General features: G+C 35.3%; 1 pseudogene across 3 annotated transcripts; it reads left to right on the forward strand.

Moving 5' to 3' along the window:
* The first annotated feature begins 19285 nt into the window (after positions 1–19285).
* LOC149531847 (scarecrow-like protein 1 pseudogene) lies at positions 19286–46042 on the forward strand (annotated as a pseudogene). Of its 3 annotated transcripts, none has more exons than XR_016359031.1 (4): positions 19286–19517; positions 19627–19695; positions 43245–43286; positions 43374–46042. The product of XR_016359031.1 is annotated as a scarecrow-like protein 1 pseudogene, transcript variant X3 (transcript). The 3 variants fall into 3 exon arrangements; XR_016359030.1 differs by lacking the exon at positions 43245–43286 and having other exon boundaries at positions 19286–19375; positions 19474–19517; XR_016359029.1 differs by lacking the exon at positions 43245–43286.
* Positions 46043–72089: the final 26047 nt, after the last annotated feature.

The following is a 72089-nucleotide window of genomic DNA, read 5'->3' on the forward strand; positions in this document are numbered from 1 at the left end:
AGGGTACCTGCCCAAATTTACCTTCAACAAGATGAAAATGGTTTTGTGTAGACAATTATGGTCAACAAATGCTAATATCAAGAAATGAATGCCCCAATAGCTCTATTTTGCAATACTTAAACTTCGTGATCGATATTCTCTCACATTGAAAACTGGGAACGTCTCTACATTGAAAATTGTTAATGCCTCTACATTTTCTTGACAATCTGCAACCAATCCTCTATTATTACATCTTCTCTTGCATAAGAATATACATAGAACCTCTCAGAAAACTTACCATCTACAATGCCTCTGATTCGACCAAGGAAAACCTGCCTGTACTCACATTATACAATCAATTGCTAAAGTCTGATCAACTCTCTATAATAAACATTGATTAATAGTCTAACAAAAGAAAACTTAAATGATTCTATTGATTCTCAGAGGATTGTTTAATCGGCATTTTATGTTTTAGCCCTCTACAATAATTACATGCTATGATAGAAACTAATAAATGATATCATGCATTTAAAATTAAAATATTAACTAATAAATGATATCATGCATTTAAAATTAAAATATTATTAAAAGGGATAAGAATAAAACCGTTCCATACCAACATCTACCCAACATAACACAAAGAAAGTATTTGCAAAATAATAATTAATAACCAAAGTTGGAAGAAAATTCGAAATGAATTAAATAAAGTAATAATTATTATTATTATTAGTATTATTTTATTAAAAAAAAGGTATTTTCATCATGTCGGAGAGACGTTGCCCTTCCTCCACTACCGCCCGGGGTTGATAAAACATCATTGTTCTGTTTTCCTTTTACTCGAATTCTAGAAACAAAATTCTACGTTGGAATGATATCGATCTGGATGGATTGACTTCCAAGTTTGTTAGGAATTTGTACTACCAGAAAATGGAAGGACCCCCATAGTCTTTGACCTATTTTATTAATATATATATTTTATTGTTCACCCTTTTTTGTTTCTTCTTCGCTAACGTGATCGATTACGTTTTATTCCGGATAACCCGACGTCTGCCACAGCCTCCATGACGTTATCAATTCTAGTTTTGACGTCAGCAACTAATTTCTTTACCTAATCAAATATCTTTCGCTTAAGTAAACAAATTTGTTACTTGTAATTAGGGCTTACTGCCACGTGGAGGACGCGGTTTCTCACCGACACTTTTATGACTGCCAACGGTTTCAACGCGGTTTGACTTCACCGACTCTAACCGCGTAAGCAATGTTATGTGTGCTGGTGAGTTTCAACATTTTGTGCTTTACTAAAATTTAAATAAAATTAATAAATGTCCATTTTATTAGCCCAACTTTTGTCTTAAAATAATTTCACTTTTCTTGTTGGTCCACATCTCGAATGCACCTAATGTTTCAAAGCATTCACAATTTCCTCCATGTACATGTGGGTATGTACATGTGATTATTTATCTTTTCTATGCTTATCTTGGGTGGGGAATAGGGGGTTGGGTCAACGATATGCTTCAAATTGTAATGTTTTAGGCTAGTTTGAAATGCTTGTGAAATGTGAGGTGGAAAGGAGTTGGACATAAAATTTGATGATCTTTATTTATTTATATATTGAATTTTTTTTTTTAATTATTTGATACATGAGTACAAGCTTAATGTATTTAGCTAATAGTCAAATATAAATGTGTTCAAAGGTACAACACCATTGTTTTTGTTATAACATAAGAAGGGAACAAATGAATATACTTTTGTTTGAGGGAGAAAATAAAGTAATGGTGCGAGGACAATTAGTGTTAATTCTTAAGAAAGTTGTAAAATGTAACATTGAATAGCTTGAAACAAAGTTTTGGGGGTGTCAAGAAGACAAACAAATCAATCATTTTTCATGACAAAGAATTTACAGTGGTCTCAATGTGAGCCCTAAAGAATTGATTAAAGGTCAAAATATCTCACAAATCTTTAAAGCGACAAATGCTCTTCTTGAAGTTGTAAACTAGCTAATGAAAATCATAGAGAAGAGGATTCTATTGATTTAAATCCTTATGTTCCACCAAATGAAGAGGACATAAAGCTTATTCCAGGACAAAGAGGGGACCATTTCTAATTAAGCAACTTGATAACTTGTCAACAACCATCCAAATAATGCTTAGAGAAGCAAAGAGAGATTTGAAAGTAAGAAAATATAATAAGTTTGTTATGATAATTAACAATAGGTCATTTTCTTTTAAATGGTATAAAATTAACCCTACATGTAATGAGAGTCTTCTATCATTCATCAAATTTGATGACCTAGGTATCTATTTAGAAATCAAACATGTTTTTCAAGTTGTACCTCAAGTCAATCATAATGAGCCCTTTCTAGTTTTTTTTATTAATGTACAATTGTTCCTAGAAGATGTTATCAAATCTAATAACATCCCATTATAACCGAAAATATATTACACATTTAAAAAAAAGATTTATTATATTATTGTTCCAATTTTCATTATGTATAAAAAATTACAAACAATCAAAACTATAAGCACCAATAACTTTTTATGAATATGTTAAAACTTAATATATATTGAACTTTCAAAGATCTTCATAACGAATATTAGAAGGAATCTAGCAAGGAATACTAGAATGAAAAGCAGACATATGTGAAATGAAAATATTTTGTTAACCATTTAAAATCTGTGATGTTGCTATTAGAATTTAATTGTGTAGTTTTTTAGTCAAACTCATTGACCCATGTTTCATGAGTAGTGATTCAAAATGATCCAATGAGCGCTAAGTGTTCCATTTATTCTCATGAGAGATGGATTCATGTTGAATCGCTACTCATGAAACACGAGTCAATGAGTTTGACTCAAAAACTACACAATTAAATCATAATTGCAATATCACAATTTGACTTGCTGTGGAAATAATCTCCTACTTATCAATTGATGAGCTTAAAGGGCTTTCTAATGAATGGTTCATAAGGAACAACACTTGGTGAAGGTTTTGCAAATGGGGTTGCAAGCAGAGTGGGTTTAACCATGGAGGGAACTTTGTAGTTAAGTGTGCTCAAGTTGGAGTAGTATTAGGATGGGTGACCTCCTGGGAAGTCCCGATGCTTCACCTCTCTGATCTTCACCTAGATCCAATGAGTGTTAAGTGTTCCATTTATTCTCATGAGAGATGAATTCATGTTGAATCACTACTCATGAAACATGGGTCAATGAGTTTGACTCAAAAACTACATAGTTAAATCTTGATAGCAATATCACAGTTTGACTTGCTATGGAAATGATCTCCTACTTATCATTTAAAATTTGCCTATAAATAATGATTATTTTGCACTGATGTATTAGCTTCTTTATAATTCTATTAAAAAATAATTTATGCATTTTTAATAAAGAGAATGGGTTGTAGTGCCTACCCCTAGTTTGCTTTTCAGTTATTACTGCCAAACTCTTTTAGGCCAACCTATGTTATGTTTGATGGTTAGTGGTATTTAACTCTCAGATTATTGGATATTGTTTCATACTTAGTTGACTATATGATGAGATTATTTTGGTACTAGTTATTTCATGTATGCATGATTATACTTTGATGATGATTGTTTATAGTGATTCCAGTTATTTAATGATGTTAGTTAAATGGATTATTTATACGCGTTTTCTATGGATACTTACCCCATACTTGCATATGTATGGTGTACGTGTATGTTTTCTTTATGTTTGACGTTTTTGAGGTGGTTGAGGAAGGGAGTCAGTTACTTGCTAGTCGGGATCTACACAATGCACCAACTTCATGTCGTTGCCTATTTAATTTAGAATATATGTGTTTGTGCATGTGTGTATTTTATGCAGATTGTAGGCACCAAGTATCGACTTACCTAAATTGCCAAGATGAACGTACCCTATTGCAATATCTCAATGGTAAGAGAGGGGAAATAACTCTTGAGTCTGAATCCTATCCTTAAACCATTTGTCCTAAAAAGTAGGGCAAGTATTTGAGATGTTTACCCTTCTAAATTCATCATATGACATAAATTCATGATTATAACCCTTGAGCTTGATCTAGTATGTTGTATTATATGATGGGTTTTCATAGTTTGTCTTGTGGGTCTATGGTGATCTTTCTATTAGTTAAATCGAAATAAAAGAATATTTAATGATTTAATTTAATGGAAAATTATTAAGATAATTTCAATATTTAATTAATTGAGAAATTAATTAAATACAAGAATTGAATTTAAAAATAAAATATAGTTCTAATTTTAGAGCATAATAATATTTATTTAATTTAATAATAATTTATATTTAGGAGATCATTTTTAAATAAATGCAAATATTATTATTTCTTAAGTTAATATATATTTTTATCAAAAACACTTTGAAAATTAATTAAAGAGAGAAAGAGAATTTAATTTAATAAAGATATTTTAAATTACAAAAAGTGTGCATGAATATTTTAAAAGTAATAAAATATTAAAAATAATTTGATCAACGAGTTCCCTCGTGTGATTGCACAATCAAAGCCCCAAATTTAGGGGAGAACTCTTTATCCGAGATATAGAGTTCATTTCACAGGGACTGAGACTTTGGAGAAGGGATTTTTGGAAAGAAGGGTTTAAGAAGAAAGAGGGTTTCTTGTGTTCTTCATGCGATTGCATATTAGCATAAGATTCAGGTAGAATCTTGTGGTTTATTCACATAGTGATTTTTGTTCTTCGAATTTCCTGTCTTCACGTGTTTGCTAACCTATTTTTAGAGTTTTATTTAACATGAATCTTTCATTGTGAATTTTATTGTTATTCATATTGAATTTATCTATATATGAGAATCGAGAAATTAGAACCCTCATTTTATGAATTTTATTCAATTGGGTATTTTAATCTGTTGGAATTACAATAGGAAAGGTAAACTTCTAAGAGGGGGGGGGGGGGTGTTGTTGAATCAATAGTTTAAACTTGGACCCATAAAACTTTCACCACACATCCATCTCATGCATTCAATGAGTAAACTGTAATAAGATATAAAGCACATACATCTAAATCATAGAAACATGTAAACATTCACACACATGACACCAAACATGATTACCCAGAAACCCTCCAAGTGAGAAGGTAAAACTGGGGTAGGGATGACACCCACAAAACTTCACTACTGTAGCAATAAAGTGTATCCAATGAAGGTTACAATGTTTTTACCATGAAACATGATCTGCCCTGCGAAAGGTCTACCTTGTTAAAGGCTTACAAATACTGTTAGGTCTCACCTTGTTAGAGGATTCCAACACCCTATTAAAAGTGTGCCTTGTTAGAGGACTTCAACTTACAACTAAGTAAGCAACCTATTAAAGGATTTCATACAGTTTGTTAAGACTACTTTGTTAAGAGATTTGATTGAAATCCCTTATTAAAATGTCTCAGCATAGATCCTGCAATTGGCACTTGACTGCTTGATAATAGATCGCCTCTATACAATGTCTTCTTGATCCTTATTGATCAGATGTATCATTTTCTCTATCCTCTGTTATGCTCTAACTGATTCTACAATTCACTTTCCCTTCATAACTTCTAAGTCACCTTGAATGCTCTATCTGCGCATGCAAACTATGCTTTTCACACCTTCAATTCCTTACACACTTAATTCATTCATTCATAAAGAGTTTAGGGCTTCGTCCTCCTTAAGAAGACTTTGGTGGCTTAGGGCTAGGTATGAATCTATGGCTGAGATTCATCCATTTTGTCACTTAATCCTTCCCTTTTTTTGATTGGTTGCATGTAATTGCATAGGGAATCCAAATAGAGATTCGTCCTTATCTCCAAAATATTGTAATTTACCTTTAAGTCAGCTCAAAAAATGGTTTACATAGTTGTTTGTGCCATTACAAAAAAACATGTCAAAATTGTGTCACTCGGCATCTAAAGTCTCTGATGCTTGGCATGAACTGATCTTTATACTATGACTCGACACCTGCATTGCTTGGCATTCACTATTTACTTGGCTCCTGAATCACTCGGCAATGAGTGACTCGAAACTCATTGTAGCTCGGCATGGTCTAATATTTACATGTTGTGCTCAACATGTATTACTAGATCGGCATGAACTAAGTAAATTACTTAAGTGTGTTGACACTCACTTGTCAAAACCAATCTGAGATCAACATAATGGAAAAGAGTTTTTGAATAGAAATTGCATTATAAAATGCAAAAATCAATTGGTTAAAAATAAAAAAATAAAAAATTTGGTTGGGGGCAAGGCCACCAAACCCCTCACCCCCACCACTGTCCATGCTGTTGTAGAGAGATTGTTGTAGCAGTCTTGCTGTGATAGCAATACATACTACTTACGCAGGACCTACTGCAGTCGTAACAGGACCTGCAATGGCATGACACAGTCACATCATTTAGCAGGGCAACAAGCCTTTAAAAGTGTTGCTTTTTATTTAAAAAATTATAATATTTAAATTTTATATTATTAAATTTTTTAATTTATTTAAAGTTTGATTATTAATAATAATTTTTAATGAATAGTTTTTTAAATTATTAAAAATATTATTGGTTGTTAAGTATGTTATATGTTATTAACAATTTTAAGTTAATTAATTTAATTATTAATTAATAAATTTGTTAATAGGATGTTAGAAGGTAATCATTTTATGAGATTTACTTTATCTTTAATAGTGTTAAATTATTAAGTTAGTTAATAATTTAGTTAATTATTTATTAACTAGTATTTTAAATTAATGATCCTTATAGAGATGTCGTTTTTGTGTGTTAATGGTAAAGATGTGTTCATATTTAAATGGAAAATGAGTTAAGTTGTAAGGGGAATATAGTAAACTTTATTTGACCAAAAACATACAATGAAATGAAAACTTAAACCTAAATCAAACAAAACTATGAAACTACACTATTAAATGTATGTTGTCTTATGTTTTGGGTTTAGGGATGACTTAGAGTGTTGACCAGTTCTAGGTTATTTACCAGAGGCCAGAAATTATTATTTTGGTGATTACTTATGATTTTATGATTTGGTTTATATGTACTTTCTTGGATCAATCCTGTTAGACTGATCATATTAGTGATGCTTGTATTTTGACCAAGTGATTTTCGGTACTTGTTAGTTGCTTGTTTAGAGAACTGATGTATGGCATTTGGTCTTTTGAGATCTTTTTGCTTTACTAAGCTTAGGGTAGGTTATCTGTATGTAATGTTGGGAAGTGGCTTGCAATGGAGGTTGGAGCCCAAAGAGGCTACTTGGGTAACCCATTGTAGGTTATTTTAATAAGTGAAAACATTACACTAAATGAGAGTAAAATTAACTAATAAGAGTCTTTTTCTTTCCTCGCCCATGCCTCGAGTGCTAGTACAAACTAGGACGGGAGTATAGAGGATGCTTGGTTGCGACCTTGCTTCGTTACTATGTCTTGTTAGTATGAAAGGATACTAGTCATGCATAGAGTCAACTAGGGGGCCGGAGTCCAGTTAGGCTGCCAAGGTAACCTTAGAGTTGACTCATGCAATGACACTTGCCTGCTTGCATAATATATTCCCTATGTGTCTTTGTTTGCCTTTGGGTTTAGATGTCGTTCATATCTTGGAACCTTTGAGTTAGATTGCTTTTAGGTTTTCCTTGACTTAGATGTTGGATTTGACTTTTGAGTTTGATATCTTGTTTGGGACTTGGGACTATCTCCTCAGCATGGTGGGAGTGGACCTTTTTGGGTTACCACAAGGTTGGGTAGTAGTGCTATTTACGTTTAGCATTGAGATCCGTTAGTTTGATACCGTGGCTAGAGTTTCTTATTCTGCATTTCCTTTCATTCTATCTTTGTGTACTATGATGGATGGTTATACTTATTGTATTGTATTTTAATTTTATGGATCTTAAAGGGATGATGTAATCTATTTTATGATGTATATTCTTTCAAACTTTCATACGCTGTGACATGTACAATGGATGATTGTGCATTCCGATTATTGCCAAGTGGCATTCAAAACAATTGTATATTATTTAAATGGATTTGAACTTGTAGTTAATCTTTAATGTGGATGTGTTATATATTGGATTTAGTATTATTTAAATTTAAATGTGATTCAACATCCTGAGATCCTTAAGGAATGAAATCTGTTTATGTGTTGCTTATGTATGTTATTACTTCCATTGTTTTATAATTGTTTTTATAAGTTATCTATCTTTATAAAAAAAAATGTTTGGCAAACTTAGTGAAACTTTAGGTCAGTTCTTTTGGATCCCTTGGTAGGGTGTTACATGGGCCAAATCCAAAAATGAATACGTTGCTATGTGTGTTTGTATACACACACATATATAATAAATTTATATAAGTGAATTAGAAGCCATAATATTCAAAACTCAAATTTGTCTTTGGAGGTATTGACAATAAATAAAAGTAGCATAATTAAGATTTGGAAATTCAAAGGAGGAGGACAGACAAGATGCACATTTTAACACCAAGTTATTGTACAAAATAGAGATTCCTAAAATGAGATCCAATTATTTAGCATGAAGCATAAGGTACTTGAAAGGATCAAATATGAATAAAAAATAAGGGAGCCAGAGGACACTCTTTCTTGATAGAGTATTGTAATTAAACATGAGAATAACTTGAACATTGATAAATGCGAATGCATTAGCATAGAAAACAATTTTGTTCACTTGAGAAAATATTAAAAGGTCAAACATGAAATGTCCCTTTACTAATTTTTTATGATATCTCCAGCCTCAAATCAGAACTTTAAAATCAAACAGCCAATATTACAAAGATCTGTCAATTCTCCAATAAAACCCAAATCGGGTATGTCCAAATTAGTGCCAAAAAAACTTCACAACTTCACAAATTGTTAATAAATCTGAAAATGGACATTTTTACAGAAATTTCAGCAGCATAACAGCCTACAAAATGACATTTCCAGATTTGTACAGCCCTTACACAATAGATCACAAATGTAGAGCAAAAACTATGCTCAATCGGGCTCCCGAAATTAACACCAAAATGCCCGAAAACACCAAAAAACACTCATAAATTATCTCAGAAGTTTAATCACGACCCAATACATATATTCAGCTCTATTTTAACATCATAAAGTCTGAAATACAACAGCAAACCAAACTGATATGAAAACACTCAACTGAAAACCCAAATTCAAACCAAAAACAATCCCCGAAAACACCCAAATCGGCACTATTCAGCACAAGGGCAAACTCTGTATGAGCATGCACATGGAATGGCTTCAAACTCCCGTCCTTAGCCTTCCTGGAAACCTGCAAACTCCCGTTCTTGGGTCTCCTTCTCCACAGGTTTGGCAGCCTCTGAAGAACAACAAGAAAATTAGCAAGAATCAAGATGTAGAATGAGCCCAAAATGCCTCCAAACCCCTTTTAAAGAGGGCATAACCCTAACTCACGTCCAAGAGGGGTTAATAAAATATAATTTAATAATAATTTTTATTTATTAGTCCATTGGTTTCCAAAGATTAACCCCTTTTTCCGAAATTTCACCTTTTTGGAGCCTGCCTGCCTTAACAAAGTTTATTTTTTTTTAAATTATTTGAATAGGGGACATGACAAGTCCTCCCCTCCCAAATATTGCTTGTCCTCAAGCAATGAAGGTTGGAATTCTCAAGAATATGTTCTCCTTCCCAAGTTGCATCCTCTAGTGGTAATCCTTTCCATTTGACCAAATGCTCTATGATGCTCCTATTTCTCAACCTTTTCTCTCTTGTATCCAAAATTTTTTCTGGTATCAAAACTAATTTCCTTTCATCATCAAGAGGTGGTAATTCTGTAGATACTATGGTTTGCTGGCCTATAACCTTCTTTAAGCAAGATACATGAAAAATATTATGTATTTTGCTGTTTGGTGGGAGCTCCAATTCATAAGCTACCTCTCCTACTTTCTTGATGATTTTATAAGGCCCATAGAACCTTGGCTTGAGTTTCTCTGCCCCACTTCTCTTCAAGGTGCTTTGCTTATATGGCTGCAACCTAACAAATACCAAATCTCCCACCTCAAAAGATCTTTCAATCCTTTTCCTGTCAGCATATATCTTTTGTTGGTTTTGTGCATGTTGTAGATTATCCTTGAGGGACCTTATTATGTCTTGGCTTTGCTTGATGAAATCACTTGCTGCGGGTACTCTGCTATCGGAAAGTATTAGATCAACAAAGGAAAGGGCATCGTAACCATAAAGAGCACGAAAAGGAGGCATACCAATAGACATGTGATGAGATGTATTGTAACAATACTCCCCTAGGTGTAACCATTTCACCCAAGCATGTTGTTGATTTGAAACATAGTTCCTCAAATATCCTTCTATCCATTTATTAACTATCTCTGTTTGTCCATCTGTTTGAGGGTGATAGCTAGTACTGGGAGTGAGTTCAGTTCCTGCCAAATGAAAGAGCTCCTTCCAAAAAGAGCTAAGGAATCTACTGTCCCGGTCACTAACAATGTTTCTAGGCAAACCATGTAATCTAAAAATTTCCTTGAAGAACAATTCAGCCACTTGTGATGCCTTGAAATCAGATGTGATAGGAAAGAAATGTGCATACTTAGTTAGTCTATCTACCACCACATATATGCAATCCTTACCTTGAACCTTGGGCAACCCAGTGATGAAATCCATGGAAATACTTTCCCATTTTTGTTCAGGAATAGGAAGTGGCTGCAACAACCCTGCAGGAAAATTTTGCTCACTCTTGCTTTGTTGGCATACCATACATTCCTTAATGTGTTTAAGGACATCCTCCTTCATACCCTTCCATGAAAACCGCTCTCGAATTTGCCTGTATGTCTTGAAGTATCCCTGGTGACCAGCCAAAGGCGTGTCATGAAAAGCCCTCAATATCCTCTCCTTAGTTTTTGACCCTGGTACTAAGAAGATCCTGTTCTTGTAATAAATCAATTCATCAACAACCTTGTACCTGTTATCATCCACTAACTTATCCAAAATCTTGGTGGCAAATGAATCTTTAGCATACTCTAAAATTATGGAGACTTTCCAATCAGCAGAGATAGATGATAAGGAACACAAAGTGGGCTTTCTTGAGAGAGCATCAACAACCACATTATTCTTTCCTTTCATGTATTCAATATCAAAATCATAAGCTTGCAATTTGCTTACCCATTTTTGTTGACGATCATTCAAATCCCTTTGGTTCAAGAAGAACCTGAGGCTATTATGGTCTGTCTTTACAATGAATCTCCCACATACCAAATATTGTCTAAACTTATGAAGTGCATGCATGATTGCCAACATTTCCTTATCATAGATGGAGTACCCTTTCTCTGATTGATTTAATTTTCAACTCTCAAATGCTATTGGATGTCCCCTTTGAGTTAGGACAGCCCCTATACCTTCTCCTGAAGCATCACATTCAACAACAAAAGGTAAAGAGAAATCTGGAATTGCAAGCACAGGGCATGAACTCATTACCTCCTTAAGCTTATCAAATGTTTTTTGTGCCTCTTCTGTCCAAACAAAAGCTCCTTTCTTTGTCAAATCAGTCAAGGGGGCAGCAAGCTGAGAAAATCCCTTGGCAAATCTCCTATAGTAGCTACACAACCCGAAGAAACCTCTCAACTGTGTAAGATTAGTGGGTGGAGGCCAATCCAAAATTGCTTGGATTTTTTGTTGATCAACCTGTACTCCTTTAGAGCTTATAATATGTTCCAAATATAGGATCTCTGTCAAACCAAACTCACATTTAGATAGCTTAGCATAGAAGGATTGCTGCTCCAAGATTCCCAAAACAGTGTCTATGTGCTTTAGATGCTCTTCCCATGTTTTACTGTATATCAAGATATCATCAAAAAATACCAAAACAAATTTTCGAAGATGCTGACTGAATACCTTATTCATACAAGATTGGAATGTTGCTGGTGCATTAGTGAGTCCAAATGGCATAACAAGAAATTCAAAGTGCCCATAGTGACATCTGAAAGCAGTCTTTTCCACATCTTCACTCCTCATTCGGATTTGATGGTAGCTTGATCTTAAGTCAATTTTTGAGAAGTATACAGCACCATGTAACTCATCAATGAGTTCATCTATGCGTGGTATGGGATACCTATTTTTTATGGTCTTCTTGTTTAGAGCCCTGTAGTCTATACACATTCTCATTGTACCATCCTTTTTCTTGACAAGTACCACAGATGATGCAAATGGACTAGAGCTAGGCCTTATGAATCCCATGTCCAGGAGTTCTTTAATAGTTTTTTCAATTTCTTCCTTATAACCTCTTGGATGGCGGTATGGGGTTGTTATAACTGGTTTGGCACCCTGTTCTAACTCTATAACATGCTCAAAACCTCTATCTGGTGGTAATCCTGGAGGCAAGTCATTGAAAACTATACTATGCTTATCAAGAATATTTTGAATTTCAAAATGGAAATTACCTTGATTCTTGGGAGAGCTTGTTGGTTGGATTATGACTCCTGCTGCCCATGTTACTTGTCCTCTTCGAAAAGTCCTCTCCATCCTCTTTGTAGAGATCGCCTTAGGTGCTCCATTTGATAACCCTCTCAATATGACTTCTTTTCCATTGGAATGAAATTTAAACTCCATAGTTTGATGGTTCATGTAATAGCCTCCGATAGAGTGCAACCATTGAACACCCAATACAAGATCTGTCTCCCCAATACCAACCACATAGAAGTCATCACATAACTCATAATCTCCTAAGGTCATCTTGAGTTGTTTCACCACCCGTGTGCAAGGCATAGTGAATCCATCAGCTATAGTAACATTGAATCCCTCAAAATCTTCTGCTTTAAGCCCTCTTTTCATGACAAATCCCTCATCAATAAAATTGTGAGTTGCCCCACTATCAAGAAGAACAGTCAACCTTTGCCCTGCTAGTACCCCTCGAATTCGGAAGGGATGGTATCTTGGGACTCCTGATAATGCTGCTAAAGTGCCATCCTTGCCGATTTTTTTTACTTTCTCTTCTTCTACCTCCTCCTTAGTATCATGAAATTCCTCATGCTCATCTGAATCAGATTCTGAAGCAACTTCAATATAGTGCACTTGACCTTTCCCCAAACATCTGTGTCCTGGAACCCATGGTTCTCTACAAGTAAAACAAAGTTTTTTCCTTCGTAATTCACTCCTAGTCTCTTCATCTACCTTCTTTTTTGCCACATTTGTCACATCTTTTGGTGGTAGTGTTGGGAAAGTCTTTTTCTGAAAATTTCCCTTATGTTGCCAAAGATTTGGGGGTTTTTGATTAGTGATTGATTTCATAGGCACGCACGTTTCAAGTTGCAAGCTTCTTTTGATAGCTTCCTGTAAGGTTGAGGGTGAGAAAGCCTTAACCAAACCCTTAACAGAATCTTCTAAACCATCAAGGAAAAGATAAACGATCCTCTTTTCACTCATATCAGGTACCATAACAGCCACTTTTTGAAATTCTTCTACATACTCATTAACTGATTTGGTTTGCTTCAACTTTGACAATTCTTTAAAGTACTCTTCATCATCCTTGAGGTCAAATCTATCTATCACCCTTTGACTGAAATCTTCAAATGTAGTTACCTGATCGTGACCTTGAGTAGTCATTCCATGATACCACCAATCATAGGCTGCATCTTCCAAGTGTAGACTTGCAAATTGAATAGCATCACTCTCTTTCATGGGGTTAAGTGTGAAGAAAGTTTGTAATTTTTGTAGCCATGCTCTAGCTGAAATTTTATTTGTTCCATCAAAAGTAGGCGCTGTAAACTTGCTTATTTTATTTTTGAGCTCTCTTCCACTTGTGTCATGCTCCCTCCTATTCTCTTTCTTGGGCATCAAAGCGTTCATCATATCCACATATTCTTTAAAAGGAACTGAACTATGAAAGTCATCATCTAAGCCATTGTAAGTAGCTCTTAATGTAATCAAATTACCTGTAACCTCTTCCACTGGATTAATGGCTGGATTTGGTACTGGTGGCTCATCTGCAGGCAAGAAAATAGATTTGGATGATTTAGATGGTGTGGATCTCTCGTTTCTCGGCTCCTCTGAAGTGCTCCCTTTCTCATTAATAGATGCAATTCCTTGTAATTTTTCTGTCAATATTCGCAAAGCCTCTCTAGTTTCCGCCAAACCATCCACTGTTTGCTTCTGAGTATTTTGGATGTCTTGGAAGAATTTCTTTGCCATCTCATCTGGATCAGCCATACTTTTTTCTTCCTTGGATTTTGTACTTTTGCTTTCAACTGGGGGTTTGATCAAAATTTCTTTATTCTTTTCTCGCTGCAAATATCTTTTTTCTCTTTCACTTAGTTGCATGCAATCATAAAATATGACATGCAAGATCTGGGTAGTTATCAAAACTTGACATGCAAGATCTGGGTAGTTGTTAAAACTGACATGCAACTTCTACAAACCCTCAGGCTGGCAAGATCACGGCTCTGATACCACTGAAATGTCCCTTTACTAATTTTTTATGATATCTCCAGCCTCAAATCAGAACTTTAAAATCAAACAGCCAATATTACAAAGATCTGTCAATTCTCCAATAAAACCCAAATCGGGTATGTCCAAATTAGTGCCAAAAAAACTTCACAACTTCACAAATTGTTAATAAATCTGAAAATGGACATTTTTACAGAAATTTCAGCAGCATAACAGCCTACAAAATGACATTTCCAGATTTGTACAGCCCTTACACAACAGATCACAAATGTAGAGCAAAAACTATGCTCAATCGGGCTCCCGAAATTAACACCAAAATGCCCGAAAACACCAAAAAACACTCATAAATTATCTCAGAAGTTTAATCACGACCCAATACATATATTCAGCTCTATTTTAACATCATAAAGTCTGAAATACAACAGCAAACCAAACTGATATGAAAACACTCAACTGAAAACCCAAATTCAAACCAAAAACAATCCCCGAAAACACCCAAATCGGCACTATTCAGCACAAGGGCAAACTCTGTATGAGCATGCACATGGAATGGCTTCAAACTCCCGTCCTTAGCCTTCCTGGAAACCTGCAAACTCCCGTTCTTGGGTCTCCTTCTCCACAGGTTTGGCAGCCTCTGAAGAACAACAAGAAAATTAGCAAGAATCAAGATGTAGAATGAGCCCAAAATGCCTCCAAACCCCTTTTAAAGAGGGCATAACCCTAACTCACGTCCAAGAGGGGTTAATAAAATATAATTTAATAATAATTTTTATTTATTAGTCCATTGGTTTCCAAAGATTAACCCCTTTTTCCGAAATTTCACCTTTTTGGAGCCTGCCTGCCTTAACAAAGTTTATTTTTTTTAAAATTATTTGAATAGGGGACATGACAAAACATCAACCCTTGAAGTATTTTGAGGATATATAGTTAATGAATGCAATCGAAATCTAAATTGAATATGAAGGAACCTTGAGCATATTTTTTTGCTTGTGCTCAAATGTTTCTTGAGCCAACATCAAATTAGTAGGGATGTATCTTTCATTAATGAAGTAATTTTGTTAAAAGTCTTATAATTTGCACCATTGGCTTGATGCAAACATATGAAGCTTTGACTATAATCTTATAAAAGTTGAATTGGGTGTGGTGATTGAGCACTATCCACTAATTGAACCCTCATATTTTCCTTTTAGAATCAGTTTATCAATAATTCATTGAGAAGGAGATAAAAGATAAATCACCACTACATCCAAAAATACTTAGAAGAATTTATATTCAATATATATATATATATATATATATATATATATATATATATATATATATATATATATATATATATATATATATATATATATATATATATATATATATATATATATATATATATATATATATATATATATATATATATAATTTTTAATTTTTTTAAAGGGGATTCATTTTCATTATTAATAGGTATCTTCTTGTATCAATTAATATGATGATCGTATACACTTGGGCTCTTTGCATTGGCCATGAAAAGGCTAAAATGTTATAGCTTCTCTTCAGAGAAAATTTTCTCTAAGTGATGGCTATAGACTTAGTAAATCTTGATAGATATATAACTAACGAGCCCTAAATTTTGGATTGTTAGTCTTTGCTACTCAAAGGCAGGGACTAATGTTTTTACCTAACTTTTACCATTTAATCTTGCTTCGGGAATAGTGGAAACGGTAAAACACTCCCACAAAAGTATACATTAGTTCCTATTTTCTCTTAAATTCTATTTTTACATTAACTTTTCTACCTCCACATTGACTCCTAGCCATTTGTAGTCTTTCTTTTTTTCTCCACACAAAATTGCAAGGAAATCCATTGTAAAATAGCCAGTGGTAATGCTCACATGGTAGAGTTCCTCTATATCTTTAGGAGAGGCTAGTAATTATCCTTTCTCACTGTATTGGAATATATTTTCTCCATGTTATGCTCATGTGTTTTGGGTACTAACGTAACAACTTTGATCCTTGGTTGTCATCCTCATTTATCTATAACTAGGAGCAATAGCTAGGAGTGGACAAACTCTAAGATTTAATTGATCTTAGAGAGAAAAATTGACAATGTGACATCTCCTTGATTTTCATTCCTTGAAGAAAGAGATAACAACCATAGACGCTAAAATTAAACAAGCTCAATCCTTAGTAAAGTTTATAAAAAAATTATTCAACTTTATTACACCCTCAACCCATTTTTCTTCTTCTATTACAACCCTTTGGTATATATATATATATATATATATATAGAGAGAGAGAGAGAGAGAGAGAGAGAGAGAGAGAGAGAGAGAGAGAGAGAGAGAGAGCACTTTAGTTATTTATATTCTTATAATTAAAGTTATATTTTTGTAATGGTGAATTTTTATATTTATGTTATTTCTTATATTATTGATATTTACATTGATTTATTCACATTCTCATAAGTAATATAATTATAATGACAATTTTTGTATTTATATGCAATTTCTTATTTAGATTTTCTATTTGTACTAGAGGAATACCTTCAACTATATATGAAAAATGGCCCACTCTTATGTTAGGTCTATTTGATGCCTCTATTCATATTTATCCTTGTTTCTTACCATCTACACTTAATCCCATACATGTACTATTCACCCTTTATTTAGTATATATCCACATTTACCTCAATAGATTTCCTAGTGCTTTGAGATTATCCTTTTTTGGTAAAGTAATTATACTTCTTTGGTAAAGTACATTTCCATGTAGTTTCATCCATTTTGCGATGTATAAGATCGGACCTCATATTTTAAATATTAAAATTAAACTTTAATTTTATACTCTTCTTTTATTTTCCAACCATTGAATTGACTAGTAAATGTTTGTGTAACATTTTTTCATGTTTGGTATTTAAAGAGATCCAAAAAGCACATCATTTTTCTTATAGGCCACTTTCACACTTATGTAGGCTATCCTTGATTATTCATTCAAATTTGTGAAATTAGTAAATATAAGCAATTGATTCTTACAATCTAGTAATTCTTAGAATTTAAAATTGATGTTTAGATTATTATTGTCTTTCTTGTTTAAATTTTAAAATAAACATCAAATAAAGAACAATACATTGAACATATAATTAATAGGTCTATTAAACTTCAAAAAATAGTCTAAGTTAATAACATCTATCTATTAATCTATACTTTATTTGTGCATAATCATATTGTAAAATTATAAAGAGTATATTTGATTCAATACATGCATCAATCTAAAATTCACATCAAACAAATCAATATTTATAAGAATAATAATTATGAATTAAACATTAAAAAAATCTCTCATTACACATCTACTTATTAAATTGTTCAACATACACATATTATTCCAACACCACTTGCTTATAGAAAACTTCATAAAACTATAGTCTGAAAAATAAAATAAACATCTTATTATTATGTTTATGGCGCAAATTAAAAAACCTAATTTGCGGTACAAACTAAGAGACTTGATGTGTGGTGCAAATTAAAAGACATTATCTTTATAAATGACATCAACATCACATAAATATAATAAATACTAAATATACTATCTATATTCATGAAAAATAAACATATCAAAACTATTGCTAATATGTAAACTAATATATAAACCAACCAAAAATAGAACATATGAAAAAACAATTAAAAACAAAAAAATGATTAAAATTTAAAATCCTATTATTAAGATCAAAAAGATTTTCTATGCTTCCAAATTAAAATAACAACATAACACTTATAAATTCAACAATTCAAAATTACAAACATCAAATATTTCAAAAATAATATATGATTTATAATTATTTCATTTACTATATATGCTTGTACACAAAATAAATACTAATTCTTTATAAAATATGAATATACTAATTTATCATGCCAAAATATATGACAACATCTATTTAATTAATTTTATCTATATATACATACACACAAATTTATCATCCTTAAAATATTTGAAACATCTATATAACAACCAAAATATACCATTTATTATAAAATTATTAAAATTAATAATTGAAAATTAAATATATTATATTCTGATTCAGTAAATGAGACATTTTAGATGCTACATAAACAATCTAAATGTACCATTTATTATTGTTATTAATTGATTAAATAAACATTGGAAAATTAATTAAAAGTTGGAGTATTAAATAAATATAAAGATTTAAAAAAAATGAAAATTAATAATTGCATCCCATTCCTAAAATAGGAAGAAGACGTCAAATGGGAATCAGTGCTCCATACATAAAGACTCGGGAGAACAGGCCAAATTTGAATCAAGATGAGTCGAAAACAGCGTCGGTAATTTCGACACCGAAGAAACAAAAATAAACGTTACATCTCGTTGAAATATTCGAAGATAACGATGACGCACAGCGTTGGTGTGAAACGCACCTCGTAACAAAAGCAATAGTTTATTAGGTACAGCATAGAACCCGCTTTGTGCATACTAATGGCATTCGGGGACACGTGTCAAGAGCTCGTGCAGGGGTTACGCGGTGGCCTGCTACATAAAATGGGTAATGGCTTCCCACATATGCCGCTTTACAATTGGAGAAAAGGAGGAATACGAGGAAGGTGGTTTTGTGTGGAAGACGCAAAACATTGGGTCACTTGTCTTTGAAGTGAATGACATAAATGGTGTATGAATGAAACCAACCTTGTAAAAGGGTCCCACTGTCTCCGGCATGGAAGATCCAACCCAATCCAGGGAAAATTGGATATACAAATTTGGCAATAACAAGATTTATATCGATTCTATGTACCGGTTTCACTTTTAATCTTTATTATTGTTGAGTTTTACAGTGGGTTAGAATTGCGTCTCTTTCTATGTTGGGGAGGCAGTGCTTTCTATTAAAGTAATAATCTTAATCAAGATAGTCAAATACCCACCGTTTCATCTCACTGCGGTAGCTGATCTGAGGATTAGGAATGCATGAAGCTGCCCTTATTTGGAAACTTCAGGGATGAAGGTAACTGATACCTGTTTTGTTTGATTGCACAGAACGCCATTGATTGATTCCTCTGTTCTACATATACTCACATGAATTAGTATATCCTGCAAGGAAAGTCGTTGAATCCATTTGTGGATCAGTAGTCTACCTTCATTTTAAGGTTGGTATCTGCCGCATGCATAGCTCTTGCCGTTGAATTACATTTTTAGCGCTTTCATGTTGTGTTCTTCTCCATTCTGCTTATTTCTGTTGTCCTGCTGCACATACAGACACGGGGCTCTTCTGTGAATGTGAAGTTGAAGGTTGTTTTGCCAATCTTGGAGAATCATAATGGAAAGGTAATGTTTTGACTTGTGCTTATCTATTTCATTATTTGTCTTTGGTTTGGAGATGTTGCGACACTCATTCTTCATTGTAGTTGAGGTGAATCATATCCAGATCATGCAGTTTTGATATACAGTTTTTGGGTTCGATTCAGTTTTGTGTGAAATGAAATGGGCCTGTAACCTTTGACTATTTTTATCCTGATTGGTCAGGCACTTAAATATCTCTGTAGCTGTACCCTTTCAACGATTGTCTTGCATTATTATACTTGTTGATTGGCAACATCCAATCTCTTTCACAGCATATGAAATGTAATTTTGGTTCAATGGAATGCCTGGGCTTTATTCTGGCTATACCCATGTCGAGAAAGGTCTTAAGCTTTTGATTGATCACGAGTCAATACACAATGGTAATGACAGCACAAATCTACTCCGATTAAATGATAGCATACGTTCCATTCTCGAGGAATGATTTAAAATCTGGCCATGATTTTACTTTATTTCTTAATAAAGTTAACAAGCTTCACTTAAATGGTTAGCTTAGATTGGGATACAGGGATTCACATATAATATGGAGCCCAGAACAAGTGCACTCGCTTTTCTTACAGGCTAAAGATTCAAGAGGGAAACTCCCCACGGGTTTCAGTTTAGATCCTTTTGTATCATGTAGGATCTCTCCAAGCTTTGAGGTATCATTTAATATCATGCAATCAGTCGTGTTTTCTCTGAGTGCATTGAACCTATTTGCTTCGATTGCTTCTGAGAATCAGTCATGTGGCTTTTCAAGGCAACTGAAGTAAGAGTTGGGGATTTTTTTCTGTAATCCATGGCAGTTGAGTGGTCGACATGCTATATACAAAGAGGGATATCTTTGCCAGATTTCAATTTAACAAAACGAGGAAGTTGTTGATAAATAACTAGTAGAACCAAAATAATAATCTAATGATACCCTTCTTTTTCAGGGTTTCTTCTATCCAGGATTCTTTCTACAGCTCTGCATGAAATCAGATCTATCATCGTTTTGTTTATTTTAACCCTTAGTTTAAAGTTTCTCTATGTCCCTTCAACTTTTCCTATATGTCAATAGTTGGAATCAAAAGTAGAGTGTGTGAATCACTGAATATTTCATTCATGGTCTGATCTGTATGATTGTAGAAAAATTGTTTTATCCTAGTTATTTTGTCGTTTTGATGCATGAAACATGCAAGGATGTCTGGTTGGGCTTTTGATAACCATTTAAGAAGCATTTCCTATTTGGATGTTGATATATGTTATTTCCTGCTATATTTTGGCTTATGTTACACCCGTTGTATACCCATTCTTGTTTGCATGGTCCAGCATGCAAAGCCAGGAATATTAAATGACACATTGCATTTCTAATAGCTACTGTATGCTTTAAGGATGTTAATTTTGCAGTGGAAAGTTGCATCCAAGTGACCACACTCTGAAAATAAGTTCATGCATTTTGGATTTAACCTAATAAGTACCATGACAATGATTATACTCTCATTTTCCATGTCTTTGTCAAGTCTATGCACTAAGAAGCAATAATCAGAATTGTGGTAATGATTCACATCCATGCGATATTATAAAGTATGTCGATTAACCATATAAGTCATATAATGAGATCCCTGAGTGGAAATATCTTTTATGACCAAATTTATTAGTCATTAATATCCTAGCAAAAGATTGTTCCTTCAAATAGTTTCCTATGGGTGGATTATTGTTCCACATGGCACAGCATAACAGTTTAGTCATGTGTTAAGAACCTACTGTGTAGGCATCAGTTATCGCTTTATTTCCTGGTTAATGTTGTCACTTGATTCAATTGAATAGGTTTGAGCCATGCTGGCAGGGTAGGTCCTATAAATTAATCTTGCAGTTACTGTTAAATGATGAAGGTGTGGAGTCATTTGTGAGGTAACTTTATGTCTAGCTGAACTAAATAAAAATCAGTATGACTAAACAGCATATTATTTGAGAGAGATTCCATGTCAGAGAGATCTGATCTGGTCTTGCGACATGCCTGTAGAGTCACATATCTTACGTGACAATGTTGAATGAATTATTATTCCTGGCAGGTTCTACTGTTCAAGTACATGTTAATAACATTCCGTTTCTTGAGCTTTGTATTCTTGGTTTAGGAACACCCAATCTGTAACAAGTTATTGAAACACTTTACAAGCTAATTGTTTATTCATATTGGTTGAATAGATGATGCAAGGTATACAGGGATCGAGCTTCCTTTTTTAGAGTTTGGTGGAGTAGGTTCAAGTCCTGATAAATTTAAGGTAATTACGTATAATATAACTTGTCAAAAAGGACATGCTGCAGGGATGCATGAATTTATGAAATGTTTGCTACTTTCTTAGCACATTTGAACAAATAAAATTATTACATTTAAACAGTGAGCCCAAATAGATTTTAATGATTATAGTAACAAGATTTCTACTTGAAAAGTTAGTAGAGGCAAAGTGTAGAAATACCAACATTATGCTCTTAGAAGAGTGCATTTAATCTGTCTGATATGAATAACTGAAACAGTTTTGCATCTGTCATACCAAAATAAATAGCTGATCATACCTCTCAATGGTAAAAAAAATCTTTAGTAGGATGTCATGATACAGTTCTGTAACTTTAGTAAAGTGTTCCCGTATGAATGGAGCAACTCTTGAAATAATATTCTGAATGAGTTTGAAAACTAAGAATCATAAGGAAACATGGAGGATGATTACCAAATGGTGGAGCCTTTGGCATTGACAAAGTTGTCTTCCGCATGTGCCAGGTTAATCCGATAATATTTTTGAAGTATATCATCAGTCGGAGTGATATACTCATTACATTGAGTATTTGTGTTCATGATTTATATGAACATTTATAAGAATTATATATATATAAAATTGGGCTCTTATAATCAGAAGAGACTATTATGTTATGGAGTTCCTGAATGTGATTGTTTTGCCACCAAATGATTGTCGATTGAGAAGCAAATTAATTGTGTTTGCTTATACACCGACGCTGATCAAATGGGGACATGACTTTGTTGTTAAGGTTGTAGCTTCTGTTGGATTGATTTTATCATGAGATGCCTCGTTGATGGTAAATTATCCTTATATATATATGTGTGTGTGTGTAATATAATATATATTATATATTATACATTATATATTATTATATAATAATATAATAATATATCACATATATGGTTAATATATTAATATTACATATATGCTTAAAGGTGAGTTACACATATAGTTATTTATTAACTAATGATGATTAACTATAGGGACATGTCTCTTGAAGAGACATGTCTCCTCTCATGATTATATGAGATCCAAATCTGCATTTGGTGGACATCAATTACATTCGCAATGTTACTACATTTGCAGAAGCGATCCTAGAAAAACAACAAATATGATTTTACACTATTTAAATTTTTCATGATTGACCTGAAAGTGAGCACATATAAACTGATTATAGATTTTAGGAGGTGCAGTGGGATAAGTTAAAGTCTATTTTTTATTCTGTGGCACCACCTAGTAGTCGTAAGCTCTATGCTAAGGCCATCAAGCTCAAGTTACTTGGGCGATTGTCCTTGGAAAATCATAAGCTGCATTCTTGATGGAATTTTGTTCCATTGCCTATGAATCTCTAAAGGGATGAGCATGGGGTCTTATGACTATGATCATATTCATTGTCTGGAAGACTACACCTTGGTGTGTATATGGGTGAAGATGGTGTATTGTCATTGGCTTTAAAACCTTTAAACATGTGGATGACAGATCAGAAAATATGAGATATATATTTTAGATTCTCGAGATTATTCATGCACCAAGATTTATGGCACAAAATATTAAAAAATTCTCTTTTGCTCATTCTATTTATGACTATAATCATAACAATTGTCTGTAAGACTACACCTTGATGTGTATGATTATATATATTGATTATGACCTAGACTCATGGGCAATTGCCTGACAATCTTGCATTAAGAATCCTCCAAGTCCTTTGCTTGAGGCATTTGTAACCACCATTAAATGTTTTTCTAGATCAGGTGTCTTTATACTTTATAGAGTTGTGGTCAGTTTTCGCTTGAGTAGATCAAAGGCTTCCCATTTCTGCGCACTCAAATTTCTTCCCCTTTTTTTGAAGTGAGGCGATAGGGTAAAGCTATCCAGGAAAAAATCATAATAAGTTAATAACCTGCCAGCCCCATAGAATTTCTTACTTGTACATTCCTAGTGGTTGGCCATTCTGTTATGGCTTTATCTTTTTAGGGTCTGCTGCTATTCCTCCTAATATGATATGCCCTAAAATATTCCACTTCTAGAATAATGTGCATTTAGATTGTTTCCCGTGTTGTTTATGCCCATGTAACTGCTGCAACACTATTTGAAGGTGCTGTTAGTGTTCCTCCTCATTAATGAAGTAAATAAAAATGTCATCCAAAAATACCAGGACAAACCTGTCCAAGTAGTCTCGTAACATGCTACTCATGAGCTTCATAAATGTTGCATGTGCATTAGTGAGTTCGAAGGGTAGTACTGGGAACTCATAATGTCCATAACACGTTCTAGAAGCAATTTTGCAGATATCTTTATCCTTCAAATGTAACTAGTGGTATGCTGTTTGTTGATCTATCTTGGAGAATATCAAAGCCCCACGAGTTTGATCAAATGCATCATCAATTTGTAGTATGGGATATTTTTTCTTTACAGTAACCATATTTAGCATTCAGTAATTTACACATAAGCGAAGGTTCCCATGCTTCTTTTTAACAAAAAATACAAGGGCACCCCCCAAGTTGACACGTTGGGTCATATCAATCCCTTACTTAATAGGTCTTTTAATTGTGCCTTCAATTTCATAAGTTCAGTGGTAGTCATTTGTTAGGGAGCCCTAGATGTTGGTTCAGCTCTAAGACCAGTTTGATTGAGAAACCAAACACAGTTTTGGGTGGCAATCTGGGCAATTCTTTGGGATATACATCTTGGTAATCCTCAAGATAGGGATACTTTTTGTAAAATATTCTTTTGATTCCCAAGTCCCTCTGGACATTATCTCATCTTGAGTGGTTGCTTTGAAGAACATTAGGTCATGAATCCCAACTTTCCTGATTCTAGTTAATTCTTGTGCCCTGGCAACAAACAATTGGCACCCTTTCCTACCACTTATTTTCAACTACATGGCTGAAAGTTGTATTTTAACCTCTCGTTGTACACCTTGCGCTTTAACCCTGTTTCTTAAGTTGACCAGGCATTCTATTGATTTTGTGAAGCAATCAATTCTAGCCCTATGTTTCCATAGCCATTTCATTCCCAGGATGATGTCATATGAACCTAGAGGCATGTCATACGAATTGACTTACGCTGTGAAGCTAGGAAGCTCAATCGAACACAACACTACCCAAGATCTCAACTGATTATCATGTTCACCTCACTAAGAGTTGTTCATAAAGCAAGATCTTTTAGGAAATTTAGGAGACATCAAGTTTTTAGTGGTCGCTATATCAATCAATATTATAACAAGGTTTCTATAGAGTATACATGTTTCTATGGGAGTGGTCTTGAATTCTGCCTATCGTTTATTCACTGCAACATGGATTTTTTGTTGAAAAGCCATCTGTTGGGGTGCTAATGGGTTTCTCTGATGCTGCCCACCTTGGTTTCTGGCTGGGCATTGATTGATGTAATCTTTGCCTCCACAGGAGTAGCACCACGTTGTGGTCCCTTGCTAGGAGTTTTCTTCTCCTTCTTGTAACTATCATAATCCATTTGATCTTTCTGTCCTTTTCCTTTGTATCCCTTATCCTTTCCCTTAGTGTAATCCTACTTTGCGCCCTTCTTTTTGAATGGTTCAGATGTTTCTTTCCATTTAGCACATTGATAACTCCTTCCTTGAAGTCATCAGCTCTCTTAAGTTTGTGCTCCACTCTGACTACCATCTCATATGTTTTGTTCATGGTGATAGGGCCATGGACATCCACTATCCCACCTATTCGATTATTCAGACCCACAAAGAACTTTCACACCTTGAAAATTGTTCATCTTTTTGGTATGGGACATACTTCAATAACTGGGTAACTTTATTCTGTTCCCCTTGTCGAAGGTTCTGATTCTATGAAACTCCAAAGCCTTCTGGTCAAAGAACAGTTGTGGTAACCTTCTTTGCCTAAGTGCAGTACAAACTAGTTTTATGTGATTTTGATAGATTTAAGCCCTAGCATCTTCACCCCACTTCTTGGCCTCACTAGTCAATTGATAAGTGCCCTGCATTGGCTTGGAATTCTCCATATAGTCTCTGAGTTAAAAGTACCTTTCCATTTCGGTTGATCAAGATTCAACAATCTCCCCATACATCGAACATTCAGACTTTAGGGGTTTGACTTTCATAATTTCATGGGTCATATCACACATTACTTGCTCATCCCTATCAGACTGAGTTTGGGTAAAGGTCTGGGTTTTTTTCATTGTTCCCTTAGGTGTGTACAATAAGTATTAATATTACGTCTGCTAAATCCTTCCCTGTAAGTGGATTTTCTGCCCTTCCTCCCTAGTGCCTTTCTAGTCTAGAACCTGAGGTTCTCGAGTCTATCTTTAGTCTCTTGCATCATGGAAAGTAAATGGTTTAGTTTTGCAGTTGGATTGTCTGAATGCCTAGACCCTTTGGCATCATTTTGTTTATGTTATTTTACACTTAATTTTAGTTTCCTGTTATAAATATCAATTTTTATTGACATCTAACTTTAATAGTTCTATTTTACTTAAGGATGTAACATTTTTTTTCAATATAAATAACATAGATCTCAGCACAACAAAATTGTGTCCTTTACATTTATCACATCCAACAATTGCTATATATACAGTTCATTAGCATCAAGTAATACACCACAACATTTTTATAAGCTTTTTACATCATTTATTGACGAGCTTTGTTTTGCCCATCAGTTTAGAGGAAAGTACAAGCTTACAATCCAAAGTTTTTTTCTCATGTTTGTTTGATCCTTCTATTTTTCGTTTTGCCTTGGGCATTCTTTTTCTAGTTTTACTTGTGGGTTTGGTTTCATCCTATAATAGCTGCCTTGAATTTTTCCTTGTTAGAAGTTGTTCATGCACACATTTTCTTCCAAAGCTGTGTAGCTACTCTGGCTAGTTTCTGTTTCAGAGAGAAGTGAACAACAGTAGTAGTCATGTTTGAGCCTAAGTGGCTGAAGTTGGATCTGGACTGGGCTTGGTGGTACATATCCACATCTTGGATTCACCCGAAATGCTTCATGTCAGTTTATTGTTTAAGATATATAAATGGCGAGTCCTAGGTTTAGTATCAAACCTGGTAGCTCTGCTACCATGTGTCACATGCAACTATTATGCAATAATATAAACTGAAAATTACCTGTAAATCAAATCTGCACAGATAGCAATAATAGTTTTTCATTGAAAAGAGAGTAACTGTAAAAGCTGATCAACTTCTTATTAACAACATTTCATACTTGTAGCAACTCATAAGAACTTAGAAACAAAATCATAGTTTTATCTCTATCCTTACTGATAATTGTAAGAAAAACAAGTACTGAAGCAAAGATAGAAGCCTGATTCAATTTTGAATCACGTCGAGGTGTTTTCCAAGTATATCCATCTGCTAAGGTGCTTTACCCCCAACCACAAACCAAATGGTTCCCCACACATCCTTCAACTGGAAATGGCCCTGCCTTGCCTGAGGGTGTAACATCCAATAGATCAAATGTCATTTGAGCTTTGGTGTTTAGGCCTTACACTACTCCAGTTAGTAACACTTTAGGTGCATGTCTATCTAGTACAGCCTCATTGACTCACCTCATTGATTCAGAGGTGTAGCTGGGTCTGATGAACAGATAAATGCTTGCTAAGCAATGTGCCACCTTGGCCAAGGATTCTTAAAAATAGGCACATTTTACATGCAGTTCTAGTTCATCACCTTACCCAAAATTGTAAATCTCTTTGGACCCTTCTGGTCTAGACATAAGCATTTCTCAATTATGAGAACTGTCCTTATGGTATGAGTCCATAGCATCTATGTTACAATAGAGGTTTTAAATTTGCGGTTGAACTTTGTCAAAGTAGTTTTGACACATCCTATTGAACATTCAGCATTCTACAGAGCGGTCATTTGATTATTTTAAATTGTAATATTGTTTGAGTGCCAGCTCTGCACATTTTGATTCCAGTCTTTTGGAGCTATTACTGCTCTCATGATGTCATGTATACTTTTCTTTTCTAATCCTTTGAAAACTGAAAACAGATTAGTCTTATCTGAGACAAGGGAATATGTTATCTGGTTTTGATTTAGCTTAAATTAGGTTCCTTGTACATACTGGTTTCTTATCTGTAAATAGGAATCAAGTATTATATTGTAACCCCAGGCTATGTAATTCCGATCAATGAATAGAGTTGATTACATTAATTGAAATCATAAGTTAGTGTACAAAATGGTCTTAGCCATAGAAAGTCATGTTAGAATGATTTCCACTGTTAATTATATTTACAGTAGTTGTCGTGGTTTTGAACTATGGCACAAAGCCATTGACACTTTCAGTTGAGAAAGAAGTGCATATATGGCTTCCTACTAAAATAATATAAGATCGTAGGTTTTTCTTTTAGCTAAAATGTATTAGTTTCAATATGTGAATCACATAAAACTAGTTTTTTTATGCAAACTTCCACAACCCAGCTAAATTAAGTTATGTTGAAGGACTAAGATGAGGTCTACCCTATTACAGTTAGTTTTGATATTCTTCAACAATTATTTTCTGCAACAAGAGGGCAATTATTATATACTTTCAAGAATTTAATGTTTTTTTTCTAAAAAAAATGCAATTAACCATTTATCCAGCTACAGTAATTATTCCATTATTCCTCTCATAATAGAGGAAATACAAACATGTATTTTTCAGGAAGTGCTCTTATTGCAAATAAAAATGTAACTGTAAATTGTAGCTTCAACTCTTGAAGCATGGTTACGAGCAACAAAACCTTCGACTTTACCATTTGCTTCTTTCTAATTGCTCTTCCTTTGATAACAATATTAAAAAACGAGTGGATGAATGCCTTCAAACTCTTTCAAAAGTTCCATTCCAGTGTCATGTAAATTTCCTTGCATTCACACACATTTCCTCACAATTATGGGAATGTTGCGGTGTTAAGTATCCCCCAAATTTCATTTAAATTTGGATTGGTTTTATGCATTTCATTACCAGTACCATTTTTAATAAAAAATGAAATGAAATTTTGTTTTATTGAAATTCCACTCTCTTTCCTATTAAATAGGTTGGATTCCAACTCTCTCCTTGATTCAAATCTGTTAATTCCTTGATTCAAGCCTCTGAGGCAGTATATACATTTAAGCCGATGAAAACTAATGTTTAGATGATACAATAATAAGAGTTTAGCTATTCTTGGCCAATATTATTATGTGAAATAATGATATAATGTTTACTTTGAAATTAGAAAATTAATTCATTTTTAAGTATGCACTATGCAAATTTTCCTATTTATATACATAAATATGTGCTTATGTAGACTTGTATTTTGCAATATATTTTACATGGACATATGTACATATGTATGATATATACCTTAATTCACATACAAGTAATGATATATGTATCAAATTGACAAATTAATTTAAATTGAAGGTCCACTTAATTTCAAATGATGTGGCCTCAGGTAATATGCTTAATTTCTTATTTAAATCAAGTATAAGTTATTTTGATCCAATGATTTGCTGGTGGAAAGAGAAACCTTAACAATCCACTTAACCCTCTGGGTGACTCAATAGAGACCTAGTCCTTGGTCACACAACTAGGTTCAAACTCTATAAGTGGCACGTACACATACTCAAGGATTCTAGGAGATTAAGTTAAAAGCCTATAATGGCACTTACCTAGAGATTCAAATGACAATTTGATCGTTCTGTTAGATGTCACACCTTCTACTTGATGTTACTATCCTCCCTTTTTCGGAGGATAGCAGACTTCCACATCTACTTGCACACAAAAAAAGCAGTAAGCTGACATCTTATAAACTTGGATCATATTCATAAACATTTTCAAAATTATCAAGTGGACACCTGCTTATCAAACATATATGTTTTGAGTTTTTTGTTTCTGGGTTCGTTTGCGCATGTTTTTTTAATCAAAATGTTTTAGATAACACTCCGTGATCTATCATCAAGATGAGAGAATGTAAAAATAAAATAGCAAAATCCGAGTGATCTCATCCTGATGATGGATCACAGAGTGTGATCTGAAATGTTGATGATAAAAAAACATACACAATTGAATCTAGAAACAAAAAATCAAAGTCAAATGGATTGTGAAAATCTGATAATGTTAATATATATATGTCTTACAACTATCAATAGTGATAGAGATAATATATAGAACTTGAAATGCTAGTTATGAATTGTGTTTTAGTATAACATACCAAAGTGATTCTTGAAGTACTTAGCAAAATTGCAAAATAAAAATAAAAATCATTGAACATTCTACATAGTAACATACCCAATACTATAGTAACATTCAAAAATCAAAATTCAAATAGAAATTCAAATTATCAGCAAATAGGGTTTTCATTTGTATTAGTTCTATCAAAGATTTTAATAGAATAAAGATGATTATGATGTGTAGCATGATATGAATTATGATGGATATCAAAACGAGTACAAAATCATGTCAAAATGTAGTGAAGGGAGGCCTTTAATCATTCTCCAAGCCAAAGTCCAAATCACTAGAACTATTGGATTCCTCATAGTCAAGTTCCGCTAAATGAACACCAACTAGCCTTATGATGTAGGAGCATTTTGGGTGTAAGGGCAATCTTGCATCACCCAAAGATATTGCAATTTCCATAAGGGATCGTAGTGTAGAGTTACTATTTCTAGAGGCTTACTATTTTTAGTACGTTGGTTCTTTGAGCTTAGAATGTTTTGATTTCTTTCTCGGAGGTTCATTTTAGATATATCAGTCTACCAGTAATGTCTCATTGCAATATCAAGTCTATTTGTGAAGTAATTGAAAATTTTAGGTATTGTCAATAGGGTTTAAAAACCTTGAACTCAATTTTTAAAGGCTTTATAGGCTCCAAAAAGGGGCTAAACCTCAGTTGATTGGAACTTGCGCTACTTAGGTGTTGTAGATTAGATAGTGGCATTTTTTAAATGGGGTTTTAATAGTCAATCAGAGCAATTGGTGATCGGTATGGTCTTCAAAACTAGCATCGCCTAAAATGGGCATAAATGAAATTTCTTTTGAGTTCCAAAAGTTGTTGGGGGTCTACTCTAATGTAATATAATATGAAAAATTGGTCGGCCTCAATATCTAGGGTTAATATTTCTAGAACCTTCTTGGGCGGTGGAAAATTACCTATATAAAGAAGGCCTGTAGGATTGAACAAGATAGTTCTGGGATGTTGGTGGTGACTATGGCTTACAGAATATTGTAAGGAAAATGCCTAGGTGGTTTTGCATGTCTTATTTTTGAAATTTGTAATTTCATACTTTTAGAGATAATAAGAAACCAACTTTCTATTCTCGCAACTTGTTATTTCTCTATTTTTGTGATGTGTTTGTGTTATTAGAGGGAGTACCCTTCATCAAGTAGTCTCAGAACAGGAGTTCCGAAGTGTATAGACAGGTTACTGACTTTGAGGTAGTTTGCACTAGGACCGAGGGATAAGCATGAAAATGTCTCCATGAAGGAATCATGGTGGAAGAGCTAGAGGTGTGACAAATGAGGGATTTAGAGCTCTCTAGAGACATGCTAGCATTGCAAGAGGAGATTTGTAGAGGAATGAATATTTTAGTGAGAGATGAAGTGAGGATGAATTCAAAGCAGGGAATGTTGAACAAGGAGCCAAAGCGACTAGTGATCCTGAGGTGGATAGGATTTTTAGAGCCATTTCTAGGATTGAGAAAAGACCCAAGATTGAAGCCTCCACATTTTTGCGAAATCCTAACTCGAAGGAGTTGATCAACTGGATCCATGTTCTAGAAGAACATTTTGAGTATCCTGAGAGGGTCAAGTTTGTGAAGGCCAAACTAAAAGGGCATGCAAAAATTTGGTGGTAAGAAATTTAGTTAGGGCGAAGTAGAAGAGGAAAAGATAAAATCACAAGATGGGATCGGATGGTGGAGAAATTGAAGCGACAATTCATTCCTATTGATTATGAGCTCCATCTGCTGAAGAAAATGCAAGGCTTGAAGCAAGTGGGAAGATTTGTGTAGGAGTATACAAAAGAGTTCTATCAAGTCTTCATCATTATATGCTTTGCGGAAGCCAACAAGGTGAAAGTTGTCTGTTACCTAAATAGGTTGAGGCCAAATATTCAAGAGGAAATGAGTCTTGTTAGAATGACCAATATATTGAAGAGGCATACCAGTTTGCCTTAAGGGTGGAAGAAGAATTAAACAAGAAGTTCAAAAGCAAGCAAGGTGGAAGAGGTCAAGGAGGAGGTTCCAACGACCGGTCTTATGGAGGCTGAAATGAAGAATATAAAAAGAATGAGGCAAGTAGTAGTCAAAATCAGAAGGGAAATAGTTTTAATTGTTTTTGTGGTTAGAATAATAAGCATTAGAGATGAAGTGGAAGAGGGCAAGGACTAGAAAGAGGTTGCTTTAATGGGGTTTGTTTCCATTATGGTGGAGGAGGGCATCAAGCCTATGAATGTCTTCAACCCCAAGGAAAGACAAGTAGGAGAGTTGAAGGCCAAGCAAGAGTTGCACATGTAAATGAAGATGCCAAGTCATCACATTCTGAAGATGTTGAAAGAGAAGTCCTAATTTCCAAAAGAGTCTTGCTGAATGATGAGAATGAACTTGAACAAAGGAGGAATTTGTTTTAGAGCAAGTGCAAGTGTGAGGATAAATGTTGTGATGTGATTATTGATAGTGGGATCATTGATATTTTGGTGTTTAGAGGAGATGATCACAAAATTAAAGCTTAAGAGAGAGAGAGAGAGAGACCCACGCCCATACCAAATTTCTTACGGGTAGGATGACCACAAGGTCATTGTCAATGAATAGTGCTTGGTGAAGTTCAAGATTAGGAGCTACCATGATGAGGTACTCTATGACATCATACCCATGGACACATGTCATATGTTGTTGGGGAGGTCTTGGCAGTTTGACAAGTGTGCTATACATGATGGTCATGCAAATACCTATTCCCTGACAAATGATGGAGTTCAACATAAGTTGAAGCCATTGAAGGAAATAGAAGAAAATGTATGTAGTAGTGCCAAAATATGTTTAGTTGATGGAAGAAAGTTTCTAGAAGGTATATGAGCACGTGTTTTTCTTTAATTCCAAAATTTGGTAAAGAGGAAGTAGAAGATGCGCTTGCAGAAGTTACAAATTTATTTGGAGTTAAGGATATTGTATATGCTAATGTGCCCAATGGGTTGCAACCTATAAGAAAGTTTAGTCATTAGTTGGATCTGATTCTTCTAGGAGCTAGTTTGCCAAATAAGGATGTTAATAGAATGATTCCAACAGAAAGTGAAGAATTGAATAGACAAGTATAATAGTTATTACAGAAGGGGTTGATTCATAAGAGTTTGAGTTCATGTGCTATTACAACAGTATTATCACTAAAGAATAATGGAGAATGGAGGATGTGTATAGATTCTCGAGCCATCAACAAGATCACTATCATGTACAAATTTCCCTTGCTAAGGATCATGAAATTATGGATTGTTTGAGTGGATCTGTGTATTTCACAAAGATAGATTTGAAGAGAGGATACACCATTTCCGGATCAAAGAAGGAGAAGAATGCATGACAACCTTCAAGACAAAGGATGGCTTGTATGAGTGGCTAGTCATGCCTTTTGGGCTAACCAATGCACCTAACACACTCATGCGGCTTATGAATGAGGTAATGAATTTCGTTTTGGGTAAGTTTGTCTTTGTTTACCTAGATGATATTTTGATCTTTAGTAAGATATTAGAAGAGCATATAATGTATATTTGTAGGGTCATTGAGATGCTAAGGGAACATAAATTGTTGATTAATCTAAAGAAGTGTAGTTTTGTGAAGGAATTAGTTTCTAGGGATTCTTAGTTTCAACAGAAGGCCTAAAAATGGACCCAAAGAAGGTGAACACTATCCTCAAATGGCCTACTCCAAGAAGTGTGAGTGAGATAAGATCTTTTCATGGTTTGGCTGGTTTTTATAGAAAGTTTATTAGGTGTTTTAGTAGTGTCTGTGGACCCTTGACTAAAACAATGAGAGGGAAAAGGAAAGAGTTTAATGGACTACAAGAGCAGACAATAGTTTTGATATGTTGAAACAAAAAGTTGTTGAACAACCTATTTTAGCACTTCCAAATTTTAACAAGGTGTTTCAAGTAGATTTTGATGCTAGTGGTAATCCAATTGGAGCTATTTTGAGCCAAGAAGGTAGACCTGTTGCTTACTTCAGTGAGAGGGTAAATGATGCCAAAAAAATTATGTTTATGATTAGGAGTTTTATGCTATAGTTTGGGCATTGAATAAGTGGGAACATTATCTTTTGCTTAAGGAGTTTGTTTTATATACTGATCATTAAGTTTTGCAATATTTGAATAGTCAAGAAAAATTGAATCAATGACATTTGAAATAGGTTAAGTTTTTGCAGAGTAATACATTTTATTTGAAACACAAGAGTGCAAATTCTAATAGGGTTGTAGATGCTCTTAGTAGGAGGCAAATTCTTTTGACAAAGATGTAGATTGAAATTGTTGGGTTGAAATAACTCATGAGTTTGTATCCAAAGGATCTTGATTTAGGTGAAGTTTGGAAAGCTTGTACATAACCTTTTACTTTAGATAGAACCAGGTGTTTGAATTTCATTATCTAGGATGGAATGCTATTAAGAGGAAGTCAATTGTGCATTCTAAGGAGTTCTATAAGAGAGAATATCATCAAGGTGAAGCATAGAGGAGGGTTGGTTGGACATTTTGGTCAAGATAGAACTATTGCTCTAGTTAATGAGAATAATTATTGGCCACAATTGCATCAAGATGTTAAGAAATTTGTACAAAGGTGCAAAGATAGATGACAAAAGGAATAGAGAAGAATACAAGTTTATATCAACCATTACCTGTACTAGAGAAGCTATGGGAGGATATCAGTATGGACTTTATTCTTGGCTTACCAAGGACTCAACGAGGGCATGATTCAATTTTTGTGGTGGTCGACAAGTTTTCAAAGATGACACATTTTATTCCCTTCAAGAAGACTAATGACGTTTATGTGGAAGAATTGGTTTTTGGAGAAGTGGTAAGACTACATGGTCTACCAAAGAGCATAATTTCCTATGTTACCCCAAGTTTCCAGGACAAGGGGATGGGGAAACGGGTTTCCGGGACGGTTTTTTCTTTTTTGCCAAAACAGGGGACGGCAGGGGACGACTATATATATATATATATATATATAATATTTTTCAATTTTTTTTTTTTTTCAAATATATTCATCACAGCAACATAGTTTAAAATTATCAATTCCATTCATCAAATAATGATTCATCAATGATCATAGAGCATAGCAATCAGCATTTATCAAATCATCATTTTCAATCATCATCTAAGTACTTAAAATATCATTAGTACATAATGAAATGAATCAAATAAGAGAATGAAAAACATCAACTCTCAATAAAATGGAAACATTGAAAAGATAAAGACTCAAACTTTAAAGTTTTAAACTTTTAAAGTATCAACTATAGTCTATCAATGATCATATTGATATATAATCATTCCATCAATGTATCAACTATCAATGATCATATAATGTCAAGACAAAACACTCCAAAGTAAAAAACATCAAAGTCAAAATGAAAACAAAGATACTATGGCAGCTGCCCTTAATCATCCATATCAAAGTCACTATCACTATCATCTCGAGCCTCAAAATGAAAACACACACACTATGATAGCTGCCCCTAATCATTCATTTTATAATATATTTTATAAAAAAATTGACTTCCACAAGTCTGGGCCCGCAAATTACTGAAAATTTGGAAAATCATTTTTTTAATGGTTTTATTGAGTTTAATAAATTTTTAATAGGAAAATTTTTATGCAGTCCCCAGGACGTTAGGAAACGGAAAAACAGTGCCCAAAACGGTCAACATGTTTTGAAAACTCGTTGACCGTTTTCGAAGTTTCGGGGACGCGTTTCCTATTTTCTTCTCTAGGTGGGGATGTCTGGGAAACGTCCCCTGCCGTCCCCCCATCCTCGAAACCGTCCCAGTTTTCGAAACTTCGGGTTTAGGGGTGGAAACGCGTCCTGGGGTAACATAGATAATTTCAGATCGAGACACTAATGGTTGGGTAATACTGGTACACATTATGGAAGAAGTTAAAGATCGATTTGAAGTTTAGTTCATCACATCATCCACAGACTAATGGATAGACAAAAGTGGTGAATAGGAGTTTGGGAAGTTTGTTGCGATGCTTGGTTGGAGATAAACCTAAGGGATGGGATTTGATTTTACCATAGGTGGAATTCGCATACAATTATTCCTTCAATAAGAGCAATGGTAAATCACCATTCTAGATAGTGTGTGAAAGTAGTCCCAGAAATGCTTTCGAATAAAGGAGGTTGGACACAGGGGAGACATGTAGTGTTGAAGCTGAAGTTTTTGTAGAACAGTTGACAAACATCCACGAGGAGAGGTAGAAGCACATTATGAAAATGAATACACAATGCAAGTCTAAGGAAAATGAGAAAATGGGGCATAAGGAATTTCAAATTGGAGATGAAGTCATCATTCAGTTGAGAAAGGACAGATTTCCAGTTGGAACATAAAATAAGTTGAAGATGAAAAAGTTTTGACTATGCAAGATACTGATGAAGCATGATTAAGGAAATGCCTATGAAGTAGAGTTGCCTAGTGAACTAAATATTTTACTAGTGATTAACATTTTAGATTTGACAGAGAATCATGAAGGAGGGGTTGATGAGGTCGCAAAAGAACAATGGAGTATTCCAACAACTACTCTAGTTACAAAGATTGAAGGAATCTTAGACACCTGTGTTGACAAAAGCACAAGAAACATGACATATAAAGAATATTTGGTCAATGGAAAGGACGACCCCGTTGAAGATACATCATGGCTGGCAAGGGAGAGGGTTACTTCTCAAATTGGAGGTTCCAAAAAGGGGTCAAACCTCAGATGGCTAGAGCTTGCACCAATTAGGTATTTTAGATTAGGTCATGGCATTTCTAAAATGGGGTCATAATTGTCAATCATAACAACTGGCTACGGGTTATGATCTTTGAAAGTTGCGCCACTTGAAATGGGATAAAATAAAAGTTTTTCAAATTTTCTTTTGAGTTTTGATTCTTTGAAAGTTGTTGGGGGCATACTCTAATGTAATAAAATATGAAAATTAATAAAATTGAGGGTTGGTCGACCTCAAGGTCTAAGATTAATATTTCTAGAACCTTCTTGGGCGATGGAAAATTGCCTATAGAAAGAAGGCCCGTAGGATTGACTATGATAGTTTCAGGATGTTGGTGGTAGCTTTGGCTTACAAAATATTGCAAGCGAAATGCCCATGTGGTTTGGCATGTTTTATTTCTGAAATTTGTAATTTCATACTTTTGGAGATAATAAGAAGCCAACTTTTTGTTCTTAAAACTCGTTATTTCTCTATTTTTGTTTTGTGTTTGTGTTATTAAGGGGAGCACCCTTCATCACCTTACAGGAGTTTCAATTGTAATGTCATCCTCATCAATTTGAGATGGGCCCTCTAGCTCTACATCCCATCATTTTTCTAGGCTTCTCTGAACACACATGTCTTGCGATCTATGATATGAAAGACCTATGTACAACAACTAGATTCTCTACTCTCTGATAAGTAAGTTTGTTCCTTTTAACATAGTGGATGAAACTATAAGTAGATCATTTCCTCTTTGTAGTTGAGGAACTAGAAACCTAAGATAGCAAACAAATTGCCAGTGTGAAAAGCAAAACTCTTAAGTTCTCTTAAAAAACTTAAATAGGCTCCAAAGTTGATGAACTTCAAACCTGAGATAGCAATCAATGGCCAATGTAGTAAAACTTTGCCCTCTATGAACCATGACATTTCCACCACAAAATTGGATGTTTCTGTACCATAGTTATGATACCCATCTTTGCTAATTTTGAGTAACCTAGAGCATAATGATTTATAACATAATGTCATAAACATACCCAATAGTAAAGCCAAAGTTACTAAACTCTAAATAGTAAATAAAGAAATTGAATTATTAGTCTTGCATTAGGCAAGTCCTGTCCACTTAGAGCAAATATCACCAACAATATTATCATCAAACATCTTATTAATGCACCTAAAGAACCCTACCTTCACCTCATCATCTTGAAGTAGTGCAACTCTACCAAGCCTAAGCATGTACTACTTAGTATTCAATCCATATGCAATCATGTGCAAAGGAGTGCTCGGCTTCTCCCATTTGCGGTAAATGATTGGCTAAATGTGCTCATTGTAGTATGCTAATGTGGGGTCCCTCTCTTGTACAACCCTCATCTGGCCAAGCATAGAATAGATGAACTTATAAACCTCTCCAAGGGTAGGTACATCCCCATCACCATATTTGATCACTTGGAATGCCAGAGTAATGATTGAGATTTTATTTTGCATCACTCCAAAAATTAACACTCTTCATCCTCTTCCCCTTTTCAGTGTTGGCCTTAACCCATTGATTCCATTTTTGTGACATAACCATAAGTTGTAGTGGCCCTTGCAACACAAGTACTCTCAAAGAGAATGTAATACGATGTATGTCTAGCCTCAATTGGTTTCAAGAACTTCTTTGCGAAGCTCCTAAAGAGTGCATGTGAGGTTGTGGTGATTGCAAATAAACATCTGCACATCACTCGAATTATTGACCACTCCTTTAATCCAATAAATCTTCCCCATGTCCTTGAGTGCATTGTTCATGATATGCACATAGCATGAAGTCCACCAAATATGTCTATAGGTTGCCTCAATAAGCTTCCCTGCAACTTTGCATATGTGCTGCATCTGTCACTACTTGGACCACATTTTGTGGCCCAACCTCCTCAATAGCTTCGCTAAGGCTGTGAAACTGAAAATCAGCACCTTTGCAATGCCCTAAACAATCAATTGCCCTTAGAAAGTATAGGCCCTCAATGCATGCGACCATGATGTTGATGAGTGGGCAATGTCTAGCATTCGTCCACCCATTTACTTGACTCACTCCAACATGCCTTCATTTGCTCCATTTAAACACTGATCTTGTTATACTTCCTATCCAAGATCGTGGTTCTCAATTTGTGCCCACATAGTGGCACAAATGATGTCCCCCCCCTCCTTCGTTACCAAGGGCATCATCTCCTTGCAATAAGGGGTTTGAACTACATGCTATGGTATGCCATTGGCTAAGAAGAATGTACCAATGACATTGTGCAACTGATCCTTCATGTACACATTAAACAAATGAACTACAGGGTTACTTGAACTACTGCCTTGCATTTCCCCTTGTTGACCTTCCTTGCTAAATTCTAATGGATGAAGGTCCAAAAGTTGATTCTGACATAGATCCTACACTTTGATGCGTGATACAAGTAGAAGTATGTCACTGCCCCCTGTAACTGTTGAATCACCTAAACCTGTTGCCTAGCAGCCAAAGACATAGGCACTAGAACTACTCTATAATTGGGAATGCCCCAAAGCTAGTTTATCTCAATTCTATACTATACATTTTTTGCATGTAACAGAAATTTTGCACTCAAACCATTTCCTATTTAAAAGAGTATCTGTGCATCAACTCTAGTAATGCTCATTATGTACCAAAAAAATTGCATTTCCACTTTCTTGTACTACTACTTGTAGTCATTGGGGTTGATACTCTTATTGCAAGTTGTTTTAGAGGAGACTTCTAATCATAAGGATCTCTAGCAAATGGTTTCAATTTTGAGAAGGGCAATCTATAGTAGCTGGTCCTGATGCAACATAAGTAGTTTGGGCTTCTGGAACAGCCTGATGGTCACTTTCCTCATGCTCAGGTTCATATTGTGATAGATTTGCAACCTTAGAATGCATTCCCATGTCTTCTCCACTATATTCTTGACATGAGAGGCCATTTAGACACTACATTTCACAAAATGATAAAATTTCTGCTTGATTAGTAATTTAAAAAAATAGAAAAAAATTGTTAAGAAACTAGTTTGAAATTTTAGTCTAATTTAAAAATTCAAAAGTTAATAACAAAAAATAACAATGCATTCAAGTTCAAACAACAAAAGTGGAAATACATTCAACAAGAATTTAAAACAATGGTTCATAAACAACAATCAACAATGCATTCAACAATTATTTTCAAAAGTAAAAATGAACTTCCTTTTTCCCATGTATTTATGGTTTATGACCTGGTTGTTGAAGATCCATATGCCATGGCAGTAGACTCCATTGACCGATAACAAAAATAAAATAAAATAATTAAAAAAAACCCTACTTTGTGCTTGATGAATCTTCTTCTTCTTGATCTTGCAACCACTATTCCACTCTTTCAACTCCTTTACACTCTTTTCTCTCAGCTGTAACAAATGAAAGCCAAACGTGATATACATAGATGTCCTCGGGATAGTTGAGAGATGCATAGTAGTCCCTTTGACATCTTGGGATGCCCGAGAGTCCCCAAGCACCCAAGTGGTGTGGCGACAAGGGTACTTGGGTGCTCCAAGTACCCATCGGGGACATCCTTGCACTGGGTAAGCCTAGGTTTTAGGTTGGTGCACGTCCCCAAGTTTCACTAGTTTGTTATATCTCATTGTTTGAGTTTTGCATTCATGTTTTGAGAAAAGAGTTTGAATGGTGGGAAAAAAGTAGGAAAGACCGATTAGGTGAGTAAACCCCCTTCCTTTCCATTTCAAAGAAGAAGTGTGTTTTGAAGTGGCATTTGCTAAGAACTAGCATAAGCTAGTAGGTAAAAAAGCATAACATTAAACCAAGCTCTAGCCTATGGCTCCATTCAATCAATCAAAATGGGAGCCACGGTAAGAATAAATGGAGTAGCTCATCCATTCTTATTGGGGTTCTCCTTGGATAGCTTCAAAAAGGTTTCAATAGTTGACAAATCAACAAGAATCTCCAATACATAAAGAGGACCTTGCTAGTTTTCATAGCAATGATCAATAATATTATTATGAATATTAATATAAGTTTATCTATTTTAAAAGGGTAAATGCTTTTGATTCGAGATCCCAAATCCAAACTATTACTAAGACTTGGGTAACTTATGATATTCTTATAAGCTTTCCCTTTTCATCCCGGACAAAGCATTTCTACGCTTGATTTTCTTGAGTTGCCTCTTTTAGTTCTATCAAAATTCATCTTCATTTGGTCAATAGGGTTGGGGGTGGGGAGTAATTAGTGGTAGACTTAACTCTATTTTCTCCATTGATGGGGGCACATGGTAGATAATCGTAGGAACTTTTGTTATAAAATGTTTATCTTTTATTTTCATCCCATGCAAAATGTGGCAAGGTATATTTGTAGTTGTTAGATTGTTTTAGCTGTTTATTTGTTTTTATTTTGTTTCTCATATCCAACAAACATGAGATTTGGAATATTATGATGTGACATATTGTATGACTATATAAGCTTGTAATTGTTTCAATATGATAGATCAAATTTGTGGCTTCATTATGTAGAGATTTTCCTGTTATACATCTTTGTGTTATTTCTGACTGTTCTTGTTTCACTATTATAATAACTTGATCTGGATTAAATGAACTGAAACTCTCATACACATTGAAAAAATGAGTGTTTTTTCATATGTTGATCAATTTGATACAGCGGTGATATTCATATCAATTTTTTTGCCCATTGATTTAATGGCATAGCTCAATTACGAACCTGCTACAACTGTTGTAAACCTCAAGAAATCAGCAACACAAAATTGAACATAGGTCTGAATTCTGGAGTGCAAGTCAATGTGATACTGAATTGCTGGAAGCTGAATATCTGGTAAATCTGTACAACTTTTGTTGAGTACCCTAGATTTGAAAAAGTTAGATGAGAACTAAAGAAATAGAGTCTATTATTATGTTCTTAGAATTTGTAGGTTTAGGATTCTTTCACCCCAATACTCCTCCCTTATGTTCTTTTAATTATATTTGGGTTTTTTTACCCTATAGGCATGGCAGGCTTTTTCTTGACTTCTCTAAGAACAAGGGATTCCCCTATATAATAGGTATGTTACTCTGAGGGAACTCCTTTTCAACAAGAAAATAGTTATGGATTTGGGGGCAGGGGTGATGTTTTTGTTGAAGGTATGCACCCGTGATCTCCTTGTGCTATGCAACACAGTGGTGGTTAGCAAGATGGCTTAACCGCCTCCTGTGTCTTGTATAAGTCTAGTTGTTGTATTGGGCATTAACAGTGATCTTTTGGTGCAATGACAACCAACAATTGGTTTTAGAGCCGAGGTCGCAGGTTTGAACTTCATGCTTGCGCTGTGGTGGATTGTTGCAAGGTGTGTGCCCATGGTCTCCTTGTGTTGTGCAGTATAGTGGTGGTTCATTACATGGCTTAATCTCCTTCCAGTCTAGTGGTTGTATTGGGCATTAACAGGTCAATCTTTTGGTGCAATGACAACCAATAGGTTCGTCCCCATCCTTGGGACATCATCTAGATCCCGGAGGATTGTCGCAATGAAACACTGTTAAAGTTTCACGTAATTTTATGCCAATTTTCTGAAGAAATTTTCCCTGATCATCCAAGCATTTCTCAAGAGAGAGGAAACAAACAGAAGACCAATTTTGGAATGCAGCCACCTCTTGTACATAATGATTGATTCTTTTTTCTGACAGAGGACATTAAGAATTAATGACACTAATCCTTTGGTGAAGGACACGCCATTCCAAGAATTGTTACACTGTAGGGGAATCTGATTACTGACAACTTGATTGGCGCAATCGTATTGAATAAACAGCATTTTGGGATCAAATCACTTATCACCTGATAAGTTTTTATCAACTGAACTTTTGGTCTTGGTTGGTATGACCCTGTATCTTATCAATTCAATTTATAGTTACAAAGATCCCCTTTTACTTTCTTAATTCACAGTAAAAAAAGAGCACATGCAAGGGCAAGCTAACCATACAGAAAGTGCGAAGTCCACATTCCTGATCAAATGCCACTAGAGATATTCTTTGGACCCCTTGTTTACCCCAAATAAAACTTTTTCGAGCATCTCCTCAGTCTTTTTTTGGGCCACTTTGAAAGGGAAAAGACACAAGGAATGGTAAATGCAGCCTGCTGCTTGTATTCTATCGACCATCACTATTTTCCCACAGTTGAAAGTAGGTGTTGCTCTAGGTAGGCAATTGTTCATCAGGCTGAAAACATTGGTCTAAAATGGGTACTGAGTATCAATATGAATATCTAAATGCCAGATGTTTTATCTGCATTTTTATTTAGCTAGTTTGGATGCTCATCTTGGCAAGTGAGAACTGACATTTCTTTCTTTCCTTCTTTCAATAACTTAGTTGTATTTTTTCCAAAACATTCTTGCAGATGATTTCAGGTGCAATCGTACTTCACATGTTTTATAATGAGGTGCTCATTGGAAATTTCTAAACAAGCTCACAATTTGTCATCAAAGAAACTCTAGCAGAGATTTACATTGTTTATATTGTCATGCAGGGGTTTCTGGTGTTCCGCAGATGTACATACAAGTGTGGCAAAATTTGAAATTTATAAGCTTACATCAGCATCTTCTATGCCCTTGTTTGACACAAGAGTTCAGTAGGAAAAAGAAAGGTTCTAAAGAAAATAGTGCTTTGCTCTTCTGGGTGGTGGATGTGATGTCTATCTTAAAGCCTCTAGATCCTTCAGAGAGTTCAATTGATGAAAGTAACATGTCACTTGGAAGGAACTACCGAAATGGATCACCTGAGATGATGAATGCATGGAATAAGATGAGAGTGCAGTATAAGCCTGAACTTGGGGGTATCACCTTAAATTCTCATGGTTATGTTGATTCTTCTCCGACAGGGATGCAAACCAGGGTAATGCAGCTACTTTCCCAGAGTTCATTATCTGATATTGAGAGGCAAGCTATTTTCAGTGCAGTAAAGCTTCAAAATCAGTACTCGCCTGTATCACCACTCACTTACTTGGATTCTATGGGGATATCTGACTGCTCACATCACTCTGCTTACACTAGTGGGTCATATTATCAACAGACACCAAATCATGCTTTAATTAATTCCCAAGGCTCTTTGTATAGCCCTGCTACATTGGCTGAAATTTTGGTTTCCAATGGAGGTCGATATCCTGGCATGCCAATTTTACACAATGTTGCTTCCCTTGAGAAATCTATATCTACTGACAATCTTACAGAGAGTAACTTGCCATTCTACCCAAGTTATCAGTCATCCAGCGACCAACAGGGCAGTGTCGTAATCAATGAAAACTCAGAATGCATGAGGCAAAAGCTCGAAGAGCTGGAGAGAGAGCTTTTCAGTGATTATGAAGAGGCAAGTGTTGTAGGCCTCTCTGAGAGCACAAATTTTGACAGGGAATGGGCTGATACAATAGAAAACCTTTTGTTTGAGGACTCTCCAGTGCATTCTCCAATAGACAGCACAAACCTAGGAGTTTATTCTGATAGCACCCTAGATTATCCCACAATACCAGCCATCCCACCTCAAGCAGGGAATGAAGAAAACTCTTCTTTTCTTTACCAAACGAGTTCTTCAAATCAAGAACCAGACTCGTCATCTACCCAACAGGAAATGGATCTTGATGAAGATATCTCTTGTAAGCAGCTTTTGATTCGTTGTGCTTCAGCAATATCTGATGGTAAACTAGACTTAGCAAATAATATAATTGCAAGACTAAGAGAAATGGTTTCTATTCAAGGAGACCCAACACAAAGAATTGCAGCCTACATGGTTGAGGGTCTTGTTGCGCGCATAGCATCTTCAGGACAAGGGTTATATCATGCTTTGAAATGTAAAGAACCACCAGATACTGACAACTTCTCTGCAATGCAGATATTATTTGAAGTTTGTCCGTGTTTCAAATTTGGGTTCATGGCAGCCAATGGAGCGATTTCTGAAGCCTTCAGGGAGGAGCAGAAAGTGCATATTATAGATTTTGATATTGGGCAGGGCAGTCAATACATGAATCTCTTAGAGATTTTCGCAAAAAGGCCTGGTGGACCTCCACATGTACGCATAACAGGGGTAGATGATCCTGAGACTGTTAAACGCCCTATTGGGGGATTGAATAATATAGGAAAGCGGCTTGAACAACTTGCATTATCATATCAAGTTCCTTTTCAATTTGTTGCCATTCCAGAGAAAATTGGAGATGTTGAACTTCAGAGGCTTGACATCAGACCAGAAGAGGCTCTGGCAGTCAACTTTGCATTCCAGTTGCATCACATGCCTGATGAGAGTGTATCGACAAGGAATCCCCGTGATCGACTTTTAAGGATGGTAAAGTCTCTCAATCCTAAAGTGGTCACTGTAGTGGAACAAGAGGTAAATACTAATACTGCACCTTTCTTGCCTCGGTTTGTGGAAGCTTTAAACTATTATTCAGCAGTCTTTGAATCTTTGGATACTTCACTTCCAAGGAATAGCAGAGACCGGATGAATGTTGAAAAGCATTGCCTCGCCCGAGATATTGTCAACATAGTTGCTTGTGAAGGAGCAGACAGAATTGAGAGGTATGAGTTAGCTGGAAAATGGAGGGCCAGACTGATGATGGCAGGTTTCAGTGGGTATCCACTCAGTGCCTCTGTGAACGACACAGTCAAGTCACAGCTACAATCATACTGCAGTAGCTACAAGCTTAAGGAAGAAGGGGGAGCTCTATATTTTGGATGGCTAGATAGAATTCTCATTGCAGCATCCGCTTGGCATTGAGAAACTAGTAACTTATTATTGTTCTTGTACAAAATATTCTTATTATGATTTATAGACAACATTGCGGAGGTTGCATATGTCTTTGGCATTGATGTTGACAATTAATTTATATCAGACAACCGTGCAAAACAGTACCAATCTTTTGATGGAAGCATTGAACCTGGCATCAAGAAAACATTGCCTTTGCTCTGTTGTGCAATCAGAGAAAGTATTAGGGAAGGCATTTACATATAATAAATATTTATCATGATGCTGATGCTTGTGAAAGTTTGTGACGGAGATATAAGTTTCTAAACAGTCAAGACTAGAAAGTACCATTTAATTGGGGCAATCGATGTATGGCATTGTCAAAAATATTGAATTTTATGATCATTTGTACTCGCATTGAGAGGCTCTAGTAAATGGCTTTAACAATAAAGTTGCATATTTGAAAAATTTATACATTCTCAGTTTGTACAGACTTATAGGGTGCCATTATCAAATTTGAAAACAAATGACATAAACAGCATGGAATGATAAATCTAATAAAGTAGTCTTCTAAGCCCTGGCTCATAAAAATGTTTATATGGATGATACGTTTGAATATCTTACTTCCTATCAAGGAAGCACTAGGCTAAATGGTACCATTGTCCAGTTTTACCAGGTTATGCATCTGCACAGTTCCTTCCAAGCCGAATTAGCAACCTTGGATCTCTAAAGGGCTCCTTTCGAATTGTTGCAATTAGGGATCAAATTTACTCCTCAGACTTGAATTTCATAGAAGGATCTTCCTGCATGTTATTTGAAGTGATTTAAATATATGCATAGTAGTTTGAATATAAAAACATAAGGCATCACATTTCTGTCTACATTCTAATAATTGGTACCATAGTTCTTTAGAAATCAAAGGTCCGTTTTGGCAGAATTAGAGTTAGTTGAATTGTTCCCATTAATCAAATGAAAGCTTAAAAGAAATATTACGAGTCACCTTTGAGATTTAAAAAATAAAATGACAAGTTCTGAAAGTGGAATTTGTACGCTTAAATTACTTAATGATTTATAAGAATTCAATTGTGTAGTTTTAAGTTAATCAGACATAAATGTTGACGACCTGCCTGTAGCAAACAAGTAACATGTTATAATTTTGAAGAGATTCATACATTATTATTAAACTTATTTATAGATTACTACAATTACTGTGGAATAATATTCAAGGAGAGTTCTCCTTGCCATTGCATTGAATCCGAACAAGTATTATTGTATATAGCCATAAACTTGATCTATAAGCAGCGATAATTTTCAGGAGAGATAATTGATTTCTAGGGCGGGTATTGAATTTGAAGTTTCTTTTGCATTCCATGTAGAGGTTCTCGCAATTGTCTATAGCAAGGTCAGTGTAATCCAAGATAAAATATTTCCTTAACTTGCAGTTTGATATCAATACTCTCATGATGCATAAATTTACAAATCAATACAAGATAAAAGAACAGGTACCAATTATAATTTCGTTAAAGCTTCACCTGTTTGATATTTGAAGAATCAGGAAACCCTGAAAGTGGGAAATATCTCCTCCAGCAATGGACAGCTGAATGATTCTAAGTGAAATTTATCTTGTGATGAATAGGTTCAGTAATTTGATTTTGCTTCTGGGTTTGATTGTGTATGTTTTTTTTGTCATCAACGTTTCGGATCACACTCTGTGATCTATCATCAGGATGAAAGAAGGATGTACTCTCGTTAGAAATGGGAGTGCTGGATCATATTATTAACTGATTTCATACATATTAATAATTTTTTCCCAAGCTTTTTGGGTAATCAATAATTTACCCTCTTCTGCTAGTTATTCACTTAACTGGTTTCGAAACCATTAGGTTGTTAGAAGTTATGCTTTGACAACATGCGCTACGAGGAATTATGAGCCATACAACACTGCAAATAAACAGAGTAAAAGGAAAAACATAGCAAGTCAAAGTTTATATACAAAAGGCCCTAAAAGACTTATTTTCCACTGATAAAAACTACATTTTTTAAAATATAGTTTTTACATACTTCCACACACTTCTATCATAATGAGTAGGCTCTGAAAGTAGCTGACACAAGCGAACTTACTTTCAGAAATTGCTCGAAAGCTCTAGGGTGAGTAGATGAAAAGGGGTAAATTTGAGGAAGTTTTTAGTCAAGCTGTTTGGACAGTGTCAGAAGCCAATTCATTTGCTTCATAACGTTTTCCCACTTGTTAGAATAAACTGTAGTCATTAAGTGTAAGAACCATATCCTACTTGACAATTGCCACATCAAACAATTGTGAGAAATGTGGAATTAAACGCTGAAAGACTCAGTGGAAAAGTCAATAATTATTTATTAACCAATAATCAAGATTTAACAAATGGGTTCACCATGACCAAATGTAAATTACTATACATTGTCTAAGATGTGGACAGTGTCAGAAGCCAATTCATTTGCTTCATAACATTCTCCTACTCGTTAGAATAAACTGTAGTCATTAAGTGTAAGAACCATATCCTACTTGACAATAGCCACATTAAACAATTGTGAGAAATGTAGAATTAAACAATAAAAGACTCAGTTGAAAAGTCAATAATTATTCATTAACCAATAATCAAGATTTAACAAATGAGTTCGCCATAACCAAATGTAAATTACTATACATTGTCTAAGCTGTTGATCTGCACATCATACATTTATCATATGCCCATCAAACACATGATTAAATAATACATCATGATCAATATAGATTCAATATCCATTGTACGTCATTACATCATATTGATCAGCACAAGATGACATTACATCACGATTAGAGTTAACCAAATGCCTCAAACATGTGTCCATCTGTAATATCTAGTCTCCAAAGCCATTGGACATCATCCATTTGCTATTTAAGATAGGAGTGTAGCCAAGACACTTTTACCATGCCAATCATAGAGTGTTTAGCTCCCCCGGGGTCCTTTTTGACATGAATAACGCTCTGACCCTAAGCATGAGAAGCCTAGCAACTCAAAACAAGAGGATCAGATGGATCCGGTGCAATTGTGAAACATACTTCTTTCCACATATGTCTAAGTAACCCAATCATAGAATGTGGTAAGAAAAAACATAACATCATATATATATGCTAGTAAATGATAAAACAACAAATCTACTCATATGCAGAAAGTAAACTATGACATATCTACACATGCATAAAAAGAAATAGCTTGGCCAAACATTTTTAGAGCCAGAGTTAATTGAAAGAAGAAACAAAATGTAATGTATACATTCAATCAGAATTGGTGGGTAAAGAGAAACAAAAACATAATGAATCCATCGCTAACCCTCCCTTTAAGCCACATTACACCCAACCGTGAAAGAGTCTAAAATTCTCCGAGGACAACAATTACATGTTTAAGTGTGCATTATACTTGCAGAACTTTTTGCAATAACCAAGGATTAAGTTCAGTTCAACATGTAACCGAAACCCAATGCTTTAATCTACATTTAAGCATGCAAAGAAAGTTTCCATAAGGGTATATATATTCCCTGAGGTTCATATTTCATAAAAAGTTACGGCATACCAATATTAGTCATAATCCTATCCTCACTTGTGAGCAAGCTATCACTTTTAAACCATTCTTCTATTCAAAGAACCACCAATAATAGCATCTGATTTCAAAAGGTAGCAATGAATTCCATGTACAGTAAAAAGAATCTGAACAGTGCAGTCGTGTGTCATACTAGATTACTCATTCTATGTCTTAGATATTGGAAATAAAAGAAAAGAAATCTGAATACGGAGTACTACTCTCAACAATTGAATTTATTTCCAAACTATCATAGGAACACAAGTCCTTTATCAAATACTGAATCTAACTTGCTGAATTTAAAACTCCTGCGAGTGTTGTGCTCAAACAAGCTCTTTCAACCTTTACTTCTGATGGATTAGCCATAAGCTCTCATTGTACTTGATGGAGGAGGGTTCAATCTTTAGTTAAGCGTTTTCCACTTAACGGATTCCTCAACATTTTCAAAACAGTAATTTGTTTACATCTCTTAAGGAACAAAGCAATGAATCTACTACACTTTCCCCTCTTTCTAACGGTTTTACACTAAGTTCTTGCATTAGTTTTGGTACAGTTTTGTGTTAAGAACGTCTACACTTCAAATCGAACTGGGCATCATTGACTTCTGTACTGATCATTGAACAAGAAAAACACTTACAATAATTGAAGGAAACGTGGTTTGAAACATTCCGATGGAAGGTTGAGAGTAATCAGATTTTAATTCAAATGTCTTCATTCAATTTGATGACCGTCTGGATGGGAGTACTGAACGTGTGGTGCTATCTTATTATCATTACTGGAATTTGTATAAACAATTACAGGAAACAACTGATACCTCTTGATTGGCAAAACAAAGGCGCTACTTGCTTATCTTAAGGACTACGGCTATGAAACAAGAGCATGTTCTCTATGAAGTAATCGAGTACCTGATATATATAACAAAGAACAGTTTCAATTTGCAGAGTTCTAGAAGTCTGCAATTTTCTGAGCATCAAACCCGAACAAAAGATGAATTTGTTGTTGTTCTAGCATGTGAGAGCTTATTGGGGAAGTTTGACAGTTTGTGTTTGCAAGCATTTGGGTTTGAGTTTGGCTACTACCCTCAGAAATTGCGCAACCCGCTATATGATAAAAGCCATCCACGCATGGTAATGGAAGCATTTCCTATCGTAAAACATTCCGATGGAAACCAATACGCCCTTTCTCAAACCCATAAATCTGATGGTTATTTAATCCCAGATTTTGTATTGAAGTTTAAGGAGTAAAGTCGAAAGTCGAATCTACCCAAACTCTAAATCCTTAAATCTTACCTTTAGTTCCAGCTTCATAATAATGTGTGTACACACAGATCCAAATACACACAGTACAACAACAATTAAGTAGAGTTTATCATTGCCTATCAAGCTTCTACCATTCTTTCGAGATATTTAACTTGAAAAGAAACACCACATTCTAGAAGTTACATAAGGCTCCGTTTGGTTGCTGGAATATGAGTGGAATAGGAAAACGAAATTAGAATATGTTTTATATTCGCTGTTTGGTAAGCTCAATCGGATTTGGGAATAGGAAGACATATTCCAATTTTGCCCCTAAAATGAGCATATGTCTATGCCAAAAAATATCTGTTATTGGAATTAGGCCATTTCCATTCCCATTCCGATTTTTCATTAAAAAATATTTTTCATTTTTTTTTGAATTTATTTTTTTTACTTTTACTTTTTGAATTTTTTTTGTTAATTTTTAAATTTTTTTTTTTTAATAACATTTTTAAAAATTATATCTATTTGTTTAAAAAAATGAAAATGACAATGAATTAACTAAAAAAATAATAAATTAAAAAAAAATTAGGAAATTTTTAAAAAAAAATACAAAACTTAACCTTATTCCTATTCTATTTCTGTACAACCAAACAATAGATTAACATATTCCCAGTCGAATTCCAAGTGCACCAAACATGATTGGAATTGCCTATTTCTATTCCCATTCCTCATTTCCATTCCCATTGTATTTTTCTATTCTAATTTTCTATTCCTATGCCAGCAACCAAACGGAGCCTAAAGAATGAGGGTGAGGAACCCAGTATAATGGAGGTTGCCAATTCGTTTTCCCAATTTCCTTCGAGCCTTATAGCCGCCAATGCCCTTAGGTTCCGTTTGGTTGGAGGAATTAGACGAGAATAGGAAAATCTAAATCCCCGCATTCCCCCATTTTTTTTGATGAATATTGTCCTTTTCTATTAATAAAATATACTCAGATTACAATTCACAAAAAAAGGGCCCGGGGATACAAGATCACCCCGCGAATGAGTTTACACGGCCGAAGCTGGACTAAAAACACGGCCACAGTAGGAAACCTAAACTATTCATAAAAAAAAATAATATAAGGCAACCTCAGGCTGCCAAAGCAGTGCCAGCTGAAGGTGGTGGATCATCTTTGTCTTGAAAACCCCAATCATCTTTAGGATTGGGGGTGGGCTGGGAACAGTCCAGTCATCATCAGCAGCAACAGTAATAGTGGCAGCCTTCACATCTTTAACCTTTGGCTGTGGAGGAGAGATCGTTAGGTCTAGGCGAGGTCACTTCCCAGAATGCGCGCGATGAGTACTAGGAGGAGTCGGGGACCAACGAGAACCACCACAGGGTGGAGAAACTGAGCGGCGCCTCCATCCACCATCACCACCACTGCGAGAGCGGTGGTGGGAAGCTTGGGAGCGCAGGGTGTGCGAGTGGCGGCCAGAGGAGTGGCGCCGAGGATGGTGGCCACGAGGCGTCGAGGTCTCTACTGAGGCATCAGGAGGAAATCTGGCAACAGTGCATGGAGCATTGCTCCAGTGATTCAACAACTCCTACAAGTGAGCTACCTCGAGTGCAACTTTGTTAGCTTGCACTTGAATCTGCATAATTACATTATTACAAATGCATGCCTTAGTGTACATAGCAATGTTAACATCCAAAAAATTGTGTGTGAAAAGAACAACATTCCTATCTTTTCACAGAGAAAATAGAATTTCCAGCTTAAAGGTATGCCAAATCTGGGTGAACTTCCGAGGAAATATGGGAGAGTCACTCAGTAAAATCATGTGCCAAGAAAAAGACTCAGGTCTGAATGGCTTAAAAAAATCATGAATCCAGTGCCAATAATTCTGAGCATGTTTACAAAACCAGAAAATATGCAAGAAAGACTCTGGTTGTCCACAGAAGGGGCATCTAGGATTAGGAACCCCAATGTGTTTGAGCTGAGGCCCTAGGGGAAGACCTTGGAAGGCCAGGCACCAAACAAAATGCGCAATCTTGGGTTCAGTTATAACATTCTATATGGTATCAAAGCGTTTTCTCCATTGAGAAAGAGAAGATTGCAAATGCCATCTGTGGTTTAGCGTATCCACCATCGAAAGATGAGGTGAAAGCCATCTGTAGCCCAAACTTGGCTTGTAATTAGAAAAAGGAGTGGCAGGATACCACTTCCAATCAAGTTACCAAGGGCGAATAGACTGAATCCCCTCTTTATGAACTAAGTGAACAGGGATGGAAGAAAGCAGAAGGTCAAAAGTTTGCTGGTCTGAGCGGATAAGGTAGTAATGTACTTACATATCTTCCCAAGTCCTGAAACTCATGGTGACCCTTGAAAAGAGGTCCTTAGGAGTTTTGATGCCACGTTTAAAAAAATGCAGAGCATTGGCCCCTTGAGTCTTGGCGAGGGGAGTACCCTAAATGGCAAATAGGGGAGACCACCAAATGTTCTGTTGATTCAAGGAGAGGCCATTGTGGAATTCATCTCCAGCCCATCGAAGCTAGGGCTTAATAGCTTCCCAGGCTTTCCAAATGCTCTTGATGATGAATGAGCCCTGAATGACCACGAGCTCATGCATGATGAGAAGGGTTTGGAAACCAACCCCCTTCCAAGTAGGCTTGTTGAGAGGAAAGCTGGAAGAAATGCAGTGCCAAACCAGAATCTTCCAAGCTTCATCTCCTAAAATAACCTTAATAATCCATTTTGCACAAAGAGCAAGGCCTTGTTTCTGAGTGGAAAGCAGGCCAAGACCACCAGACTCTTTTGGGAGACAACGAAAATTCCAGGCCACTTTGTGGAAGCCATGGTGATAAGAACTAAAGGCCCAGAGAAAATCCCTGAGCAATCTTTTTAGCTTCATGCAAGAAGCTTTGGATGGAGCCCAGCAGGAGGAGTAATACACATGAGTGGCTGCTAGAATCTTTGAGCAAATCTAGAATTTTTCAGCAAGGGAGAGTGACTTTGTGATCTAGTAATCAAGCTTTTTGCTAATCTTGGCTAGCACAACATTCCAAAGTTCCATAGGCGACGCTTGGAATGCAAAAGGAATACCAAGAAAGCGGAAGATTTCCCCATGAGCAACCCATTTCCACTCAAACTGGTTGAGCCAAGGTGGAGCTGGCAAAATGACTGACGAAAGTAGACCGTTTTATGCCATTGAATGACAGAACTAGAGGCTTGACAAAAGGTGTCCAAGCATCTTAAAGCATTATTGATGTTTTCTTCATCCTCTAAAAGAGTAAGAAAAGAATCATCAGCAAAATGTCCATTGACTAATTGGGAGGATGATTTAGGAAAGGAAATGCCACGAACCAGTCCTGAGGACATAGAATGCACAAGTAAATAGCCAAAACCTTTCGCAGGAAAGACATAAAGCGCAGGAGCTAGCAGACAACCTTGCCTGATGGAACGAAAAAATCCCAAAAGCCTTAGATTGCAAATTGTTGATGGTAATGCAAGTATTAGCATCACCAAAGAGCATCTCCATGGACTGAAGGAAATTGGGGCCAAAACCCAGAGCCTGGAGCATACCCAAGATGAAGGGCCATTCAATGCGATCATAGGCTTTAGTAAAATCTATCTTTAAAAAGATAGCCTTCTGATTGGACTTGTGAGCCCATTCCATTCCCTCCCAGACAATAATGATGTTGTCAAGAATATATCTGGACTATGAATCTAGTTTGCTCTGGCCGCACAATTAAGGGCAACATGTGCCTAATTTTGAGAGAGAGTGCCTTGGCAATAATCTTATAAGACACATTCAGAAGGGTAATGGGTCTCCAATTGCATATGTCCTCTAGATCACTAGCTTTAGGTATGAATTTGATATTTCCTTTGTTTATAATGGCTCCTAATCTTTTAGAATGATAGGCTTCAAGATAAACTTTGTGCAGATTAGGACCTATATGCTCCCATAGGTGTTTATAGAATTCACAAGGAAACCCATCACACCCAGGGGACTTGTCATCCACCATGGAGTAGACTGCCTCTTTAAGGTCTCAGAGGGAAAGAAGTTGCTCATAGAAAGCACGTTACTCAACTGCTAGGCGGTTTGGAGTAACAAAAATAGACTTCTTGAGAGCTTCCTCCTGAGCAACCAAATTTTCCTGCAAAACAAACACGTTCTCATAGTGATGAACAAATGCTTGCAGGATGTCAAGGAGACTAGATAGAACAACATTTTCTTGTTTGATCTTTTTAATCCCAACATTGGTATGACAGGGACGAAGAGCTTGAAAAAACTCCTTCGAGGCTTTGTTGCCAACCTCCAACCAGTGGAGACGAGCTTTGATTTGGGCTCCCCAAGAAACAAAATTATCAGCAATGTGTTTGTCATGGCGAAGCTTGGCAAGCTGAATTTGTAAGTCCACATCAAAGGGATTGAGGGTGAGGGCTTCAAAGGTTTTTTTGAGTGCAAGCGTGTTGGCTTCATATGACAGTTTTCTAAACATAGCCAATTGACGCCCATAAATGCACAAGAACCAGACAGTTCTGGTAATGGCATCATTCCACCATTGAATCCATCCCTTTTGAGAATGTGGATGTGGCTCCAAATTCTAGACACGTAGGATGTGCAAGATGGTGGAGGCATGCATCAACACTGACGTGTTGAGGAAGAATTGAGACTTGGTCACCTTTGGGACAACTGTTTGCCAAGAAATGACAAAACAAATGGGATAGTGGTCAGATAACATCACATTTGGCAGGGGAATGACAGGTAGATCTCGATCCTCAAAAAAATAGAAAAAGGATTGTGTAGTGATCATAGCATGATCAAGGCGTTTTAATATGCGGTTAGAGCCAGCTCGAAAGTTGGACCAAGTGTGTCAAACCCCACTATCTTGGCTATGGTTGGTATTGGGATCAAAAAGGACCAATTTATTGTGCATGTAATACCAGGTTTGTCTTTCCCCAACTATCTAGCAAAAAGGTAGAATGTCGTCTTTGTTAGAGGCCACTTCGACCATATTAAAATCCTCACACATGACCCAAGTAGCTAGAGGCAAGTTGTCAGCCAGCCAGGCTCACATTTGGGATCTTTCCACATCATCATTGGAAGCATAAGCGGTAATGACTCCAAAAGAATGATTGTTAATGGAAAGCAAAAGCCAAATAATTCTATGCATGGGGTCAGAACTATGCGAAATAATAGCAGAATGAAGGTAAGGTGACAGGGGAGTAACTACACCACCTCAACCAACTTCGTGTTAGGAAGAAAACATCATGCCATCCTGCCAAATTACATGGCATGCCGAAGAAAGCATAAAACAAGAAATTTTAACTTCTTGCAGACAAAGAAAGTCTAAATTACCAAGTCTATGATGAACATCCCAAACATAGTACTTTCTAGGGAGGTCTGTGAGACGTCGAACATTCCATGATAGGAAGTTCATGAGAACTCTTCCGTATCATCTTCCTCCTCAAGAGAGGAGTAGTTATTCTACAAGAAGGTAGAAACATGGTTGAAGTCAGACAGAAAACCCTCTAGACTTATAGTCTGACGTTTCACCTCTAGTATCTCTGCACGTGCAGGAGGACTGCGAGAACATCATGTCGCTAGTGGTGCTATGGAAGAAGCAGCAAGAGGAGTACACACCCTAGCCAAGGTAGAAGCCTTGGCAGTTGCCTTAATCCCCTGCATGCCAGCAGGGTTTGAAACATGTGAAACTCCAGGCCCAGTTCCTTTGTCCACCGCTTGCGTCCCTACGCTGGCTGGAATTGACGCTCCTGTAGGGATAAGAGGAACTGTGACGACTGCAGCATAGGACTGCTTGGGGGCAAGGGATTTGAGGGAGCCTTGCCCTTATGATCAACAGTAACCCATTCTTCTTTTTTCCCTTTGGCCTATTTGATAGGTGCCTCTTTAGGCTTGGGCTTGACCCTAGGCGTAGCTAGAGGGCAGTCCTTGATCTTGTGTTCCGCGGACTAGCACCTATAACAGGTGTTGGGGAGGTTCAAGTAAAGCACCTTTTGAAATTAGGTTTTAGTCCCAATCTGAATTTCCACATAATCCTTAAGATCCTTGGAAAGATCCACCTCTATAAAAACATGTCGTTGTGGGTAGGTATTAAAAAATTTCTCAGGCTCCTTGGTGAAAAATTTGCCAAGGGCTTTGGCAATGGACTCAATGAAAGGCCAGCATGACAGGGGTAAACTTGGGAACTCGACCCAAACAGGAACCCTAAGCTTTTTATCATCCGAGATTGTGAAGTCTCGTGACCAGTTTTGAAAAACAAGCAATGAAGAATGCACAGACCAAGGTCCATTGTTAAAGACCGCATTTGCTTGCGACAGGTTAGCAAAGAAAAATAAAAAGAAAACCTTTGGTAAGGTTTTGCATAGCGTCAAGGCATACTCTATGAGGAGTCTAGCTCTTGTTAACCCATTCTCGGAGCATAGCTTTAGGGGGAGTCCTACCCACAAAATAACTTATTAAGGTGTGCTGTTCTAACCAATCACATGCAACATCAAATTCTTGCAAAGGAAGGATAATGTCAAGATTACCTCGTGAAAAACCTTTGGGACAAACTTGCGCGGATGTTTGTTCTATGGAGGTGCCATGGCAAACCGAAGCAACAACGTGAACACCATAAACAATTGGTTCACTGCTGGCTGGAGCCATTATATCCTAGCCTAAAAAACTCCCGTAGTAAATGTGGTGTGACAAGTGGAACTTACAGAAGGAAAGTTTAGACGAAAAGCCGTATATAGAAAACTAAAAGTTTGCATCATTCCCTAATTTTGACATTTGTTTGCAAAATATAAAATTGGAATTAGAATTCGCCTATCCCAATTTGACCCCAAATTGAGCATAGTGGAATTCCTTAAAAAAGGTGGAATAAGAATAGCTTATTTTTATTTTGGTTTTTAATAAACCCAATTTGATAGGTTGTCAGGTTTATGACTTTGCCGTTTGATTGTATATTGCCACTCAAATGATTTTTTGGACTATTTTCTCCGTTCATCATAATATATAAACTAGGTCAGCATTATTTAATGTTTAATATGTATTTTTTTTAAATGACAAAAAAGACTAATATCATAGTTGATATCTTTTCTAATCTTTCATAAAATTATCTTTACAAATAAATCTTGTGTTTAGTCTTATAATTAAAACTATGTTGAAAGATATTTAACTATCATATTAATGATCTTGAGTTATTTGCATTTTTTATTTTCTTTAATATATTTAAAAATAAAATGATTTTAGTTTTGACCTTATACCCATTAAAACAATTTGAATTAATTTAGAATTAAAATTATAATATACAATATAATGTGTCCTTTAAATTTTGATGAATTTCAAAGGTTGTGTATCCTTCACTAATAAAGTCAATTTTAAAAATAAAATAAAGGCTAATTAAAATAATTTAACTTTTAAAAAATTAATAAAAAGCCAAATTTTATAGATAAAAAATCTTAATAATTAAAACTATTACCAAACTAAAAAAATAATTTAATTATTAAAATCTTAAAACAAAACTTATTCCAATTCATGTTTCAATTGTAGCAACTTGACATAGAATATGCATCTTTCAACTCCTCTTCCAAGTCAACCAAATAGGTCCAAATGATATTCTAGAACTTATTTTAAGAATGCATTAATACTAGAAGAGAGCTTATTCCAGCATAGATGAATGCCACATTCAACAATTCTTGTAGCCAAACGAACCCTTAGGGGTGGAATTGGAGTGGAATACGCAACACACAATTCCTAAAATTTCATATCTTCTATTTGGGTGTGTCACATAGGAATTAAGAATAGGGATTATGTATTCCAATTTTGGTAAAAAGCAAGCATTTCATATTCCACCAAAATAGGTGGAATTGGAATACGTATTCCTATTCCAAAAATTATTTTTCACAAAAGACAATCTGTTGGGTTTGAAAAATCATCGCTCAAGTCTCAAGTTTTGGTGCTCATTTCATTTATTCATGCGAACGATTTTTGGTCTATCTCAAGTGATAAAATTTATTAGCACTAGGGATTTTGTTCTCTGATTTGTCATTTGGAGAGTAGGCTCAACCATCAGGCGAAGGATTTTGTTTTGTGTCGGTGATAAATTCATGGCATTTTGTGGGTTTTGTAAATTTCTTGTTTTGTCCCAAGTTTTCTAAATTTTCATTTGTTTGCACTGTAGGTCACTCAAAGAGTTGTTGATCTTTTCCAGAGTTGTTGTCTTTTAGCAAGTAAAACAAACTTCATTCCTCATATTTTCTTGATTTCAGTTGTTATGAGTCTGTACATAACCATTTTTTAGGGTTTCAAAATCATTTTGTCTGTAGGTCTTTTTTTCCCAAAACTGTCCCAAAACTATTATGGAGATCCCAAATATAGTTATTAAAATTTCCATGTTCTCATTCTGTGTTTGTTCCCACGCTTCTTTGTGCAACAAATAGTGTGAAGTTTTTAATTAATACCTATAACATTAATAAGATGTAAAAATGACAATGTATCATACAAAATAAGCTTTTTTGACATGAAATCATGATTCTTTTACTGTATAGCCACTACATTACAATGAGTGACCTCAAAATATGTCCCCTATGATATTGCTTTAATATAAAATTCTGACAAAATAAACATCTCATGTTCACGGCTTCGGTTATGTATGTTTGTCCATTGAATAGTTATAGAGATGAAGTAGAGTCAGAGTCAACAGATGTTGAGTTTGCAGATGTGTCAATCTATTCATTTGATTATAATGCAAAAAATTATATATTAAGCAGCTGATTTAACCATTGATTGAGCCATCTCTCGGTTGATTTAAACATTGGTATCTAAAATCACTCAAATTACAAGCAAAGTAAATCAGTCATATTCCTATGCAAATTTTACACAACCAAACATGGAATAAAACATATGCTCATCAAAATCTTGGTGAAACAAACAGAGAATAGGAATAGGTATGCTCATTTTCTATTCCTAGGTTAACAAATCTAGAATACGTATTCCTATTCCTGTATTCCTATTCTTGCAGCCAAACCGACCCTTACTGAATGCCTAACGACATTTTCTTTTTTAATAAGTCTTGGATCCATAATTGACCCATTTGAATATGCAATACGTTTTAGAAAAAAATGGAATTCCTTTATGGCCTCTCCTTTATGAATAATATAGGTAAGGAATTTCAATTTATTTACTAGGGGAGAGGACCCAATACTTGAACACCCTAAGTTCACGCTCATCAAATTCTACATGGAAATCTCAAATCACTCTCAATTTTTTTACAGTAGCTTATTTGGCAAGTCATCTATTTATAACTAAGGTTTTAAATCCACATCGCCCATTATGATGCCACATCAACATGTTTTTTGCCAAGTTGTCCAAAACAACCCAAATAAAAAGTGAGACCAATGGTCGTGCATAAAGGGTACCCATACTTGTACAATTGATGTGGCATCACATAATTGGTTAATTTTTAATGCCCAATGTTTGGAGGAACAAAAGGATGTCACCAACAAATGAGTCAGTGTATGTGTTATATCACTGCCCTCTAAATTACAAGTTACAACTCCCTTTAGTTTGAAATGATATATAATGAATTGATGTCTTTATTTGATCATGATTTTAAAGGATAAGCTCTTAACCTGAGAGTAGAAGAGGCTATTAACCAAACTGCTTGTATACACAAACAATTCAGGCAGAATTGGATTTAGATAACTCACAACCCCCAATGGAATGTTTGTTATAAGTTATCTTGCAATACTTTTATCTAGCTTCTAATTACGATCTATCTCTATTTATGTAATCATGACTACTGATTCTAATGATGTAGATACAATAGGAAGGTGTAGAAAAAGAACTACACATGGAAGATAAATGAAATTACCTATACTGCAATCACCATAATGGAATGGAATCCAAGAGAAAATCACAGTACCAAATGTAATTGTCTTTTAGCCCTCAATGCAAACCTAATATAACCTATGATTGGAACAAAAAATGTGAAAGCCAAATCAAGGTAAATGGAATTACCAACTATCCACTATCAAGTTCGCCTACCTTTACATTATCAGAAGATTTTAAATTTATAGTTTTATGTCATTCCTCAATTTTGACAGTGCAATAGTCACATAATAGAAAGAAAATATGAATAAAACATGAAAATATCTAATTTGCAACATGGTATGAGCACGTGATAACTTTTCCAGTGATGGTCTTTGATCTCGTGACACCTCTAAGAACACTTGGTGACTATTTATTTTCATGCGGCTTTAGAAACCTTGTGAAAATCTTCATTTCCTTCATATTTTTGTTGGCGCCAAATCCATGTAATTCATATCTCAATGGCCACAACAAGTTTGAATTTTGGTTGTTGATCTTGAATTAACGATCACAATTAAAACCCAAAAACCCTCCTTACTTTTCCTTTTATGACTTCCTTCGTGGGTCCATCTATGCACATGTAGCCAATTCTCAAATTCTCACTTTGGTTATTTCTTGTGTGACTTTATAAAGTGAGAAAGTGAAAGTTGTTGATCTTTTAAGATCTAATGGCTATAAAGTTGCATTGTTTGACATTGCTTGGAAACTAAAGAGTGACTTGCTTTCATTCCTGACATGCGACAACACGTGGCACCTTTTAGGGAGATTTTCTGAAATAAGTTTGTACTTGTAGGAGAACTTCCCAAAACGAAGAAGCATCATTGATCTTGTGCTTTATCAATGGCTGAGATTTATCCTTCGTATTGATGCTTGTGAGTCCAACTTATGCTCTCTCAACACATAGTACCCTTTTCGCACCCTTGCAACCTTCTTTGAGAGTTAACTATAAAACCTTGTGACCCTGTGATGACCGTGTAGAAGACTATTTCACCACCTTTGACTATCATTTTATGCTCTTTGCTCCATTGCAACTTAAATTTGAAAGTTAGCTTTAACATCTGTGACACTGTGATGACCATTTTGAGTTTAACTATTACCTTGTTTGCAAGCTCACGACTTAAAATTCCAACTCATAATTTAACTCTGTGAAGCCACGAATGCATGCTTTTTCTCTGTCGCAACACTAACCTCAGGTCAACTTTAACTGCTTGCAACGATGCAAACTTCAACTTGTTGCTACCTTAACTAATGGTTAACTTTAATTTCTTGCAATGTTGCGAACACTTTTGATCTAACTATAATGGTTATCCCCCCATCATTGCAACTTAAAATACTTAAGGGCATGAATTTTCAACCAACCAATGGCGTGTGTTCCTTTTTTTGATTGACTTTTCCAACCACCTACGTAGCTATTAAGATCACATATGGACCATTCATGTGATAGATCAATGATGCATGTTTTTTTACCTTTATATTTTAGTATATCTTAGGATTTTAACTTGGTTTTCTACTAAAACAACTAGTTTCCCTGTATTCTAAGCTTTATCACCTTTGATGTCTTCCATTGAAATGCAAACCACTATAGATCTTGGTCCTTAGAATCCTTTTGAATATTTAGATGACAAATCATTGGAGTTTGTAGACCTTCTTCTCATAAAGGAAATGCTTATAACTAATACACCAAACCCTAAATCACCTAGCCCTTGATCAGTGCAATGCTTACATGATTTCTTGCATAGATTATCTTGAAAGGGGTGATGAGAAGAGAGGTCATCCTAAGGACACTCTAGATAGAGACTCAAAACATTAACACATTGAATTGACTTCAACCTAAAGCAAAATGAGATGAACTAAAAATTGGGCAACAATTGGCTCTGTCTAGGGATTTAAGCATGATAATGCATAAAAGGATCCTAGCAATCTCTGGTTTTTGCAAAACAAGGTGACAACTTGGAAAAAAAAAATACTAATCTAGGAAAGAAGCAACAATTAACTAAGAAAGTGAGCAACTAAGCTAAAGAAAACATCATGAAAGAAAAACCTACCTAACTAGCTACTATGCAGGGGTTACCTGCTTCAGTTGTGCATTTGATACAACTTCCAATCTTGCCAATTATAAGAACAAGGCAGGGTTTCTCTAGTGGGATATGCCAACTTGAAAGAGTTGTTCTGGTTCACTTGCATGATTTGAAATGGACCTTTCGACAAAGACTGAAACTTGGAGTGCATTCTTCTGGGTTCATGGCTCTTATACAACAACATGGCCAAATCACCTTCCACGAATTTCCTTGGTCGTGCTCTTTTATCAAGTAACTTTTAAACTCTTTCTTGATGTTCAGTGATTTTATCTACCATTTCTTTTCTTTCCTCCTATAACTTGGTGAGATGCAAAATTCTCTTTTCTAATCCATCTTTGTGTATATCATCTTCAATCACAGTCTTCAATTTACAAGTGGCAAGGTCTAGAGGCAATAACAAGTTAGCCTCTACTCCATAAACTAACTCAAAAGGTGAGATACCAATGGCTCTTTTAGGTGTGGTCCTATCTACCAATAAAACATCATGTATCTTCTTGTGCCAACTTCTTTGATTATTTGAGATCAATTTCTTCAAGATATTAATCAAATTCTTATTGCTAGATTTAGCCTGCCCATTTCCTTGAGGAAAATAATCAGAGGAATGACCAACTTGGATACCATTATCATAAAAAAACTCAATAATTTTTGAGGAAGAAAAATAAGATACATTGTCCATTATCAATATCACAGGAACTCCAAATCTGACGAATATACATTCTTTGAGAAACTCACATACCACCTTTCATGAATTCTTCTTCATAGGTTTGGTTTCCACCCATTTACTGAAATAATCTGTGGCAATCAATATGTAAGAGTGTCCTTGGCTTGAAGAAGGATTAATTGGGCCTATGAAATCCAACCCCCATTGGTGAAAAGGAGCTTCAATCACCACTAGCCTAAGAGGCAAGGCAACTAGATGAGGTTTACTGATAAACATCTTACATTTCTCACAATTGGAAACCCACTTATATGCATCCTTAAACATACTAGGTCAATAGTAGTATTGTTTCAAAATTTTGAATGCAGTGATAATGCTAGAAAAATGTTCTCCACATGCTTCATCATGAAAAGATCTTAATAGCTTCACTTGCTTCTCTTTATCAACACATCTTAGAAATTTACCATTAATAGCTCTCTTATACAAGACATCATCATGAATTACATACTTTAAGGCTTTCTTTTTTTTAGATCTCTCCTCTGCTTAGCACTTAATCCATCAGGACACTCACCATAAGTTAGATAGTATGCAATATTTGAAAGCCAAGGATCTTGAAGGCTGACCTTGAGGACTTTTGGAATATCTTCTACTTCAACTTGTTGATCTTCTGCCAAGGCTTTACAAATTGCATTTCCTCTCACAAGTTTGGTTGGCTTAATTTCTATATCTTACTCTTGGACCTTTTCTATCTAAACTCCACTATTATTGCAACCAACCTCTTGTTGTGTCAAGATAATTTTAACTAGAGGATTAGGCACATATATCACTGAATGTGAATGCAACAATTGTCTTAGAGAAATCAAGCACAAACCTTCTTAAGAAATTTACCTGGCCAAAGAACGACTTTACTCCAATTTTGCTTAATGGAAGACTCAATTGCTGAATAACTTTAACTCTGCTTGGATCAATCTTCACACCTTCTTAAGAGACAATGTAACCAAGCACTTTACCTTCTATCACACAAATTATTGATTTTCTTGGGGTTCAGTGGGACACCATGATTTCTACACCTTTGTAGTACTCTTTTTAAGTCTTTGATGTGATCTTCTCTTTTCTTGGAAAAAATTGTCAAATCATCAAGGTACACAACAATGATTTTATCCTTCAAATCACCAAAAACCAAATTCATTGCACGTTGAAATGTTGCACCTACATTAATTAAACCAAAAGACATCCTACTATATGAAAAGGTACCCCAAGGTGTGGTGAATGTTTTCTTGAACTAATCTACCTCATCTACTTGAATCTGATTATACCTTGAAAAGCCATCTAACATAGACATCATCTTTGACCCTACAAAATTATGCAAGAGGTGATCCATGTTGGGGAGTGCAAAGTTATCTTTGAGAGAATCTTGATTTAGATTTTTAAAATCCACACAAATCCTTATCTCTCCATTTTTCTACCTCATTGGCACAATGTTAGCTACCCAAGTAGAGTGATGAATACGATATATGATCCTAGCCTACAACATTTTATCAATCTCTTTAAAGATTGCTCCTTCAACTATAGGGTTGTAGTTCCTCTATTTCTATCTGAATGGTGTTGCTCCTAGCTTAAGGGGGATTTCATGTTTGAATTTCCCATCCATGATTTTTTTTAGATCCTCATAGCTCTAAGCAAATAAATCTTGATATTCATTGAGTAATTTCTTGATTTCTACCCTCTCCTTTTGTGTGCAACACTTCCCTATGTTTATTATTTTTGGACTGATTTATGTCCCTATATTTATTCCATCATACTCATCACATGATTTTCCTTTCTTATCTCTTTCTCTCTTAATGTATGCATCATGTCTATCAAAAAGCTTTCCAAAGAAATGAGATGAGATGGGATCTTGTTACCTTTCACTTGGATCATATCTGGCTCTGTTTTCCTTTTGTCATCTATCAAAGGATCACCACTTGAATTAGTGCTTCCTTCAAAATACAAGCCTAAAAAAGGTTCAGCCCCTTCAATGAATTGTTGTATGTATTTTTCATTATCAAACACCTGGTAGGAATCTTCATTATTAGGAACATTTGACCTGAATACAAGTTCCACTTTATAGATTTGATCTTTGAAGTTAGGATGTGGTAGGAGTTAAGATGCAAAGAATTCCAAAGAATCAACTCTTAAATTCAATTCCCTTTCTATTGCTATAATTAAGAAAGCATCCAAACTTGCAATCTCATCCTGCACCTTACTACTATAGTGTTCCAATCTTAGGTTCTTTATTGCATAGAAGGCCTTACCACCAATTCTACACCTCCTTGACCTTTGAGTATGTTGACCCCTTTTTGTTTTGCTGCAATTATGCCAACGAGAAGGGTTTCATACTTTGCAGTATTGTTGGTATTCTTGAAATCTAACTTGTATGCCAAACACATTTCTCCACTAGGTGATGTCAAAAGTATTCGAATTATAGATGAAGTAACTAAGAGGTGTGGGGGGTGAATCAGTTACTACAAAAAAAATCCTAATCCCTTAGATGTCTTAAATAACTAGTCACTGCTATCACTCGGTAAATACTTCACAAAAATCCTGTAACTTTGTAGGTTAACTTGTTACTGATCTTTAAGCATTCGCAATTATTAGCATGCATGCAAAAGTAAATAACATGAACATAAGAGACACCAGATTTAACGTGGAAACCCAATATGGGAAAAACCACCAAGTAACTAGCTACCAATTTTCACTCTTCTGAAGTGAGCCCTGTTAGGAGCCGACCCTATTAAAGGTTACAATACACACTATTAGGTGTGACCCTATTAGAGGATTTAATCACCCTGTTAAGAGTGGCCTTGCTAGAGGTCTTTAGAACAATTCAACTGAACTGTCACCTTGTTAGAGGATTTACAAAATGGTTGTTAAACCATCTCTATTAAGAGATTTTGAAATCACTGCTACATTGATTAGAAAGTAACAATGAATTGACCTGAATATGATGCAACTAAATTTGCTAATTAAATCTCTATTCTACACCATTAGATCCTCCTTGATCAAATATATCTTTGTTGCTCATCAATAATCTCTAATCATCCTTCAAAATTCGCTCTCACAATAATTAGTCCTCTTTCACATTCATATCACATCAAATCCATCACACAAAACTCACAACTTGACCACTTATATATACCATTCAGATTATCAAGTCGATTCATTCACAAGTTACATTTACTAATAAACCATACATCAGTCAGCTACAAATATTACATTAAAAAAAAAACTTATTTCATAAAACAAAGGAATCCTTCATTGGCCAACGCTACTTGGGAAATACTGCTCAAAAAATAATTTCCTGGGTTAACCATCTCAACCCGGTTAACACCACAAAATCTGTAGAATCCTTTGGTTGCCAAGTGAACTTGATAAGAATTGAATTTCCTTCGCTGACCATGAGAGCTCGGTAAGAACTGTTTTCTACACTATTTTCCTTTGATGACTGAGTGAGCTTGGTAACAACTAAATTTTCTTTTCTAACCTTGAAAGCTCGATAACAATTATCTACACAAGGTAAAGCCTGAGAATGCTCGATAGACACTGTAAAGTTTCTTTGCTAACCCTTTGAGCTCGATAGATTCTATCTTTTTCCTTGTTGACCAAATGAGCTCAGTAGACTCTATCTGATAACTGATATGACATTTGTGTAACATCAAAGACAATACACAATTGAACAATTGTATCCAACAAAAATCACTCCTGCACCTAAACCAGTTGCATTAGCACAATTGCCATCAAATTCTAAAGTCCACTACTATTCACCATTAGTATGCTTTGGTTCTTCTTGAATATCAGGGGTATCAAAAAATAGCATATAGTTACCAAACTGCATTTCTTGATATACGATTTGAGACCTAGGATCATCTAATTTTAGGAGAGTGAACTTTTCTTTTTCTTCTAGTTCTCATTTCTCCCTTTTGTTCGCAACTGGGATGGTAGCATAAGACCAATTTAATTTAATCTCTCCCCCTATGTCCTTGCAAAAACTTCTACTTAAGAGCATTCCATAACTTGCTAGGATGCCTATCACTAGGATGGTGAGTTTTAGCCTTTTAGAAGGATAAGCAACTAGACCAACTAGAGCATCCTTTATTTGTCCAAGAAAGGGTACATGTATTGCATCCATTGAGTAACAACAACCAAAGGTTTTAGTTAGGGTTAGACCTAGAGCTTTAGCTATGAAGGTAGGCATCACATTATTAGAAGCCCCTAAGTCTATGATGCAATTACTCAACCTATTTCCATTAATAAACAGGGAAATGTAAAACGATATGGTTTTTGATGAGGAGAAGTAGCTAAGATAATATACTCTTCTTCTTGAGACAACATAGGTAGTGCAAGATCTTCATTAGCCAAAGAGGTTCCACTAGTGCTAGCTTTGCTATGATGATCAACATTAGCATTCATATTATCATGACCTCCATCTTTATTATTATAGTGCTCAACAAGTCTTTGAAGTTGATCAGGGTTAGACTTCAAATAATCTAGTGAAGATATATGAATTCTCACCTCTTCATATTATTGTATTATATCAAAGGAATTAGATAACTTACCTTTGTGTTCCTTTCGTGAAGTTGAAGGTACCATGCCACTATCTCTGACTGCTTTGTTTGATGGTGCATGATTTTTAGTAGGAACTAAATTGGAGGTTTAATTCTTATTCTTCTAATCCCCAGTCATGACTATCAACTGAGGTCCATCTAGAGTTGCAAAATAGTCCCCTCCAAATTTTGAATCTGATTCATATTCCAAATAAAAGTTTTCAGAGTCACCACAAGGAGTATGATCATCTTTACCTTTTGGATATTCCACTATTTGTTCTTTATTGTCCACCATCTTCTTATATCTGATCATGCCAACACAAGTATCCCCATCATGATCTTCCCTTAAGTGGAAAGAACACATGTTATGTCTCTTTGGAGAAACCTCAATTGCTAACCTTTGTTGAGTAGATGGTATTTGCAAAGTCCAACCTCCATTTGGATGTATAGAACCTTCTTGATAAGGTTGGTGAAAAGAATGAATAGGCCTATTGATTTGTTTCTTCAATGAAATAACCTCATTAGACAAATTTTGGAGCATGAAATCTATATTATTTGAAGTGCTAACTACATTACCTATGGTTCCAAATTGAAGTTCTCTTTTCCACTTGCCAAAGGCTATCATATCATTTTCCATCTCCATAGCTAGTGTTTGGGCAGCTTGCAAATTTGCTACATTTTCTCTCCTAATTTGATATCCCAGATTAGGAGGCATAGAGATCATGTAGAAGGTCTTGTTATTGTCATCTATTGGTGCACTTACAGTAGGTATTCTTTTGTTGAGTTTGTTAAACTTTGCATTAAAATCCCTCATAGAAATAGGTGGCTCTTTCTTTATTTGTGCTAATTGTAGCAACAATGCTTGTGCATCTTTTGTACTTTTATAGCATTCTTCAAACCTTTTCTTCATGTGATTCCAATCTATGATGCACTCTATAGGTAAATCTTGGAATCAATCAACAACATTATCTACAAGAGTATCCACAAACATCCTGACCACCACATCTTCATGTTAAGGATACACCATGCCACAGGCTTTATGAAAAGCACTTAGGTGTTGTTCCGTAGAGATTGTGCCATCACCATTGAATCTTGGGAAATTTTTTCTTGATGCTCTTGGAAAATCATTATTAGCTACAAGGTTGAGAGGACCAATTGCATTTCCCCAAGGGACTACTATAGCTACTGGTACAATGATAGGATTTTTTTGGAAAGTGATTGAAATAGGGAGTGTTACACCATGCAACAAAAAAGAATTACAAATAGGAGAAATAGAAGTTCTAGCAATAAAAGGGGAAGAAGATTGACTTCTCCTTGTTTTAATAGAAACAACTGCAAGTAAGTGAGTTTCTTGGAGCTTCTTAGCCATAGATTCCCTTGTAAGCACTCTTCCCTTTCTAAAAATATCTTCTAGAACAGGAAAGTTGGCCTTTTTGAGTTCCTCATATATTGGGTCAATCATTCCTTTTTCCATGACACTCCTGGTATACTTGAAATCTAAGATGAATCAAATATTTAGAAAATGGTGTTTTGAGTTTACCTTAACCTTAGTGATCAAGGAAACTTTACCAGTCTTCAACTTTGAGTTAGCTTCTCCTTTTCTAGTAGGTTGAGGCTGTAAAACTGTTATTAGGTTCTTATGGAAAACACCTCACCTCCACCTCCACAAGACCTATCTTGCAACTCAATATATATATATATATATATATATATATATATATATATATATATATATATATATATATATATATATATATATATATATATATATATTGATGACGGGCCACACCACCCGTACCAACTCACAACCCAAAATGCAACAATATGGAGCTAGAGAGAGATGACAAAATGCTTCATAAAAATTCCATTAATACTTGAAATTCATTATAATATCCTCCAAATGAAAAGACTCCAAATTCTTACAATATAAGAGATATTTTCTCTCTAAGAGCTTCTACAAGAAATTACATCCGAAGAGCTTCTATTTCTCCAACTTCCATTAGAAGAGCTTCCATTTCTCGAACTTGATTACAAACGATTATAAGCCTTGCTTAAATAGACACTTCTAACCTAAGACATTACAAACACAAGCAATGTGGGATAAAAGGTAAATACAACTACCTTTAAATAAATATTAAATTCCCACCCAAATACAACTAAGCACCCAACAAATATTAAATGCATGATTTAAGGAACTTTCCACAAACTTCTAAGATGCCACCTACACACCTCGATTAATGGAATGACAACTATTTTTATTATTTTCTATTTATGCCACCCATGCACCTTGAAAATAGAAATTCCTCTTTTCTCCTTTTTTTTCCTATTTTTTATTATTTTCCTTCCATTTTCGTCACTTTCTCTCTCCTCCACAAATTTTTTTTTTTTTTTTCCCCCTTTTATTTTTCTCTTTTTTTTTTTTTTTTTTTTTTTCTAATACTTTAATTTTCCCATGCAAGATGCTCCTGCATCAGACCCCCTTGGTAGATAGAAAAGTGTGTCCCACACTTTGATGTCAAAAGAAAGATATAGAACCATTTTCATCGTCACCACAAGCTTCCACCTCAATAGGGACAAGAAAACCAACATGCAAATCTTCCACATTTTTTTTTCTACTGATGCATGATGCTCCTGCATCCGACTCCCATGGTAGGAAAATTTTTGTGAATATGGATTCACAAAATGAAGTAGGCACTGTTGACATTTTTTTTTTTTTTTTTTTCTCTTCCTCCAACACATAGCTAGAACAAGTATCCAATGCCGATATATTTCCTTCTTTCTTCTTTTCCAACACCTTGTCATCCCTCTTTCCGTCGTAGGGTTCAGGGGGCTTCCTCTTGTCTTTCATCTTCTTCAACTTTAGGTTCACAAATGATTTCCTCTTCATCCACTTGCTCTTCCACTGGATCATCTTTCTTTTCCACATCCAAGGAATTATCAACATCTCTTTTCTGGTGACATGCTCTTCTCTTCTGCAACTCAGCTTCTAATTCATTCACTTGCTTCTGCAAATCAACTAGCAATAATTGTTGATTTCTTGCTGTAAATTTCTCAAGTCGAGGAATCCTTAGAATCCATCCAATCACAAAAGTCATCTTCTTCTTTTTCTTCTCCATAATCAAGTCTTTAGAAGACAAATCTCGTCCAAAACAAGAACCTCGTGCAAATTGCCTCATAGTCGACGCTCTGTCTACACAATAAAGAACTTCTTCAAAAACTGATGGCCAAACAGAAGTGGTAAATAGAAGTCTGGGCAATTTGCTGAGATGTTTAGTTGGAGATAAGCCCAAGGGATGGGATTTGATTATACCACAGGCAGAGTTTTCTTATAATAACTCTGTAAATAGGAGTACTGGAAAATCACCATTTCAAATTGTATATGGAAATAGCCCAAGGACTGCACCAGAATTGAGGAAGATAGAATAAGGGGAGAGAACAAGTGCTGAAGCTGAGGAATTTGCTGAACACATCAAGCGTCTACATGAGGAGGTTCAAGCACACATTATCAAGATGAATCAAGAGTATAAAGCTAGGGCTGATCAAAGGAGAAGACATAAGGAATTCCAAGTAGGGGATCTTGTCATGGTGTACTTATGAAAAGAAAGATTTCCAGTTGGTACTTACAACAAGCTAAAAATAAAGAAATTTGGCCCCTGCAAAGTTTTGAAGAAACATAACTCAGGAAATGCATATGAGGTGGAGCTGCCAGATGGTATTCACATTTCTCCCATTTTCAACATTGCAGATTTAATAGAGTATCATGATGATGGTGTAGATGAGGAGCTGGTTTTAGAGCCATGCCCAATTCCTGCTTCTAAGAAGGAGGAGATAGAAGACATTCTAGATCATCGTGTGGGTAGGAGTACCAGAAACAGGCAGTATGAAGAGTATTTGGTCAAATGGAAAGGACGATCGATCGAAGACTCAACTTGGATTTTAGCAGCTGAGGTGTCCCATTTGGGATTTCCTCTACCATCCATAAAGTGACAGGGTCACTTTTCAATCTACCCTGGGTGTCTGATGCAGGAGCATCCAGAGGTATAAGGGAAATCCTGTGTCACCCAAAAAAATGTACTTAGACTTAGTTTCTGTTTTATGTCTTTACATTTTTGGATACCCATTTGGCTCAAATAAAGGTTCCAACTCTCATAATTCAACTATCAGTGCATTTAAAAATCCCAAAAAAATAGGAGCATGCAATTTGACCATCATTTTGGTGACCTAGAAGGTGCGACTTGGCCAGATGAATGTAATTAAGATTTAGAGCATTCTAGAAAAAGAATCAGGTCAAAAGGCCCCATGGTTTGAAAGTTATTGCAATTTTTCAAGTTTTGGAGACCTCCTAAGAATGCTTCAAAGTCAGGTTTGGGGCATTAAATGACCTCAAAAAGGGCTGAAAAATGGGGGACGAGCAAAGCTTTTCCACAGGGCTATAGAGCGCTTCGAGAGCTTTTTGAAAATGTAAACGGTTCGTCAATCGGAGCTACGGTTCAAAAGTTATGCCT

This window comes from Cupressus sempervirens, chromosome 11, assembly GCF_028749045.1.
Source record: "Cupressus sempervirens isolate cs-2001-9-10 chromosome 11, ASM2874904v1, whole genome shotgun sequence".
NCBI lineage: Eukaryota > Viridiplantae > Streptophyta > Pinopsida > Cupressales > Cupressaceae > Cupressus > Cupressus sempervirens.